Source organism: Micrasema longulum, unplaced genomic scaffold (assembly GCF_059751315.1).
Source record: "Micrasema longulum isolate JH-2025_06_02 unplaced genomic scaffold, ASM5975131v1 h1tg000171l, whole genome shotgun sequence".
NCBI classification, from domain to species: domain Eukaryota; kingdom Metazoa; phylum Arthropoda; class Insecta; order Trichoptera; family Brachycentridae; genus Micrasema; species Micrasema longulum.
In genome coordinates, this window is record NW_028277376.1 from 1 (window position 1) to 61,086 (window position 61,086).

The following is a 61,086-nucleotide window of genomic DNA, read 5'->3' on the forward strand; positions in this document are numbered from 1 at the left end:
TATCACTTTCGATTTATCAACATTCATAAGCAAATCGCTTTTCTTGCATACATCGTAGACTTTTGTTACCAAAAATTTCAGGTCTTCTTTGCTGCTAGCAAGAAGCATGGCATCATCAGCATATACACGGTGAATGTTGTTATAGTGTGTGAAGTAATAATTTAATAAGTTTGCGGTTATGCCGGCTATAACCGTCAAAATTGTGTCTCTCATTTAGGAAGTTATGGCTATAGCCGTCAGTTCAAAAGACATTAGCAGTGAATAGACGGTTATAACTTACAACCTATGTGAAACTAAAGTAATTATATGGTAGGAAGAGATATTGAGAGAAATAAAATCATAAGAATCAAAACAGGACTGCTTGATATTATTGAAAGAGTTGCAACATTGAAATGGCGCTGGGTCGGTCATGTTGCTCGCAGCTCGGACGATAGATGGACAAAACGCCTCCTGTGTTAGTGCCCTCGAACTACTACCAGAAACCCCAGACGACCTCAGCTTTGCTAGATATGATATTCTGAAGCATTCAGAAACAGCATAAATACAAATAGCCCTAGACCGTTTAAAGAGGTCTACATTCAGGAGTGGACGGGCACAGGCTAAAGCAGAAGAAAAAAAAGGAAGAAATGTTGTGTCTATCGCAAATCACCTAATCAATTTTAATCATGACTTGAATAAAGATACAGAAGTTAAAATCTTACCTATGTATAAATAATAAAGGGTTCAAAGTAAATAATATGGAAATATTTCACATTAAAAAAGCCTTAAAAAAATAATGTTCCTTTGATCAATAGTCAAACAACCTTTCAATATAGCCCATTATATGAAGTTCCATTGTAATGGTCACCCTATCCCTATTAAACTAACACCCCTCCTTTATCCTCTCCCTCTTTTTTCAACTATTTCTCTGACAAGATAAAATATTTTCATAACCTAATCAGTTGATTTTATATTTTTGTGCAAAACTATGGTGAAGGTGTATAGTGGGTTTTGCATGTTGGTTTAATTGGTGTCTTGACAAAGAGACGGGAATGTCTCAAAACCGGTAGACATAGAAAAGTCGGCAAGTGGTTATACACAAGTATTTAATAACATTTAGTCAAATGCTTAGCCACAAACTTAATGCTTAAAATATGAATAAATAAGATTTACTTCGAACTATCAACTACTGTCCAATTGGAAGTGAAATGTTACAAAAAATAAAGTTATGATATGTGTCCATATGAGGGCATCCTATAAGAAAAAAAGGTGTGTGAACCAGCCAATGACAGGTCATGATAAGTCCTGTAAATGCCTAGACTTCCATATTCTAATAACATAATTATTTCTGTTGAGTTTCTGTTGTTGAACATCTGTAACGAACGTTTGGAATAATAATGTTTCTGTGGAAATAATATTGACCGATAATTGAGTCATATATACATATTATATTTAAGGTAATGTAAAGTTAAGAGTACATACTTCTGGAAGCATTTTAATGGATTCTGATTCTGTTGTATACAGAATATTAAAACATATCTATAGATTATCACCTTCTGAATTGGAGAATTTACCACATCAATGTTTATATGAATCATTTATTGCGAGAAACACAATATTTAGATAATGATAATGAATAAGTAATTATAAAAACATTTCTCACGCTAATCTTTCGGCAATCTTAGTTTTTCCACTCGCAATACCTCCAGTAAGCCCGATAATATATGGAAATGGTGGTAAGTCAAAATTTTCCTACAATAAAAAAAAAAAACAATACATCTTTTTCAAAAATATTTTGTGTTACTAGCTGATGCTAAGAAGAAAAAAGGAAATGTAATAGAAAACCAACCTTCGGTTCTTTTAATTCTGTTCCCAGCAGTCTCATTCTTCGGTTGCTAGAACTAACTTTAGCTTCTTCTTCGTCACTTTGAGTTTGTACTTCCGCTGCTAGTTCTATGCAATAAACATCCATTGGAGCCAATTTATTCTCGTGTCTTTTTTCATTTACTTTATCGCCACCTTTGATTGTTTCTTGACTGACCACTAATAGCTACAAAAAAGTTTTAAAACATTGTAATATTTGGGGTAAAAATATAAATGCGACAAAACATATTACATACATCGAAAGATAGTTAAATATCATCACACAAATGAAAGACTCAATACTATTGATAAACTGAATACTATATACTTAGTAACTGATAAAATAAACTGTGACTTATGTAAATATTTTTCAACTATTCTCTATAAATCAATAAACATTATTTTTATTTTACTTTTTACAACTCAACTCCTCCAAGAAAGACAGTAATATTTTTTACTGAAATTAATATTGAAAACATGGATTAATTCCATGGAAAATCACAAAATTAGTTGTTCAAATATTAATTTTATGTAAATGTTATTTGTTAAGAGATAATAAATTTAATGCTAGAATCTTCATAATGATTATTACCACTATTTTGGTACTGATACTGTGACGATTACCTCTATTTATAAGATCAATAATCAATACAAACTAAATTAATTTCACTCGCTGATCAATACTAATTTTACTTGTGTTTTTATTTTGTTTAATGAAATAACGTTTTTATCTAAAATAACTGAATAATTGTTCTAAAGTAGACATTTTTAATAGGTAACAATATATATATATATTTTATATACCTGTAGTCTCGGATCATCTTTTGTTGGTCCATACATGTCCTGAATTGGAACAACATTGTATTCGAGGGTAGGGTCAATATCTTTTAAAAAATCTTCAACATTTTTTATTCTTACATTTATGGGTTCAATAAGTTCCCATAATTTTTTTGCTAAAAATTATGTTAATTAAAATTTTATAACAATTTTAAATGTAAGTAATAAATTTGTGAAATATCACAATACTATTTACAAATACATTAAATTTTTAAGAGTAACAAGTACAGGTTCTAGTATATAATTATAAAAAAGTTCGGCGCATAACTTCACAAAAGCGGCATGGAAAAGTAGTAAAAAAAAATTTTCATTTCAGATTTGTAAATAATTACAAAAAAATAAGTAATCATCGATTCAACTATTTTTCAAAAAAATTATAAGATTTTTTAAAATTTATTCATTACTTATACTTGCTAAAATTATTTTAGATCAAATGAGAAAGTTGAGTGCTAAGATTTTGTAGAGCAACTAGGTGGAAATAGTGATGTCAAAAGTTAAAATAAAAGCTTAAAAATTAACAGTTTTATCAAAATAATGCAAAGAAAAAAAAATGTTTTGACTTTTATAGTAGTAATAAATAGTACAGTAATTATGATTTAAAAAGGTGAAGTTTCTCATTTTACTAATGCAGTGTTGCACACAAACTGTATGCAGTCCCTTCAAATCAAATAAATAATTACATTTGATCATGTTAACATCCGTAACGCCAACTGTGAGATGTTTTCTGGCTCTTAAAACTCCTTCAGAAAGTAATATTTTATGTCCTGTATGCAGCCGGTCAAATGTTCCTCCCAATGCAACATATTCGTAAGTTTTTTCCTTTTCTTCATTTATTGTATTTTCTACAGATGGTGGTTCAATATTATCTAAGAATGTAGGGATTTCATTAGTACTCCTTTACATAATATATTCTTCATAAACATAATTACACAAATGAAAATGAAAAAATACAACAAAAATCTATCATGTAACAACATCTTTGAGTTCAATAATAGATTTTTTTTATTGCATGCCATTTTTTAAGGTAAGAAACTAAATTTTGAGGTGTGTATAAAAAAATATTTAGGGTCCGGTGGGGTGAAAAGTGGCGCGGGTAAGGAGAGCCACCCGGTGTATTTTGGCCAACGTGCACTTTTGAAGTGCACTTTCCTTTTCGTGGACACGATGACATGGGCAGAATCTCGAGTTTTGATTCAGTCGCCGTCCGTCGGTCCCAGCGGTCACACGTACGTATTGAAGTTTTTTCCCCCAAAAAGTATTTTTTTCAGATCGCGAAGAATTTTGGATAGATTGCAACTTTGAAGATATTTTCCCATCATGTAAGTTTATTTGAATAACTTCTGTAGTTATTTTCAAGCCATTACTACTTTGATGACCTCAAATTGACAGTTAAAAAAAAAAAATGTATTCGGAGTATCCCTTGGGGTGAAAAGTGGCATTTTGCACTTTTCACCCCACATAACCACTAATTTCCTTCAATGAAATTTTGTTGAATCTAATTCTGAGATATTATTTTTATTTTTTAGCATGCCACGTACATACCAGAGGAAGCCCGAGCGTGGCACTGCGACTTACGATACAATAAAATTTGCTGCAAATATTGTAATTAAAGAAAAAAGATCTATACGGTCAGTAGCGAAGGAGTTAAATATATGTCGAACTGGATTAAAAAGATTTATCGATCGCCTAACTGATGATCCTGGAACGGTAAAATTTGGTTATGCAAAGCCTCAAGTATTAAATGCTCAACAAGAAGCAGCACTTGTTGATTACATAAAAAAAAGTGCTCATATATTTTTTGGATTGAGCCCAAAGGATGTACGGCATATGATTGCACCATTAAATTCAATGAGAAGTATCCTCAAATTTGGTCTGAAACACAGATAAACAAAAAACACAGTAAAAAAATAAAGGATTTGGGAACCAGAAGAAAAAAAATATGCTGGTGAAGAAAGAAAACATTCCTCAAGCTCAGAAGATGAAGAATATTTTTGCATAACATGCTATGAGTCTTATTACGAGAGTTTGCCAGGAGAAGACTGAGTGCAGTGTAATTCATGTTAACAATGGGCCCACGAAAAATGCATTACTAGAGGATCTTCTACTTTCATTTGTCAAAATTGTGATTCTGATAACGATTAATGCGTGTTATTTTATTAAACCATTTCATTAACATTATTTTAGAAATAAAAGTATTGTTTTTGTTCATAACGCTAGTTGTTTATTTATTTGTATGTGTTAGCACTTTTCACCGTGGACCTTTTCACCCCCTTGACGGGGTGAAAGTGTCAATCGATTTCCTCAAGAAAAACTCCATTATTTTTTTTACCTCGGGGAGTAACTATGATCTTTTAAATAAAAACTGTGCTTCAATAAAGTAATTACAAGTTGGTAATCTCAGAATTTCTCTAAAAGCACGAGCGCTCGAATTATTCAATCCAATGTAAAAAATGACACCTTTCTCCACACCCGACCCTACTAATTGTATTGAAAAGGAATAAATCATGGGTATCTGATATCCTAATTCAAATAAAACAACAATAAAACACCATAAAACAACAATAATATAAATTCAGACGTACCAATATTTAAAATAGAAAAGTTGTCCTTTAAATTTGTGAAAAGTTTACGAACAAACTCTTTTGGCTCACTTTTAGGCAGGTGATCAAATATTACTAAATCGATTGGACTCAACGTTTCCACCTCCTTTAATAAAGGATTCTTAATATTCTTCATCAAAACCCGTACATCGAGATTATTACATATCTGGATCGACTATAAGCAGAAATATTATCAGAAAAACATTGAATCATGTAATATTATATTATTTACGCCTTTGAAACGATTCATCGCTGAACAACACAGTTAGGTAGCTATACAATTTATAAATATCAATAGATTGAGGTTATCTGTTGACAATTTTTTGATGAGTTACCTTTTTTAAAATGCACAATTTTGGCTTAGGCTTCTTTTTTTATAGGAAGCTTGATTTAACTATTGTTTTATCTATCCGGTTCATGGAAAACATTTATTGTAGCAGAAGAGAGGTGGTTGAATTGCTTCTTTAATATGTCTAGTGAAAATGTCAATGTTAATGGCAGAAATATCACCTATCATATTAATAATAAAAAAACCGCAAAGGGGCTGTGTAAGTATATAAATTTCAAAACATAGAAACTCTGAAATAAACATGTATTACTGTTACCCACAGTACATAAAAAAATTCTTGAATCAAGTGCATCTATTACCAAATAACAAAGCCACATATCAGAAAAAATTGTTACTTCTGGCAAATCTCACAAAACCTCTTGTGAACCTTTTTCACTTTTACGCATCAAAGTGCCGTACAAATGTAAAGTTTATAAGTTTAAATAATACCTGGTGATATATCCCACATATGTGCTCGCTATACGAAAGGATGGGAAGCCGAAATGTTGGTGCAAAAGATATGTACAGCGTTTTGCTGACATGATTTTTCGCAGATAAAAGAACACTAGGAATCTTCGCAATATTTGAAATAACTAACAACCCCGTTTGCGCCATCTCCTTATTCCTGTTAAGAATTGCTGCAAAAAAACCAAAATATTAATAATGAACACTATTCTTGATAACACAGGGGTTATTTTTAAGTAGTCAACCTTTATTGAGCAAAATGTGTATGAAAATACTTCCGAAAATTGTACAAATGCAGATAATTAAAAATCCAAATGAGAAATTATTATTTGGGAAGAACTTGAATATCATTTTATTTTACAACACTAACATATTAATTGTTATCTAACTGAATATGATGACAATTAAAACACGTATTTAAATTTGAGACCAAATTCTAAATTTATTACTGATTTTTACTTTTTACCAAGTCAAAACACGATCAAAAGTCAAAACTGACGTATAAGATTAGTACTACTGCGCCGTCATCTGACAGCCTTATCATTTTGTTTGAAGTTTTGAAGTCTTATCAAGCTGACAATAGACAATCTTTGTTTTGAAATTATTTTCAGTACCTACTTACATGTTACAATTATTTTGTCTGTGTAAAAAAAATCATATTCAATAACATTCACGAAATCAAATTTTTGTCTATTGTTTTTATTTAGGCGGCTAATGAAAACCTGGAAGTTTAAAAACACAAGCATTTCGACGAAAGATGTTGGAGAAATATAATTTCAGTGATATAATTGTCACAATAAAATTCTGGTAAATTGGTTTTACACTACAGTGTATGATTGGTAGAATACGAAAATATTTTATAACAATTGTGTTTTTATTACAGTGCAAATTTTCTTTTCCAATTTTGGAAAAAAATCTTCAGCTTTGAAATATGTTTGATGTTATTATTTGTAAGTTTCGCAAGCGGCCTTTTTATTTTGTATACTTTTCGCAAAGAAAAATATAAACTTATTCTTTTTGGAAAATGTCCAGTGGCTTTACTAAAAAATAAGAGAGAAATTTATTTGGAACTTAAATTTGCAATCAAGGTATGTTTATTTAATTTTTTTATTTTAAACCCATATGAAAAGGTTCCATATAAAATATTATACTCTAATAATATACCAAATATTTTTTTAATTACTTTTCAGAATTCTTTAGGAAATCCTCAAATGACTAAACGAAGTATTCAAATCGTAAATATGTTTCCTGACATCTGTATAAAGCAATGCTTGAATGGTTTCAATCCATTTTTGGCAAGTATTCTTTTGATGTATTCTGTAATTGGCTGTATTCAGCGGAATTTAAGGATGCAGGATTGACGTGGAGGAATGAGAGAGCTGGCTAGTGATAGGGTCTTCTGGAGGCGTCTGGTGATGTCCACACTTAGGAGCGGATGTGGAAAAGAGAGAATGTATAGTTTTGTTCATTCCCAATGTCAGGCAGCCATACTTTACTGCAAAGTAAAGCAATAAACAGACGAGCTTTGTTGCTGTTTATATTGTACCAAACCTGTATTTTATATTGCGAGTGGTGTGTTATATTGTGGTAGTAATTAATTTCACTATACTGGTGTTAAACTAGCCGGACCAGAGGGGGGGATTCGAATTCCCCATAGATCGATTTGGTCAATTTCACTTTATGTACATAAGCATTCAGCAAACTAACAAAAATGAATAAAATACACGAATGAGTAAAATATGTGTAAGCGAAAACATGAATAAATTATTGCACGATCATAACAACTTCCAACGTTTTATTCTCCTAATGCCATAAACAAGTAGGCGCTGGTGTCGTTTGGTTCCCCCGTTCGGATCATGTGTAATTTTTGGATGCTTAGTGAGGGAAAGGTTAATATGGCTTGAATTTAAACTAGAACCTTTAAACCAGAAGGAAAGTAATGATACATATTAAAAATAAAACATGCGTAATTGTGTTAATGCATATCGCCTGACTGTGTCCAAGCAGAATAAGAATAAAGTTCTGTGTGTGAAATAGAACCAGAATCCTGAAAGGGTGCTTTCAACTAAATGGCTACTCTCAAGCGAAAATCTTGAATAAAAAAATCATACGGAGATAAGTCCGCCTTGTAGTGAAGTGATTGGCACGTTCGCCTACCATAATTGAGTTCCCGGGTTCAATTCTTGGGAAGGTCAACATGAAATGTTGGTTAAGGAGGTGGTTCTACTCTGCAATATTTCATGTTGGCACTACTGGCACCTGAAGCGTAAGGTTGATCCTCTTATCTTGATGTAACAGATGATTGATGTATGCTGCATTTAGTGTACCAAGACACATTATAAGCGCAAAATCCGTGACATTCTAATTCACGGTTGATTGTCTTCATTTGTCAACGGACTCTTGCCATGATCATGGTGTAAAAACGTGCAAATTACACTGCATCTGTGAAAAACTGAACATATTGTTTCATTTGTAAATACAATCAAATTTTTTAAATAGCTTGTATTTTTCACAATTTTAAAGCATGTGAATAACTATACTGATGGTTAGTGTCGTAACTATAGCAATAAGTAACGCAAAAATATGAAGGAAATATCATGAAAATTTCTTTCTCGCTCGAGTGTTTACATATGTGTCATAATTTTTTAACTTTTTATTTTAAATTGTTGAGGGCAAGCAATGTAATATTAGCTAAATATGAGGTGCGGCTGTTAAGAAAATTATGCGTCTATTTGAATAATTGTGTCATTAAAAAGAATCTTCCAGAAACTCAACCAAGATAGCGTGTATTGAGTAACTTACACCTAATAAAATAAAAAATAATTTTTAAATTCATTAACAAAGATAAGTGGTTTTTTTTTACCTATTGTAGTATTTAACTAAATCATTTTTAATAGGTTGATGATTAAGCCAAAAAGGGTTTTTTAACATATTCCTATTGGTTTTGAAATATTAAGATTTTTCCAATCCACAATTCCAATTGAACTTTGTACATCACCATCCTAGTTGTTCTAAATAATCTGTGGATAAAAAAAATTACATAAACATGAAGGTTAGGTTAGAATTGGCAAAGTAATTCAGTATTTCAATATTTTGGAAGAGCTTATTAAGCTCTCAAAGACAAAAGTATTTTTAAGAGAGCAGTTAAAGATTAGATTTTCCTTAGTGGGAAACTTCTTGATGATTTTCCGAATGTTTAAGTTTATTTGTTTTTTTCTTGTTATTTTTATTGGTGTTTCTGATCCTATTTAATATTTGTGATGATGTACTCATGTGTCTGTGTTAACTGATTGCTCGTCCCTACTCAACACAGGACTTTTGGTCCCACGGAGTTGGGACTTATGTCTCAAATAATGTGTAATAAGCTGCCTTTAAGTAAATAAATATTTTTTTAAAAATATAAAGTAATTTGTGAGAATTCTTGTAATTTTGAATAGGCATTTTTTTTTAAAGAACTTCAAACCAAGTTGTAGTCCTGTGACATAATTATGGATTCAATATCAGATCTGTGACCTTATTCTGTAACTAACTCATTTTGTGAATTCATTTGTATCTTATGAGAGGGAACAGGAGCGAAATACTATTTTATTGCATTAAACTAAGATATTATAAATAAATGAACTTACGAAACGAAATTGTGACTAATAAGCCTGCTGAAGTTCGATTCTCACTTGATTTCCATTAAATTTACCATGTTGTGATGTAAAAATGAGAAAGACTTCTTTCTATTCTTTTCTATGCTTCGGCAAAAAAATATTTGCGGTTTTGACCATAGTTCTGACATCTTGAAAAACAACAAGTAATATTTGTAAATGTTCTAAATATGAAAACATTTATCACACTAGAATAGCAAAACATTGGTTAAATCCTCAGAGTTATAATGCACCAAACTACTATTACTCTGAGAACTCTGAGGTTAAATCATAAAATTAATAATAATAAAAAAAATAGTTAATTTTATTATTATGTGGAACAATTTTTTTTATTTTTAATATTTAAATTTGCAAGTGTGAAAAATATATTTCAAATTTATGTTTTTGAGTCTTTTTTTTTTAATTACCTGATATAAATAGTTATTTTATAAAATGTTTGAGTTCAAATTAAAATACTTGGAAAATTAGATTAACATACTCCTAACACAAAACAAATTTTACCTCTTTTTTTATTAATATATTATTTTGATATGATAAAAGAACCAATTTTAAACTGATTGAGAAACCATTTTCAGAGAGCATGCTATTCTGGAAATGGAGAAATCATTATTGAAATGCTGTCGAAAGGTATGTTTTAATTTATATAATTTTAAACCATTTTTGGCTCACTAATATAATTTTTGTTTTTAATATACCACAAATACCTTTTCAATGGGTAAGTTCAGTGCTAAGGGAAATTGGAAATAATATTTTTTTTCCTAAAAATTAGAGCATTTAATTGCACACCAAAGTTTCCCAAAAACGTATGAAAAAAATTATGAAAATGGTTTTAATAAAAATGAATTGCTTCGGAATACATTTCAGGTTTTTGTCAATCAACCAATAAATTACAGCGCTATTATGCGTTGTGATAGATTTCCAGCTTTCGGGTAGCCATTTTTTCAACGTTTAGTGTATTTTTATGCTACTGGGTTCTACTTTTATTAAAAGGACATTTGTCAGCCCAACTCACCGATGACAACTCACAGCTTCATCGGGAAAAATAATTTCAGAATTCTTGTTCTTCTTTCACTTGTCTTAGATTCAGGATCTGCTTTTCGGTTCCTTACTCCTGAAAAGCTGACGACTAGCTATCCCTCCATCGTTTTGATGGTCTTCAAGGTGGAAATTGACTTGTGAGGATCTCGTTTGCAGCAACGCGGGCAAGTCTTTCGCCCTTCATTCTATTTACATGGTTCTGCCAGAACTGTCTTCTCTTCTTGCTCCATCGCACGATATCCTCAGTTTGGCAGGTTTGCCTAATTTCAAAATTGCAAAACTTAAAAAATTCACTGTGATAATATAATACATAAAAGTATTGAAATTTTTATTTTTGGTTTAGTTTTATTTTTATTTTTTTAAATCATTGAACTTCCTCGTTAATGTGTGGGCCAAAATAATTATTTAGAATAAAAAATCTTTGCCTACCACGCAAGAAGTCTGAAGTTCAATTCCTAATGTGGTTGACTCAAAATATTGCTATAAAGAATATGATTTTATACTGCAATATTTCATAATTTTTGGCTGGTGCTTGAAGTGTAAAACTGATCTCGTGTAACAATATTATTGAACTTCAATCGGTGTACCAATACAGTGCCCTATGTACCGTAGTGTATGAATAAGGTTATGATGATGATAAATAAATAAATGAATTATGATTCACTGTGATATATAATACGCAGCGACAATACTATAGATGCAGTAGGGGAATTTTATAAAGGTCCACAGCCAAAACCCCACCTGACCTAACTTAACCTAACCTAACACTACTCGGGAAAAAATAGCCAGGAAACAAAATCCACCTGTGAAATAAAAACCTTGTACATTATAAGCAGGATCAATAATGCTGCAACTCCCAATAAAAAGAGTGACGTCCATATAGAAAGAAGAATATAAAAATTAGTTGTCAATTTGCAAAATAAAAAATTAAAAGCTGTAGTTAAATAGTGTTTGTGTACAGTTATTATTTAAGGAATAGATTTTTAGCTTTAGCTTGTTTTAACAAGTAAACTTCAAATACTTTTGAACTGAGAAGTCTCCGGAGCTACAATATTAATATTATATTTTAGGTGCGGATATTAGTAGGACTTTGCCAGATGGAGAAGGACCATTTTTGCTTGCAATTTATGGCATTACCAAAAACAAAACTGACAGCTTTTCTTCTTTGAAACATCTACTGGAAGCAGGTTTCTTAATTTATTCCTGTTATATTTATTTGTAAACTAACTTATTAATAATATATGGGACAAAAATGCTAATATTGAAATAAAAATATTGTGAGCACTGGGGTATAACGCTAGGAAATTAAATTGGAAAAAAATGTTGTGGTGCAATAAATTACATGCATCACATAAAAAGTGTTCATAATTAAAATCAGTAGAATATGAAAACGATTATTATCTTATTTGAATAGAATTATGGACTTATGTACAACTAGTATTATAAACAGGCAGCCCTGTGGTGTAGTGGCTAAAAACACTTGCCTCTGGCAAAGAGATTCTTGGTTGGATTAAATATGATTTTCTCAGGCTTGGATGTTTTGTTCTGTAATTGGGTATCCCGCCCAGTTGTGTTGCAAATAAATATTGGTTAATTCAAAACAATTTTTCTAATTGATTAAATTTAATTAAAGTTCTTTTACTACTGATCCAAATAGTTTTTCTGATTTATAATGCCATGTATTGTTTTAATTTCACTTTACTCTTTACCAATGTCCCAACATCAACCATGACGATAAATGCTATGATGAAATCCCTAAAGTCGGAAAAGAGTGCAATTGACTAACCCAGAAAAACTCATTGTATATCTGAACAGCAGTAAAAACCTAAGAAATTTGATCATTATTCTAATACTTTGACTAGTCATAATATATTTTGTTTCTTCTGGTTTTGCTAATTTATGTAAATCAAATATAAGTTCTAAATTTGTGGCTGTTGCTCTCCGTTAAGAAGGAAAACATTTGTGAAAAGGGGATATGGAAGTATAGGCATTTACGCAGCTTATGATCAGTCATTGGCTGGTTTAAGTGGCCACTTTACACCCCGTGTAGCATTCACCCTCTCTCTGTTGCAACAAATTTATATTTAAATAACTCTCCCTAGAGGAAATCCAGCCTGTCTACAAACATTTGGACATACGGGAAACATTGTTGATTAAATACAAGAGTTTCCATATAATATCATCTATGTCAATTCCTTTAGACAGTCGGCCTCATGGTGCAGTGGTCATCGCGTTTGCCTACCATGCAAGAGGCTTCGGGTTCGATTCCCGACATGGTTAACATGAAATATTGATTAAAAAGTTGTTTTTACACTAAGATATTTTATAGTCCCCGGGGCTGGCACCTGAAGCGTAAGACTGATCGTCTTACCTTCATGTAACAAAAATAATCAAGATACTCTGAAATTGGTGTACCAATGCAGTACCCAATGCACCGTTAGATGCGGAAAGAGGAATGATGAAATGCCTTTAGGTCCATAAAAACACTTTATGTTTAAAATCAATCCCCACAACAAAAATAATTAATTTTCAGTTTCAGCGTTGCAGAACAGCATTTATTTAGTATTTTTAGTGACATTATAATTTATTGCCTACTAAGTCTCGAGACTTTTCGTTGGGAAATAAATAAACGCTTTGATTTTAACAAGTTTTCGTTCGTAGGAAATTAAGGAAGTGACTAAAAACATCAGTTTAACAAGCTAAACATTCATTTTTGTAGTTTTCATACATCTCAACATAATATGTGTACACTTTTAGGATGTGCCGTTAATAATGTCAATAGCAAAGGGTTCACTGCACTACATATAGCTGCCTATTACGGTCACACACAACTAGTACGTTGGCTACTCCTCAATGGATCTGATCCGGATCCCAAGACAATGCTTCACTCTCCTTACCAATTGGCCAAGAAACATGGTGAGAATTTTTGCATAAAAGATCACAGTTGTGAGTATCACAGGGTACTTTTAATATAGTCTACCATGCTTGAGATCGTGGGTTCAATTCTAGGTTTTGATAGTGGTTATCAACTGGAGACCACTTACTAAAAGCAAAAAACATAGTCACTTTTCCAAAATTTTGACTATGGTGGTGACTATAGTCAGCACTTTAAAAAGGTACTGCTTTATTTAAATTCCTCCTTTTTTCATACTCAATAATTCTAATAATCTACATCAACATCATCATCTGCCCTCTTTTGTCCAATGGTGAACATAGGCTTACTTCTTAAATCTCCACATCTCCCTAGAACTTGTCTTATGTCATCAGACCATCTTGCCCGAGGCCCGCTTCTTCTGTCTGTTCTTGGCTGCTATTCCAGGACTTTTTTAGTCCATCTAGTGTCTGTGGTTCTGGGTAAATGACCAGCCCAGCTCCATTTCTGTTTGACAACCTTGTGGACCACATCGGTGACCTTTGACCTCGCTCTTATTCATGTGTTGGTTCTTCTGTCTCTCAATGGAATACCCAGCATTCTCTTTTCCATAGCCTTTTGTGTCACTGATAATTTGGGTATTTTTTTTGGGAACAAAAGTTTCACAGCCGTATATCAGCACAGGGAAAACACAAGCATTAAAAAGGTTTTTAAGTACTATGAATACTTTGGAGAGTTCAGAATATATGACATCTTACGAAAAGCAGCCCATGCTAGACCTTGCCTTCCTAATAATTTTATTTTACATTACATTATAAATAAAACTCTGATTTTATTTTTAGGTCACAACGATACTGCTGCATTGCTGTATATCAATTTAGGAGACCAACATATAACTAAATAATTCTAAGAATAAAACAACATAATAATATCTTAATTCTTAAAGCCATGTTTGCATTTACAAGTGAATATTTTGTAAAGGCAATTAAAATAAAAAAGGAATGAAAATGATTTTACAAAAATAATAATAATTAGTACATATATGTTATTTTTTGTATGTATACAATTAGATGTTAAAATTCCACATCTTTATTTAAATAAAATATATAATTAATACTTGAGTATAGTTGATCGTGCACCGAACTTTGGTTATTTTTTTAGAATGCGAGTCTTACATATTTATGAGTTTAAATTTTAAGTATGTTAAATGTTCCAATGCTATGTTGTTATTTTGTTTTGTTGTTGTGTTATTTCACAAAAGTATGAAAGTAGAAATTTATATTCTAATAATTTATTCATAAACTTAAATACATAGTGTTTAAAACTTTCTGAACATTTTGTTAAGTATCTCTGTATAATTTTAAGTCTTTTTTGTTTATTCTCTCATGTAAAAATATTTTTGAAAAACTTTATTGTAAAGTGTCCTCGGCACTCACCTTGCGAGAATTGGTATCTTTGACTCCCCCATTTGCGATTGTCGTTTTGAAGAAGAAGATCTTAACCACTTATTCTTTATTTGTCCAATAAATGACCAAATGACAACCTTTTTCAAAACTTTGGCCCCGCTTTCTCTTCCTTCAAATATCCAACTCATCTTAGCGAGCAGGAATCCATCCATATAGAACCTTTTGCTTAAATTTTTGAGAAATAACGGAATCGATTTGTTGTGCTTGGCTGGGTCCTGTTGTTGGATCGCTGACAGTAGCATGAGTATGGGTAGAGGATTGATCGCTTGGTGGAGGGTTTCTCCTTTTTAGTTTTGAAACGAGAAAGGAGAGAACTTTCTCGAAACTGTTGGACTTACCTATGTTTATGTTGCTTGCAAACCCGACGGTTGGGCCTGGTTGCGTACTGCGAACCAGTTTGTTTATAAAATAATTCAACATGACATTGGCAAAAGCATCAAATTTATTAAGCAACGCCATTTTATTTAAAAATTAAAAATAAAATAAGTGTCCTCGGCACGGGTAACCCCAGTTAGGTCACATTATTTCATTATTAATCTTTGTTTATAATGGAAAAAATTAATAAATGTGTACATAAAACATTATTGGACTTATTTCAACACAGGAAAAAATATATAATATGAAACAAAAATGTAATTAAGATGCAATCTTAGAACTTTCATACATCAAAATTGATAAGTATTTAAATTGATTTATAATTACACAATGGCAAAAATAAAAATTCAAAATTGATTGAGATTAATATCTAAATGATTTTTATAACACTTGACTTTATTCATAAATATGTGGGTACTGATAATATTATATAACCTTTGAAAATAACAACATATAAGATTTCAATATAACAGTGTTCAGATTGTTTTTTTACTTCTATCTTTAATTTAATCTTAATAATAGTTTTAATTTGTTTTTTTCGTGGTGAAAATAAAAGTTATTTTTTATATGAGTATATTATTTGAATTAGTCAATTTGTTTCAAAATTTCATCATCCAAAGTGAGTTATATTTTATATACCTATTCTATTATTTGTTGCTAAAAATGTAAAAAAAAAAATTTACATAATGTCTTCTGTACTTATCCAAAATATATATATATTCTGCAGCCAAATACACTGAATATTTTTTAGAAAAGGTTTTATATTATCCTTACAAAAAAACCATCATTTTAACAAAAAAATCTAGGTTGTAAAAAGTAACATATTTATAATCTGAACTACATGTAAAAAAATGATAATACGCAATCAGGATTTGAAATAAAAAACTGTTATATTTTAATTCTGTTTATTAAAAAAATCGTAAAGCTAGTTAAATAATTTAAACTTACCTCGTAGAATTATAAGTAAACACAAAGTAAGACATTACACTTAAATAATATTATAATAAGGATGAACCCAAATACATATTATGTAGAGTTATAATAATATTATGACAAATACTAAATATTTTATTTTACTTTCAGAAAGCAACAGAATCATCGAATTTTCAAAACTAACTAATATTTTCTTCCATATAGGTAAATGATTAGAAAAACACAAAATATGTAACCAAATTTTTGTCAAAAAATATGTGGAAATCCATTCTAGGGGGCCATCACGTTAACATGAGTAGTTTAGTTGCACAACAGAATAAGTAGTTATTAAATCTTATAATTGCTACTCTAAAATTAAACAGTCATAGTACTCTGTATAATCAATCAAAGAGTCGAATCCAAGTCAAGGTACAAGTATATGAAACAACTTAAGTTTTATAAATCAAAATTTGACCTTTCCTTCTTAAATGAATTTAAAACGTCCATTCAAAATCACAGTTCGGGTCATACATTATTTCTAAAAATCACTGTTTATTGCATTGTATGGCAAATATTCTAAGTACAGTAAATAAATTAACGTATACTACATCTAAACATAAAAGTTTTGGGATTCTCAATAAGGAGATAAGTCATGAAATGATTTTGCGATGAAAAAACAAATGTAAATTTAAAATCATTTCAATCATAAATCTTCAAAGTTTGTATAAAATTTCAACTTAAAATTATTTAACTCCTTTTTGGTTTTGAAGCCTATAGTAAATTCCTCTCCTTTCCATCAGCTGGTCGTGAGTACCGGATTCAGCGACCTTTCCTTCATTGAATACACAAATAAGATCTGAATCTTTGATTGTGCTCAAGCGATGAGCAATAGTAATGCAGGTTCTTCCAAGTTTGGCTTTATCTAAAGCTTCTTGGACCACCTATAATAGGTGAAAAACAAGAAAATTCATTGAAAAAGCACAAAAATTTAGAGGGTATCTGACTATTCGGTTCTGAATATTTGGAAATGTTGATATTTAGAATTACTTCTACGCATTTATGGTGTATTTTTAATGTATTCTCATTATGTCTTATTGTAAATAGCTGTGAAATTGTATTTGTACAATACCTTGAGGGTTCTATTTCAATAATTTATACTTTCTGACTCACTTAAATGTATTGACTACACTACAAGAGAATTATTTAAAGAAAATCTTCCTATTTTTAGTTTCATAAAAATGTTACTTTGTTTTATTTATTATTAATTAATATAATACCGATATATTTGTAATACAAAGTTGATAATTATAATGAATTAAATTAATATCAAAATAAAAATACCTTTTCACTCTCAGTGTCTAGAGCTGATGTGGCTTCATCCAAAAGCAATATTTTTGGATTTCTCAGCAATGCTCTTGCAATAGCTACTCTTTGCTTCTGTCCTCCTGATAGTTGTGCTCCTTTACTACCCAGGCGAGTATTATAGCCCTATTATAGAAAACATGCAATCATTATAAATTTCACCTCAAAATAAAAATAAAAATTTAGGCTCTAGTCTAGAATTTGAATTTTCTGATTTTCCACTGATAAGTAAAATAATACAATTTCAAGACTAAACAAGCTTTTTGTACTTCTTTAAGTATAGAAGTATCAAATGATAAAAAGAGCAAGAAATGGATCGAAGAGACCATAATTTTTTCAAGGCTAATGCTTTCAAGGCAAGGCAATTTAAAAGATTTCTTGATATAATTTTCAATACACATACATATAGCAATTTATAAAAAAAAACAAAAACAAACATTATCCAAATCGTATCTAATTACTATGATAGATTACCCTGTAAAGTTTGATTTAAAATTCACAAAGTTAGTGCTACAAACATTAAAAAATATATGTGAAAAATAAAACACTTCAACGGAAGATTTCAGGCTATTGATTTTAAATAATAATAATATATTTTTTGGCCGGTCATCATTTATCACATTAAATTAAAACTTACCATTGGAAGAGCAGTGATAAAGTTGTGAATATTTGCTTGTTTAGCAGATTCAATGATTTCTTGCTCTGAGGGCTGTCTTGTGTTGTCGCCATATGCAATATTTTCACCGATAGTTCTATCAAACAGTATCGGCTCTTGGGATACTATACCTAGATTTCTTCTCAGATCTGACATAACCAGTCCGTCAATTGGCTCATTGTCTAAAATCTGAAAGCATAAATCAATTTTTTACTTTTATATAGATTGTTAAACTTATTTTCCGGAAAAATGAAATACATTAATGATGCAATTAAAGTAAATAAATAAAGAACATTTACTATAACTGCTTCGTTAGTAATAATATAAACACAAACACAACAACCTAGGCAAATATACTTGATATCAAACAATAAATTGAACTGAGTTGTGTTTCCGTAGCTAGTGTTGTGACTCTCAGATCAGAAGTCCTAAGTTGGAACCCCACTATCACAACTTGATTTCAATTTTCTAAAGCTGGGTCATTTACAACTCGTTCAAAATGAACCTCAAAATTGAAATATTTGGGTAAATCATAAGAACGCAAATATTTATTTTGAAGTAAAAAATAAGACTCCTAGAAAAAAAAAATTGTTCTGAAAGGACAATTTGTTTTTTCTGATCCTGACTAGGAATTTTCCGTGAATCCATATCTATTCATCCATCCATCCTCCATACTAATAAATGCATAAGTGCATTTGTTTTTTTGTTTGTGTTTCCTTCATGTTTTTGCATAGGAATAGCCGAGGAGGTGAGAAGAAAAATGGAATACTTATTTTTCATCCCGAATTCAAAATAGTACAATGAAAAAATGTTATATAATATATCAACAATGACATTGACATAATATGTCGATGAGCAATGGAGCAGCATTATTCAAAAATGAGAAGGCGCTGTAGGTGGTGAGGTGGGATATCAAAAATAATAAATTTGAAATGAATTCTTTAAATTTCTATAATTTACTTGCTTTATTTATGGTTAGCTTAGTTAGCTTTTCGTTTTGGTTTTGTAGTAGGATTTTGAATTTATGAACAGAATAACGATGCGACATCGCCATAGACAGATTGTCATTTTTTCATAGTGATACTTGAAGGACCGGCAATAAATTGCAAGCTATGTTCTGTCTCGAAAAAAAAATATTCTAATTGTCAAACAACAAAACTTATTAATTACATAACAGTTAGGTCCTAGCTATTTTTTTCCTAATTCCATGTGAGGGAAGCCGTGGGTAAAAGTTAGTAACATATAAACAAGCATTATCTTGGAGAAATATAAAAAACTTACAATGATTATTTGTAGCAATCAACTAAATAAATCAACTGTAATTTAATTGCAAATATTATTTATAAATTACTTATAAGCAGTAGGGCTTAGTGACATTATTTTTAAAACATGAAAACATATTAATTTTTCTTTATCACTAATTGAGTACAAAAATAAGCTTACCACTCTCCCTTCATTTGGGTCGTAGAACCTCTCGAGGAGTTGGATACAAGTAGATTTTCCACACCCACTAGCTCCAACCAATGCAACTGTCTTGCCAGATGGAATAATTAGTCCCAATGCGTTTAAAACCTTGATAAATGGTCTTGTTGGGTATGAAAATCCTACGCCCATGTATGTTACTTTTCCTTCAGCTTCCTAGAAACGTATGACATTTCAATTCCATAAAATCAAATAACTCTACATAAAATTTAACAAAGAAAAACAGAACTGGATTGTCAATTTTCGAAGTAGGTACAATTTATAAAGTCGCTATAAATTAATGAGCTTAATGCTTAGTTTTACGATAATTACCCTAAAACTGAGCAACTGAATTAACTCAATTATGAAGAAGTTCAGTGCTACAGGAAATTTGTAATAAAAAATGTTTTCTTAAACACGGTAAAAATTAGAGCATTTAATTGTACACCAAAGTTTCTCAAAAACGTATGAAAACTTAAAAAAATATTTTTCAGAAATATTAACCACTTTGAAACGTCACAACTTCTTGTGAACAACCTATCAATTTACTGTTGTTATGTGTGGTGATAGATTTCCGGTTTCCGGGTAGCCATTTTTTTCAACGTTTAGTGTATTTTGACCGCTACAGATTGTACTTTTAAATGGCAGCACAACTCACCAACAACAACTCGTGACGTTATGGGTATAGTAATTTCAAACATAAAAAACTTTACTTTCATAATCGATAATGATACAATACACAAATATAAATTTATTTTTAAAATGACATAGTTTGATAGTCTTTTCGTCGATTTAGATAGTTTTTGTCCAACAGACCATTTTTAACAAAGTTTTGAGTAAGCTTTCATTTATAAAATTCAAAACAATAAATATATATTTTACGTTGTTTATGGGGTTTTTTAATGAATTTTGTCTTAGGTTGTGGTCATTATAGATGCCTATTTCGTAAAAAAAGAAACTTCAAAGATTTAAAAATGTATTTCTGCAGATTTGTGTTTTGGTCGATTGGGCAGAAACAAACTGAAGCAATGTATTGAAAAATTAAAAAATGTAAAGAAACCACTGAACTTCCTAATTGTATTAGGTAATTTATACATTTGTGGCCTGTCAAAAATAATATGTATTGCCATTTTACACAAATATTTTCTTTATTTCTTATTTAACATCAATAATTTGTGAGATCACTCTTAAATAATAATTGGAAAGCCAACCAGCTAACCGTCATTTTCTTATAATATAATAATAATGAATACGTTTTGAATACCTACATAATTTCTTATTTCCTTTCCTGGAGGATCTGCAACTTTAGGTGTCCTATTTAAGAGGTATATAATTCGACTGGCAGAAGTTATTCCCTTTTGAAGATTGGGTGCAAATGTAAGGGCGTTTGCTATTGACAATGTACTCATAATCAGTACTTGAGATACTCTAAAAAAAATACCAAGATAAAATACAATATAGAACCTTTTGTAGAATTACATCATATCTTCACTTTTCAGGAAAGTAAAAAAAAAACATTATTATGAACCTAATTATTTAGCTACATAACTCATATTTTGCAAAATGGGTTATTATTTACATATCATTTCATTTGTGTAATATTGCATCCATAGAATTAATATAGACATATTCCTCAAACCATTAAAGATAGGACAAAAATGAGTCTCTAGTAGTAACTAGAACTAGCTAATACTATTTTTACTCTCAATGAATGATTTTACTTGTATTACTTAGACCATTTTGTATTATTTGTCCCACCGAAAGTATGGCACAAATGTGCATACTTATTTTATTAAAACCAAAGTACATATAATAAGAACAAACTTGTTTATTTATGTTTCGATTAATCACATAAGTGTACTGTTAATACCTCAGAGTAATAATACGCCAAGCTATGACGCATTATTACTCTGAGGTTAATTACCATTGATGCAGGCATACACAAGGAACATTTTCTCATATAAATCATAACTAACAAAAATTCAGTTTTACTGTTATGTCCACCTATCAAAGATATACAGGCCACATGCTTTACATTATAGGATGTGTATATGCAGGGAAAATAACAAAGGGGCAAAATATTATTTTGATTGTGTATTAAACTATTTATAGCTACATATTCGCCGAATTGATTTTAATTGGATTAAAGTTAGAAAAAAAATACACTTACTTCAAGACTTTGGCATAGAAAATTCCTTCATTCTCAATGAGATAGCCTCCATAGTAAATGGATGCAGAAAATGCGAAGAACATCAGACTCCTAGCAATACCGTACACAATCCCCCTGTAGTGAGTATTTTTTTTCGCTTTTATCATCGCAGGCTCTAGTTCACCAGCGAATTCTTCCAGAAATTGCTTTTCTCGGCCAAGAGATGTTACAGTCCTTATATTGCTGATGACATCAACAGCAAGCTATGGAAAAATATATAGATTACAAATGGACATTATAATGACATTACTAATCATAAAGCAATTATTCCCTCAACAACATTTTGAGTTTGTCCAAACTTCTGTGGCAGGAACTAGATTCAACCCCCTTGGGAGTTATTAATATGAACATACATATGTTCAAACATAAGCAGAATGATGAATGTTACACAGAGTGTAAAGTGGCCACTTAAACCAGCCCATGACAGACCCTGTGAATGCAGACTTTTACATTCCCTTTTGTTAAATGTTCTTCATATCTGTTGTAAGACATCAATACAATTATTCCCTATATAATTCATTTATCAAAAACAAATTTTTGTGTATTTTGGTTCAGAGAAAATGACTAAGTCTGTCAAAATCTTGTCCCAAAAATATTTTTTATGCATTTATTTGTGGAAAAAGTAAATTATTTTATTGTACACTTAAAGGTATTATCTCATATTGTACTGAAGTAAGTAATATGACAAAATATAGTATTTTTTATGCACTTATTTGTGAAAAAAATTAAATAAAAATCACACTTATATAATTCTATGCTTATAGGTAATAGTTACTGGAATATGACAAAATACAAGGGCATTCATAGTACTTTACATTATTTGTAAATGTTGGTGAAAAAATTTTGCACCTGTTGAAAAAACCCATTTATTGGTTATAAATTAGAAGCATTTGTCTAATGAATAAGATGTAAGAAAAAATATTTTATACTGTTCACTTATTAAATAATTAAGAAAGCTTAGCTTTTCTTTGCAATTTTTCATTACTCACTTTTGTACTTCTCTCCATGGCTTGAGATGATCCAAAATTCTCTGCCTTGGCAACAGAGCGATGCATTATTGTTGCAAATACTGTGATCGGAGTGAATGACAGTGCTACCAAACCAAGTCGCCATTCGTAGTATATCGCAAGAACTATAGCGATAGAAAAGGTAGCGAAAGATTGAATAAAGGTACCAATACGTTGACCAGTGGCCTATAAAAGAAAAACAACAAACTTACATTACCAGTCATCAATCTTATCACTAAATCGTTGTACTCAGAAAAACAACAAAATATTTTATCATTATTATTTTCATGTCATGAAATGCATTTATTTTGCTATTTTCAGGGGTATTTTAGAAATGCGTATTAAATTTCACTATTCCCAGAAACTTTCGTATGATAAGAATACTAATCGGAAAATATCCTATGCTTATAGGGCTGCCCCAACTCACCGGGAAAAATGTGTTTATTCTATAATAACAGTCTCATAGTATAAAATAAACTGACAAATTTTATGTGATAACTACCTACAGTAAATGTACATGTAATAATTGACATAGATCAACTGAGGTATAATAAAATAGAGATGACACTTCATATAATGCGAATTTGAAATTGTGTCTTAAGAATTATCGAGCAACATTGCCATGCAAAACGCATGGTAGAGTCAAAAGGACTGTTTATGCCACCTACTCGGAATTCAAAGCTGTATGTCGCGTCCTTTAGCACTGCTTCACATTTTCTTAGCGTAATCAAGGAAAAACACAATTTCTCCAAATACAAGATAAGCTTTGGAACCTTTGTTGAATGGAACCCAAGTTGGGTGCTTAGTGCCGCATTTAGTGTTTACATATACATGTCATATTTTAATCAAGAAAGCAATTATTAAATTAATGTTTTAACATTGGTTTTGCGTAAGAGGTATTTTTTTACATTTCTTTAACAATCATAGTAAAAATGTGCAGGTTTTAAATCAATTTATATGAAAATAAAGAGAAGAATATGGATTTACCCCTTGAACAGCACTTGCTTCTCCAGATAATCGAGCACAAAGTGCACCAGTAGCATTTGCCTTGTCATCAAACCACCCCATTTCTTGTCTCAGCATCGCTTCAAATGTTTCGGCACGCAATCGAAGAGTCATTCTTTCTCCAGCTATTCCATACATTGTAATCTGTTGATTATATATATATTACACAGTTTTTAAAAGCAAACTAGTAATAAATTAAGTTAAAGGTAAGGTTGTAAAATAAATAAGTTGCATATAAAACATGGTTTAAAATAAACATAACATAAAACACACGATAAAAAGAAAATTCTTAAAGATATTGGTGTAAAATATGATATTTTAAAATTTCGATGAAAAATCAATCTTTATGATAAGCTACATATATTAGACTGACACATTAGAAAGTAAAAATAATATTACCGAAAGGAATGATGCGATTCCAGTAACACATCCAGCACAAAGAAAAAGAATGCAGTAGAAATTGGTTTTTTCTCTGATTTCATCTGTGTTAGGATTCGACAAAGCCTGGAATAAAAAAGCATGCGAGTCAGTTATTTTTTTATTATAATACATAAATATGTAAAACAAACATCAAAATAATTACATTTATGCTTATTTGAAAACATGTTTATTTACCCCAATAATATCACCAAAAAGAATTGAGAAAATAGGCATGGCTGAACCCATAATCAATGAACATATACAAGCGATTCCAACAAATTTCCATTCGGGAAGATTCAAAGCTACTATCTTTAAGAATGGTACATTTGGCATAGACACTAAAGCATCTTCTTCTGTTTCATTCTGTAAATAAATAAAAAAACCTTTTAGAATAAATCATCAAAAACACACACAAATCAACATCGCAATCATCATAGGGTACTGCATTGGCACTCCATTTGCAGCACATCTAGATCATTTTTGTTACTTGGAAGGTAAGATGATTAGTCCAAGGACAGTGAAATAATGCAGTGAATAACCACCTTTAAATCAAATACTTCACCTCCACCCTGCCAGGAATCAATCCCCGGGACCTCAAGCATGGTAGGCGAACACACAAACTATTACACTATGAGGCGGACTTATCTCCACTGGATTTCTTTTTTCAAGATTTTACCTGAGAGAAGCCATCGAGTCGAAAACATTCGTCCGGGCTTCTGGTTCTATTTCATGCACTGAACTCTATTCTTCATCTGCCCAGACGCTAATTTAAAACTCCATCGACAAACTCAATACTGAAAACTATACTAACATATCTAAAAATAAAGTACTTCTAAAAAGATGACACATATTATGAAAATGAACTCGTTTATTATGAAATTCAAATAATAATTCAAGAATACATTTTTCCATAAAAAAAGCAGAAGACAAATTAGCACAAAATTGGGCAGTAAAAATATTTATTATTACCATAACTGGAGGAATAATTAAATCTTCATCCATACTCCTCACACTGGCAATGCTGGCCCTTCTTAGATCCAAATCCACTTCTGCAATAATCAATTTTAAATAATGTAAAATAAATAAATAACAAATGTGCCTATTTATACTAGAATTTTATAAACATTTCTACAGTAAAAGTTTCTTTGAAAAAAATGAAATATAAAGTGATAAATTATTTTCTAGTCTCAATTACCTTTTTCATTTTCTTTACTCAGTTGTGCTGTAACTAAATTGAAGTAATGTCCTTTAATTTGCATCAAGTCATCGTGTGATCCCTTTTCAACCACTTTTCCGCCATCGATAACTACAATCACGTCAGCATCTCTGATTGTTGACAAACGGTGGGCTACAATTATAGTGGTGCGTCCTTCACTAGCCTGGACAACCATTTAGAAATATATATATATATTTATATGCGTAGCAATTATTGATTAAATAATGTTTAAAATAATTTTTTGAAAATATCTGCTACATATATAATTGATTTATGAAGTCTAATCAAACCATTAATTTTTCAAAGTCTATTAAAACTAAAAACTATAATTTTAAATGATCCAACATAAAAAAAAAACTCTTTAATAATCAGTTTCTTGAAGTCTACTATTTCATCTTTCAAAGACGTTTTGGTGCATTGTTGTATCAAGCTTAACTTTTACATGCTGATAACGTATTGTGTTATATCAAACTGGTACTAAATAGATCAAATTACGAGTAATTATATCATGTATGTAAAAGTGGTTTAAATAAAATCAGGACAAATTGTCAATGGGTATTCACTCTGTTCATTACCTTGTCAAGGGCAACTTGTACTTTATGTTCACTAGCATTGTCCAGAGCTGATGTGGCTTCGTCCAAAAGTAAAACCCGAGGGTTTCGCAACAAAGCTCGAGCAATAGCAATGCGCTGTTTCTGACCTCCTGACAGCTGAGTTCCTCTTTCTCCAACAAGTGTATCATATCCCTGAAAGATTAGATTTCAAATCATAAGGAAAATTTACAATGATAAAACATAATCTATAGTCTGTTAAACAAGTGAAGAAATAAAAGGCGCTAGTGATTTAATGGCTTCCCTCTTACTGGAACACTTAAAAAAGAACTACAGAAAATTAATGTTCTGTGATTTTGTCATGACCAATCATGAAACAAGGCAGATATAATCAATTTGGTGTAGCTAATATAAAAATGAATATTGTATGTAGGTCTAATTTTTTGGATACCCGTGAAAATATTATTTTAATGTCATATTTATTTTTAAATTAGCTTAACATCTTTTGGTAATTTTACATTAGTTTTTTAATAGCGAAAAAAGATGACAATAATTGTGCGATATAAATGTAAAGGGATAGAATGATGTCATTAATAATGTCAAAACCTATAGGATCTACCAGTAATGAGAATATAAAGTACAAGAACCCTTTAGAATTAGTTACAATTTGTCAAGGGAAAGAAATATAATTTCAGATATAAACTACGGCGTGAAGAAATAGAATAATATTCATTATTATTACATATTTACAAAACATACACTTTTTTCATTTTTTTATTTTTTATTTGTTTATTTTTCCATACATATATTATGTTTGTTGTAATGTTTGTTGATGAGACTCACTTTTGGCAGTATTTTAATGAAATCATGAGCATTAGATTGCCTAGCAGCTCTCTCAATTTCTTGTCTAGAAGCTTCATCTCTGCCATATCGAATATTCTCCGCTATGGTATTGTTAAACAAAACTGGTTCCTGACCCACAACACCAATATTCTTTCTCAGCCAATTAACAGACAAGGTTTTGATATCTATTCCATCCAGTAATACCTATAAGATAAAATTTCATTAGTGGCATAATATTCTTAAAAAGGCGTAATATCCTAGAAAGCAATAAAAAGCCATAATATCATAAAAACCTTAAAATCCTAAAAAGATACACAAATAACATTCATTCTTTACCCACTATTCTCCCCTGGCACGATCCACAGAACAGCTAATAATTATATTGAGCTGTTGGACTTGCTCCACACCACTCCCGCTGTTATTTAATTAGCTATCCTTTGCATTGAATGGCCACCCCCTCAATTCTCCTCTTTTTGATTTCTATTCATCTTTACTTATTTCCTTTTTCTTTTCTCTTTTATAATTATATTATTGAAATAATTCTGATTATATTTTGTGTCTATTACAATAATACTTTATATACTTCTTAAAAACATATTGTAAATAGTAAATATTGTAATATTATTTACTGAGCGTTTATTAAATAAATAAATAAAACATTCAAAATAGAGGCATGAGGACAATATTGAAATGTGGCAGATATAGAAAGATTCACAGTAATATTCAGCGTAAAAATTCATTGCTATTTTTCATGGGGAGGTGAATGTTGCAGGCTCTCAAAAACAAGAATCAAGGCAACATAGAACAATCAGTACAATAAATAACTTAAGATGTTTGATGAGTTGCCGAAAGGTATAAGGGACGCTGACGCATCATTTTGTGTTTTTGTTAAAAATAAACATACATATAAGATTAGTAAGTAGAGTGTCATCAGAAAGAGTAAATTATTAACAAAAATATTTGTTGATATTATTGTTTTATATAATATGTTATATTAGGTAAGGAATTACTAGTTTTTTGAAATAAATACTTTGTACAACTACTATTGTTACTACTGTTCAATATATTCATAAATGTTTTTGATTTATAAATAGAAGAGTCTCGACTTAACACGGAATTTTCTAACAATTCGGGAAATAAAAAATTATAATTGATAAAAATCAATGATAAAATTGCGTATTTCGGGCATTCAATAAAAATAACTATATATTTGAATAAACGCATTGAATGTTTAAAAATACGGCAATTTTTAAATTTGGATAAAATGACATACAATAATATTTAAGCCTCTGATATTAATGATATACGCAGAAAATATACCGGATCAAATTTGGAATGTTTTTGATTATTAAAACTTGCCATATTAAAGTAATCTGAGAAATATTTAAGAGATATTGCAAACGACATTTTTACATTATCAAAGGTTATGAAAAAAATAAAAAAATATTATTTTACGTAGAAGATTATGAAATCAACACATTTAATATTAGAAAAGTTTGTTATTTACACTTATGTGTTGCATAGAAAATAACAATCACATTGATCACTTAGCTATCAGTAGCATCCATGAAAATTGGGGAAAAATCACTATAAGATAAATATATTTTCTTTGGTTTGAGGTCCTTGTCCTTTTCCATTAGATTTACTTTAAAATCTACAAAGTTAGTAGAAGTATAACTTTTTTGTAAGTGCAATTTTTTTCATGCCAAATTACATATTTTTTAAACATTTTACTGTTAGTCTCTTTTGTCAATTTAAATCAATATATACAATACTTTATCATTTTCATTCGTCATTATTATTATCAACATTTAACTAATATTTTGCTTGTATGACGTATTTGATAAATTAAGATTTGATAACATGACAGATTAGTACAAAAATATCTAGACAAAGTAATCAGTTTAGATTGTTATCGGAACTAATTTGAATAAGTGCGTATAATAAGTGTGTACTCACAGATCCTTGCATTGGATCATAAAATCTTTGGACTAACTGAATGCAAGTAGATTTTCCACATCCTGAGCTGCCCACCACGGCAACTGTTTGTCCACGATTAATAGTTAAATCGAATCCTTGCAGAATCTAAAAAGGAATAAAATTGAATTTTAACTGATTTAGTCATTGTTTCAAAGGAATCAATAAAGGACGCATCATTTTTTCCATAGTTAAAGTAGTAATTAAAGTAATTTATATATTTATTACCCATGTATATATTATATTGATAGCGCCATACCAGAAGAGCGTTGCTTCTGGCAATGGCAGAACCATTGGGAAAAGTATAAAGCAGTACAGGAGGACTGCTTTGAAGGGGATTAGTGTCAAATAATTGTATTTTAATAAATGTTGATTTTATGAATAAAAGTCGGATCCTTTTTCGGATCTCATTTATTCAATATTATTGTAGCAAATATTTCGCTCCCTCAACATTCAAAATACAGAGATATCAAATCATGATATGCTTAAAAATATTTAAGTGAGAAAGAGATTGATATAGGTACATATTTCCATAGCTAATATTTCTGCGTAACTCGTAATTATAGGACTGGCTGCCAGTTCTATCATTTGAATGCTTCAAAAATCTTTTTTTTTTAAAAATAATTATATAAATAATTAATAAATTGGATTGAATTTATGAATTAAACCATAAATGCATTCTGTTTTTTAAAGTTGCACTGTAATTAAAGCATTTTCGCATCACAGATTAGAGCTTTTTTCTGCGTATCATTATGTTTGACCTCGACAAAAGTCCATTAGAGGATGAAAGCAACGAAGAAAATTGACATGTTCTTCGGGTTTGTAACATGTCCATTTAATTACACATCATTACTTTGTCATAACATCAATTAATAAAATGCACAGAAAAAATACCAGAAAATGTAAACTAAAGTTTGAAATTGTAAATCCAATAAATGTCCAGTTACCAACCTTCACATCCATTCTGGAAGGGTAATTAAAATGAATATTTTTAAATGTAATATTCCCTTTGCAGGAGTCTGGCTTATCCCCAATATCGGATAAAGGATCAATGATGGGAATATTATCAATAACTGAGAAGATTTTAGCTCCTGCACCTTTTGCCATACCAAAAATCTCAATGAAAGGAGTGGAAAATCCAAAGTTCATAGATCCCATAAACACACCAAAGAATACCTACAAAAAAATAAAACATGCATTAATTATTCACATTTCAAATAAATTCCTTAAATATCATCAAAATCAAACCCTTACCCACACATGATGCTGCATAGGGCACTGAGTTTCTTAAGTAAATGCAGTATCATCTGTTACACGAAGATAAGGTAGGAACAAGTCCGGGGACGATAATGAAATATTGCAGTGTAAAACCACCATATAAACAAATATTTCAAGTTCACCAGGAATCCAACCCAGGACCTCAAGCATAGTATACAAACGGGTCAAGCACTGCACTATAAGACGGACTTTTCCTCACTCAATACCATTTTTCAGGATTTCAAAAACACTCACCAGGATTCTGGTTCTATTTTACACACAGAACTCTATTTTTCATCCGCTCAAACAAACACAATATTTTGGGCTATTTTAAACATGTTGTAAATAAAGAGAAAATTATCTTGCTAGAAAATCTAAAGAAAGATTTTGAAAAGCGGTTTTCGAACCTCGGACGACTGATTTGTGAGTCTGCTGCACTACCAGGGGTCCACGGCCCAGTTTACGACAGATAATTTGTGTAATTTATGACAATTTATTGAGGGCTTGGGTATAAGTTCTCGCCGTTTTTCGTTTGACGTCCCTCGGCTTCAATGAGAAGGTTCAGTGTTTTTTTATATATTTTTTATTTACTGATAGACTATTATGCTAAAAAAAATTTTAAACTTTTATGTATAATATTATCAATGCTAATTATGACTATTAAGTTTTGTATTTCTGAAACTACTCCGTGAGTGACATTTAAAGTTCTCTTCCGCTTCTTCTCGGTCAGTTCTCCCAATTGTTGACGTACCGTAAACCAGAAATCTTTCACAACTGTCTTATCATTGGTTGATTCATATGAACTGGTGACGTCGCTCAAAGTTGTTCGTTTCAATTTTTTTTTTTTAAATCGTACATTTGAATCATGAATCTTTGCCGTAAAGTTTAATGCTCTAATTTTTACCGCGCATGAGAAAACATTTCTTATATCCGATTTCCCGTAGGGCTGAAATTCTTCATTCGTACGGCACCCGATTTCCTTACTTTTGAATCATTCCTAATAATTTTAAACCTTTGGCAACTGTTGTGTGATCAACTCCTAATGATTTTGTAAGTTTATTTTGGGTCTGACATGGGTCTTCATCGAGTAATGCTTAGGTTCAATTCTTCGTCTAAACTTTTTTGGTGCGCTCTGGCGTTCTTTATCTTTGACGTCAACATCCTTATTTTTAAACTATCGAAACCAATCTCTGCACGTTGTTTCCGACAGAGCGTGGTCACCGTAAGTCTCCCTAAGAATTATGTCCTTCAGCTACAGATTTTAAAAAAAAGTCAGGCAGCTAAATTCCCCGCAAATATTTTTTTTTACACGAAATTCCTATAAAAAAACCTATAAAAAAATATTTTGTTTACGCTTCGGCGGGATAACATTGCATAAATATACTTTCTAGATCTTAGAGTATACTCAAAGATCCAGATACTGTCATTGTCATTTCAAATTTCAAGCCTTATGATGGAGCTTCACGATGCAGTTGATTGTAGTATTGCCCGATGCAAAAATACTAAGATAACACCATCTGTCGGGAAAAGCTAGGGTTTCCTAGGACAGCGGTGCCCGTATCTTAACGGCCGTAGTGAACGGTGATGCGGTGGACAGCCGTCGTAACGGTGACTAGAGAGTGGTTTCCTAGGAAAAAGGTGTTGATAACATCGTTAAAAAATAAAACCACTCTCTAGTCACCGTTACGACGGCTGTCCACCGCATCACCGTTCACTACGGCCGTTAAGATACGGGCACCGCTGTCCTAGGAAACCCTAGCTAAACAGCGAAAACTTATTCAGGCTCCTATTATAATAATTAATAATTATAATTTCAGTATTATTCGTTAAAATATTTGAATAATTTACTCACAGCAACCATAACTCCCGGAGGATAATTTGAGTCTTGCTGGTCTATTACTAAACCAATTCCATACCAAAACGACAAGGCATAAGTTGAATAGATGCTTAACCATAAAACCCCAAGTCCTATGCCAGTATAGAGACCTAAAAAATATTAAAAAAACAGGCATTGATTTCATCTTTTCTTAATGTCTCAATTTATTATAATATATATTCTGTTGTTCTTCTTCTGTAGTAATATATATTCTGTAATTCTGTATTATAATATATTTCCTTCTCTAAAATGTTTTCCCCCTGTCGCAACAAATATAAAATTTTAACAATTTCAGAGGAAAATTTAACTGTGATTTAAAATATGACAAGTCTACTAATAGGCAACACATAATGCAAGAGTTAAATTTCTTAAATTGTTACTCTTAACTATAGTCCTTAAAATGTCACATGATTACAATGACAGTTGTCAGAAAAAGTGACGACATAACTTTGTAGTAACGTCAAAGGAGTTACTTATATTGACACACGAAAAATTATTTGTATCTGGCGTGTTAATTATTTTTTTAATACAATGCTTGAAACATAAATCAACATTAATTTATAACATCAGCTTTAAAACTAAAAAAAAACAAAAATAAAGCTAATTATTAACGACGTTCTTACTTAAGTTAGTTTTCGGAAACAGAGTTTCACGATTGCATGAAATAAATAATAAAATCGATTTGATCAGTGATCAGTAATTTCCCATCACTAATGAAATGAGTTTGACAGCTGTCATTCTATCAAGCGATATTTTAAGGACTATAATGTAGGTATTCAATAAAAAATCATTAGAAATGTCATCCATAAGATTTATTAATTAACATTATTCCACAATAGACGATCTCAGACGATGCTGACCAAACCACAAACCGTATTGATCAGTTAAATGGGCATAATAGGCAATACTTATTTGCTTTTCTAAATATGTTAGTGGAAAATAACGTGTAATATAAAATAACACTTAAGACTAAATTTCAATGTGGATGCCATATTTTTTTACTCAATAAAATATACGATATATTTATTTGTATTCCATTTCACTAAAAATTTTTAAGCATGTAAAAAAATATGCACATTCTATAAAATCCATCATGTAGGAAAATTAAATATTTTTTGTTATTATTTTCAATTGTGTACAAACAATTTTGTGTTTTGAGTCTAAAGGGGTCAATGTTGGATATCATTTTTTTCTTGCCAAAATTTTGGAGAGGTTAATGTCAATAATAAAACACACATATTAAAAAATATATATACGCATACATATGTGGTAGTATTGTTTTATCGAAAATAGTTTCAAAAACCTCAAACAGTTTATTATAATGTCACAAAATAGCTGTAATATTTATTCTGATTTACGACATTGGCTCTTTTAGACCTAATCATACATTATATACAAACGTATGTAAGATTATAAGCGATACGTTTGCCAGATATGGACTATAAAATATTGCAGTAAAATAAATATTTTTGTGTTTATAAATATCTCGTTTTGTCGGGAATCGAACCTAAAACCTAAAGGTAAGTAAATACCACTGCACTACGCAATTTGAATGAAATGTATATATACAACGTTATTTTTAGACCACACATAATAATATGTTTATGTGTGCCCTATTTCAAGATTCAAAATAAAAAAAATAAAAAAACGAATTTGATAATTTCCTTGTAAGGCACAATAGCATAACTATTATAACATGGAACAAAAAAATGCGCGTAATATTATTATATTTAATAATAATTAAACTATGGAGTTCTAGAATCAATATCATCATCATTCCCTACCCGATGGTGCAAAGGGCACTGCATTGGCAAATCAAATGCAGCGTATTCCGTTCATATGTTGTTGCGTGTTCGAAAAAATGGAGAATACGGTTATGTGTGTGAAATTGAACCGGAACGGAAAAGACATCGAGTGTAAATAAGTCCGCCTCGTAGTGTAGTCAGTGGCGCGTTCGCTTTACATGCTTGAGGTTTCAGGTTTAATTCCTGAGAAGGTACATTAAATATTTAATATGGTGGTTTTACATAAAAATATTTTACTGTCTCTGGACTGGTATCTGAATCGTAAGATTGATCACCTTACCTCCATGTTTTACAATAACGTATTGCATTTTGTTTACCTCTTCTGATGTTGATGTTCTGTGCGTCTATAAGATTTTCTCTAAATCTGACGGATTCTTTTGCTTGTCCTCCAAACGCGATGACAGTTCGAACTCCACTTAAAACTTCCTCAGCCACTGCTCCAGCAAATCCATAAGCAACTGATTCTTGCTTTGAAAGTCTCGAAGACATCTATAAAATAATTAATTTTGAGAATGTACACTCCAGTTCTAAAAATATACATTCGTTAAATGAAAACCAAAAGTCTTTACCAGTCTTCATCTTAAGAAACATTTCCGAAAAACATATTTCAAAAAGTGCTTCTACTGGTTGTATTGACAGTGTGATTTTCATGTTTTATAAACATTTCCAAAAATGTTTAGTAAGCACTCATTAAAATTTTTGAGTAAAATTATTATGCATTGAATCATTTTTTGATATTTCATTAATTTTTTTTGTGCTTTTTTATTCCAGTATTTTAAGTGAAATCCTTTATTTTTTTTTACATTATACATAAGAGGTAAAACAGAGTATTAAAAAAAAGAATAGTTACATAACAATGAAATACATAATAATAGTAGCAATAGTAAACAAAAAATACCACAAAGGCATGACCTGTTCGTGGGTATACCTAGGTACAAGAAATGTTTATGAATTTTTTTGCTCCTATAATAAAAGGACGGGTAAAATATGTTTGTATTATATAAGAAAGAGAAAATAAAATATTAGGACGTGCCTTTTTTTTCTTTTTTTTTTTTTACATTTTGGGCCTATAAAATATGTAAGTATGTCTCTGTGCTAGCCATGTTTTACAATGTGGTTTTTCTAGCACACGATTCCTTCTTGGACTTGATCTATTTGAAAGTAAATAAATTTTGGTTCATAAATATATATTTTAAACGTTGAAAACAATATATTTGTCTTATTTCTAAAAGTTAAGCTTCTTGGACGACTAAAAACATTATTTTATTTTACTTTTCAATCTTATCACCATGTTTAATGCTTACAAATGTTGTATTATATAACCTTTAATTATTTAATAACATTTCGATTTTGCTTTAGGGTAATCATGTAATCTCACATTAATCACAAGAGGCTGTCTCTTTTTTGGTGTAGTATTTCGTTTAGTTTTTTATCATTATTTATATTAAAAAATGTATCTGTTCATAAAACATTATTTTTATTGGTAAACCAAATACGTATTTTAGAAAAAACATCGTCATCATCATTTATCTATCCGCACCTAGTGGTGCATAGGGCACTCCATTTGCAGCTTATCTAGATCATTTTTGTAACACGGAAGGAGGTGATCATGGTAGGCAAACATTTTAGGATTTTTACCGAGAGTAGCCATCGAGAAAAAAATTACTTGTCCAGGGTTTTGGTTCTTTTTCACACTCAGAACTATATTCTTTATTCGCTCGAACACACAAAAACAAAACAACTGTATTAAAAAAGAAAATCTCAAATGTTTAAAAAGTTGCACCGTGCAGGCTACAATACAATTTTCCTCATTACAATTTATTTTCATTGAAATATGTTTTAAATCACATATTTGAAGATTTTGGCAATGTATTGGCTGATAGTGCTAATTTTCAAATGATACTGGTTTCGTAACTGAAATTATATTATTTCTGTTGCTTTAAAAAAACATTTAAGAGCTCACAGAATATTCTCTAGTAGAGGATTCTTAATAAATTTTCCATTCAATAAATTGTATATTTATAATCAAGAAAAATATTACATATAAACTTAATGAAGTCAAATTTGAAACATAGGTACTTACTACTCCAACTATTGCCGCAGATATGAGAGTAATGGGAAAAGAAGACAAGCAAACCAAGGCTAGTTTCCATCCTCTGTAAAACGCTAATGCAATGCATCCAATGAAAGAAACCCAATAATGGAAACAAGTCGTCACTTTTTCTCCAATTCCATCTTCGAGTTTCACGAGATCACTAAAATTGTAATTACATTTAGTTCCATAATATACTACACTGTTCTGGTCTTATTATAATTATTTAAATATATTTTTAATCCTTACTCTGTCATCCTTGAAGCAAAGTCCCCAGATTCGTTGAGATCATAATATGAAATATCTTGATTCAAAGCGGACTGCAGAAATCTTTTTCTTATTGTAAATATCTGAAATAAACTTAAATTGTAACTAGGTGTACTTAAGTCTATTATTACGGAATACAAGCATTGTACCAAAATGTGAACTGAATTATATATCTACGGTGGTAAGGAAATAGTTCCAAAGTGACATGTAGCCAACTTTACAAAAGAGTCCTTTTAATTGTTTTATTTAAGTTATGTTGGAATCACGCCAAAATAATAAGTAAATATGAAATTTTTCAATGAATTAAAAAAAAACAAAAAAACTTCGACTTTTCTGTAAAGCTGCGACATGATGCTTAGGAACTATATTTTTTTCCCTGTCGATATACAGTTTGAATCAGTTCAATCTTCAGAGAAGTGTGAATTTTGTATTGAGAGCTGATTTTTAATGAGCTTTTGTATTTTAAAGACTTCTCTGAACTTTTTATCAACGATTTTCAGCAAAAAATGCTGTATGAATGCGTTCGTTTGATTGGAGTTATTACGAAACACAGACCTAAAATAAAGAAGAATCTTTATTTTACTTAGAATCTTCGAAATTAGTACCTACCTACTAAAGGCAAATAATTCTAAAATTAAAGATCAAGAATGACTTTATTTGCATTTCTTGCAAAAATTTTGATCGTTACTGTCCAGAACTTGATTCCAGAGTTTGCGAATGGCTTTAAATAAGGCTTTCTCCATTTATGTGATTGGTTTTTTCTATGCGTCGTTATTTTGTCTGCTTTATTTACAAAAAAATAAATAGATAGGCTCACACATAACGCTCTTAATGGATCATTGGTAATCGTTCCTGTTTTGTTTTGTACCTTATATTCGTTGGCAACTATTATTAATAAATTAAAACAGAAATAATAAGTTGTGTGACGATTTTACGATTGACGATTTTAAATACATATAAAAATAGGTTGATTCGTCGAGTTCCACGGTCCATGCGCAAATACCTTGTTTAGAATTCGTGAAAATGAGTGATAGTTTTTAATATTTTTAGGTTAAATTCATATGGCTAGTAAGTTATAATTTGTAAAAATAAGTTACTCGATAACTTAGATCGATCAACCGAAGAGATTTTGATCGAATATACATAAAAATATTTTTTGTTATTTATAAACCGCACATTATTTTTAAACTTATCTTTGATTATCTGCATTATTATTATATCTATACTTATCATAATTACCAAAGCCCATAATTTGATTTACTTACAATAAATACCAGGCATTGTAATTTAAGTGCAAATCTGTATGAATTCAAAAAGTTTTTCCCGCCGCAATCTGAACGTTAAAATGCAAAAGTAGCAAAGATGACTTTAAACTCATGGCTTTTTTAGGTACCCACCTACATGTTTTAAAATAAACGTAGTTATGCAGAAAGCAGCCAGTCAGCAATTTCGAAAACATCAGATATTGATGTTATCGGGTGCATTAAGGTCAATTCTATGTTCTGCTAAAAACAGCCAGACCGCTTTCATATAAAAAACCGTATTAATCACCTCCAGAAAAAGGTGTCGATCACAAAAACGGCATTTCTCAATTTGCAGAAAACACCCACAAAACTAGAAAACTCTTATGGTATTTTAAAAATCTTTTGAACTGGTCAAATACACAATAAGATTCTTGTTTGTAATATATAAAAAAAAACGTATGTATTCATTGTTTATCGTATGTTAAAGTCAAAAACATTCAAACTATTGTGTAGATTTTAGAATTCACTCTTTTCACAAAATGGCTAATATCTCAGTTTCACTTTTCTATGGCTGGCTGCTTTCTGTATAACTACGTTCAAATGTCCTGTGAACACTTGACACTTTTTGTAACATTCATAATGTTTTCCTATGTTGGAACATTCCACAGTAAAATAGTTATCCCCCTCACCTGATTGTGGGCGGTGTAGTTGGACAGCATAGTGGCCAAGTAACTGAAGACGAGCAAGACGAGCCCTAAACCCACGCTCCTGAGGGAAAATGTCGCTATCGCATGGGAAAATATTTCCGACGCGTTCTCTTGGGGTGGCGCTCCGGGGTTGTTGGCCAATGCGTAGTTTATCATGGCTTCCGTCAGGTCCGAAAACACCAGAGTGTTCACTGGAGCTACGCTTCCCGTGATGAGGGCACTTATAAATCCGAATAGTAACAGCAACCGGTCCGAAGGGGAGGCGAATCGAAACTGAAAATAATGAAAATAAATACATTAATCAACTCTATTTTCAGAACGCCCAAATGCATATTATATAGACAAGTGTCTTCTAGATTTTATCTCCAAAAGAGTTTATTAAGATTGATATAAAATTTTTGACAACGGAATACGCAAGTCTAAATTTATTGGTTTCAGTAGCGGATTGAATATCAATAGAGCTCCAGTCCAAGAGCTTAATGGTGTCGCTCTCACCGCCACCGAATGTAAATTTATTTGAAAAATATTGTAAAAATCTAAGAAATGCGACGAATCATCAATATTTCCATTTATGTTTATTTATTTAACGATAATCAACCAAAAAACTGTAACACGTAATGCCATGATTTAAAAAATAAATAAATGGAAGTATTTACTACATTTTTGTTTAATTCTTGCCGTCTACATTTCTGTCTTGCAAAGCTGTTTTTCTTACATTTCTTACATTTCATTTTTTTTGGCACCACAACAGGCCAGGAGGCCCAATTACAGTGGTGAAACATTACATTACAGAACAACCAGGCTTGAGAAAAATCACATTTTAATATTTGTGTTCTCACCGGGAATCGAACCCGGAACCTTCCGTGCGTGAGTCGAGCGTCTTGACCACTATACCACGGAGGCCGCCGATGACATCATCATGGTTCAAAGATAGTAATAACTTTGATTCGATGTTAAGTATTACTAGCGAATTAAGTCGGTTATCAGACATCGTTGAGCGAAGCTAGTTTTTCTCTCTCTAAAGGCAAAAAAAGCTCCCGTTCACCAGTGCAGTAGTTGCTGACAGCCATCGATAAATGTTAAGGTAAATTATTAATTTAAGCTTTTTATTTCTTAGAACCTCTAAAATTACATTGGCTGTACGAGTACAAGTTAGTTTTTCGTTTTGAGCTATGACAATTAAATATGATCCCAGCTTTCCCAAAGTGAATCAGGCTTTCACACAGTTGGATCACTGAAAAAATGTCATTATCAACAGATTGTAACCTTTTGTCAAAATAAAAAACCCAAAAACACGGCCATGAAAGTAGTTTCTGATCGGTGCAATTTCAACTTTAGCTTCACACATAACAGAACGGTTTTGCTGTGGATTGGTCTCAATAACTGTCAAAGCCTTTGAAATTTCTGAAAACAACTCTGATAGGCTTTTGCAGGGTCGAACTGACCAGCGCGTGGCGGATAGGCTTTTGATAATAGTTTTGCCTTACTTGCCTAGAAGATAACCCGCCACTGGTTAGAAGGTAAATAAATTTATCAACAGAATTTAGTCTCTGTATGATTTTATGAAAAGGCAAAAGTTTTTAATCAAATTTACCAAATATGCAGAAAAAAAAAATATTGATGTTCATTTCAGTTTTTTAAGGCCCTCATCAATATTTTGATAATATTGTCTATGACAGAAACTCTATAAAATCACATTTGAAAATGGAAATAGAAATTAAAATCAGCTAACGCTAAGGAAGCCATTTTTAATTCGAAGAAACAGTTTTTTGAAATATTTAAGCTATTATGTTCAGGCGAGGCAATTTTAAAATAACTTTATAAGAAAAATATTTAAATTCTATTAATTAAAAATTCCATGCGAGTAAATAAAAAACCCGGAATCACGTCGTATGTACATTACATTTTTATAATAATTTTTAACTAATAAAAAGTCTAATAGTGCACAATAAATTTTACCATATAATACAAAAAAACAGTAAAAGCATAAAAATAACTATTGACCGGCCGATGTTACGGTTTCGGTTTAAGTATTATGGGCCGAAACTTCGGCCCAGCCGAAACCTGCGGTCGGGATGTGTCGGATAACGTTCGGCTGTACTCGGGTAGAAAATTAGCCCAATTAGAGATATTGGATTGTTGTCCATTAAAATAATTAGTTAGTATTGTCGTTGTCTTACATAAAACATAAAAACTAGACGGATTTTGTGATTTTTTAACTACATAGTTAGTAGTTCTAAGATCTTTCATATTTATATTTTTGTAATTCCTTTAAGTTAAAGTTTCTATAACGTACATTGAAGAACTATGTAAAAACAACGAACCAAAAAGCGCTTAAAAAAACAAATTTACACAATGAATTTATGCCATTTTTCATTATGTATTTTATTTAACAGTTTTTTAATGAACTTGTAAGCTTTAATAATAAAACCCCCCTATTTTAGGCATTTTGAAATTATTATTTAAATAAGCTTCGGTTTTGGTCGAAACTAGAACAAAAGCCGAAATTTGGTTTCAGTTTCGGTTGCGGTTGAAAATCTTGTTTCGGTCAGTCACTAGAAATAACTAACATACCTATGTGTTTTTACGTATATTTTCATTTTGGCAAAAAATAATAATTAATATAAAAAAAAAAAATAAAAGGTAAGGAATTAAGAAATGCTATGTTATGTCCTTATGGCATCGCGATCTCAGGATTGTGAGTGGATCTACCCCGCAGGGCCGTGGGAGACTATTGTTGGGATGTTTTAGATATTGCGTATTTTAATGGAGCTAAAAAGGAAGCAAACATACTTACCAATCGGTAAAATGGTATGGAAGGTATGACCTCTTGTTTTTCCGTTGAACTGTTACTTGTTGTTTCTTGTTTAGATGGGGGCTCAAAAGTTCTGAAAATAAGTATTATCAAAAAAATAAACTATTACAATATAATAAATAAATAACGCTTTACAAATAAAATAGATTATCTATAAATCCAGGGAACTCTTTGATTATTATTTTTATAAGGTAGATAAAAACCTTTTCTACTCGCAATCTTAATCTTCAATTAGATTTAAAAGATAATATTTTTTTGTCTAGCTACAACCAAATTGTAGATTTGATTCTGATAAGGAGACAAACATTTCATTGCCACTAATATACGTAAAAGGAAAATAATTATCAAATCAATGTTTCAATTACATAAATGACAAACAGTTCACTTCATGATGTGGTTGGAGCTCTTTGGCCGTTTTCACACCACAGTAAAAATCCACCCAGCACAATAAAATAACATTATGGTGGATTGATTTTCATCGTCTGTCTGTCCAGACGGATTAAAATGGGTACAGTTCCGTGTGTGAAATTGAACCAGAATCCTAAATAAGTACTTTCGACTCGATGGCTGCTTGCAGGTAAAAATCCCGAGCAAAGAAATCGAATAGAGATAAGTTCGCCTCGTAGCGTAATGGTTGTCGCGTTCTCATACCATGATTGAGGTCCCGGGTTCGATTCCTAGGAAGGTTGACATGAAATATTGACTAAAAAGGTGGTTCTACGATGCAACATTGCATGTACAAATCGTATAAAGTACCTAAATTATTAGGATTTTAGCTGTAGTTAAACGCTTTTGCCCTTTAACAAAACCAATGTTATTATAATAAAAGCATATATTATCTACCACATTTTATTATTTTACAGCAAAATAACTTACACAGCATCAAGAGGTGAATGTTTTTCCCGTTGAGATTTGTCATCGTTGATAATATAGGAGCTCTTCATGATGAGTGAAGTTTTCCTCCCAAGAGGACCTGAAAATAAACCTGATTATTGATTTCGTGCATTATACAAATAAATATTTGCGTTCATATGATTTACTAAAAAATTGCAATTTTCGGGTATTTTCAACTAGTTATAAACAATCCACACAGCGTCGTTGCTAGGGTTATAAGCGCCCCTGGCAAGATTTGCATTTTGCGCCCCACAAGTCTTTATTTTCTAGGAAGAGAAATAGAAAAGAAGGCTGTTGGTTTGCAAAGTGCGCCCCCCTGAGGGTTGCGCCCCTGGCAACCGCCCACCTGGCTAGCTCCTAGCTACGACGCTGCTTATTAACTATTAGAAAATGGGAATTAAGTTGCGATAGAGTGGGACTCGGACCTCGCACCTCTGACTCGTGAGTTCGCAACACTAACTGCGAGACCACAACCCGATTTAAAAATATGTAGGACAGAGGACCCCTCATATTTATGTTAAAATGCTCTAGTCTAATGTTATATAGATTCCCCGGAAAAAAATGTATTTATGGAGTAAATTTATAAATAAAAATTATTGTATATATTACATCCTCGCACCCAAAATACGTTTTTTTATTAAAATTATGAAAAAAAGCAAAAATATTTTGAGTTTGTCGAAATTTTTGTAGACAAGGACTGGATTCAACTTCCTGGGGAGCTGTTTATATTAACATATTACAACAGAGATGAATAACATTTAAGGGAAGGTAATTTATTTATTTTATTTTATTCTAGTAAAATGGCTATATAGTGCAGAGCCAATTCTACCATATAAACATGAACATAATTATAAATATGGACAAAATTATAACAATAAACATAAAATTTTATATTGCAGCACTTATGGTGGTCTTAGCATATCGCGCCATCGCTCGAACAACGGTGAATGGATCCACCCTGCAGTGGCTTGGAGAATTTCGTTATTAGAGTTTTTCAGGCGTTCCCATAGGCTCCAGGCTCTTTGGCGAAGTAGGGCAGCGAAGGTGTTTATTCGTCCAGCTGTAAACATTTCAGAGGCACTGCAGTACCTAGGTAATCCAAATAATTGTTATACGTTTATATAATATAGAAGTCTAGGCATCTACAGGGCTTATGACCTGTCAATGGCTGGTTTAAGTGGCCACTTTACACACTGTGTAACATTCACCATTCTGCCCATATTTGAACATCTGTATTCCTTTAATTCTTTTATATGTTGATGTTTGTGAAGTTAAAGAGCTGAAACCTTTATTTATGCGAGTGAGATTCATCTAATTGAATTATTTCACCTGCTCGTACATACTAGGCAACGCTTGAAAATGTTTTTTTTTCATTTTCTATACTTCTTCGTGGACCAGGTTAATTTATCAACATGAATGTTACACAGTGTGTAAAGTGGCCACTTAAACCAGCCATTGACAGGTCATAAGCCCTGTAGATGCCTAAACTTCTATATTACCTTATCTTAAATGTTCTTCATCTCTTTTGTAATATGTTAATATGAAATAAAGGTTTTTTTAAATACAATTTTATGATTTACCCATCAATCTATTAATTAATATGTCTGTGGATTTATCCAAATATTTCGCATTTTAGACCGTTCTCACTTACTTGTAAATAACCGTGTTAGGAAATGGAAAACGAGTTGTTGTTTAGCGGGTTTGAACCTTTGACCCAGAGTTCACAACAACGCCACGGGACCACAACCAGTCAACATAACATGGTTATGAACCACGTATGTTATAAAAAAGTTTTAATTTTTAAAAATAATCAAGGAATATCGATTACAAAAAACGAGGTTTGTAAAATGAAAATCGGTTGCTTTGTGTTCTGTTTTAAAAGTACGGTGTTTGTATTGTAGGAGCATCATAACAGACACGTGTTCACCTTAATTCTTTTTCTCTAATTCGATATTATAATATAATTTCTCTTGGGCACGCTTGGGACCAACAGTTAGCAACTTCGAAGGGATGGGTTCACACCGACCTATTTTTTCTGACTGATAAAAGGTTTTATCGAGAACCAAGCCATTTTAGAGAGTATCATTTTTTATGTTCCTGATGGTTAGCTCCGACAGCGTCAGTACAGCCTGTTTTACCTCCCGGTTTCCAGAACTAACCGGACTCTGATTATGCCGATTGGAAGGGCAGTCAGGCAGCTGAACATTATCACTTGAGAGATCGACATCTTTCACATCAGTGAAACTATGTTTAAGAGGCAAATACTCTTGTTATTGGAAAGTATTATCCTTAATAATGTCGAACCATTGCTCAAAGGTTTTGGGTTTGGTATGTTGTCCGAATGGCTTAAATATTTATGTTATTTGTAATGTTATTTTGGTAAAATAAATTAATTTTATAAATTTAATTTTTGTATTTTATTAATTTAGCAATGAATAACATATTCTTAAAAAAAAATACTATTGGATATTTTTTAGTCCTTCTTTCGAAAATGGGAAACGATTTGTGTAAGAACGGAAAGCTAAAATTTTTAATACTTTTAAATTCGCATCGATGATTTTTACACCAATCATTTTTAGGTAGTTTAGTGACAGGTCTTAAAATCTCAGTCCACTAGATTTCAAATTAAATCAACCTTATTATCAATAATCACCCGTGATCTAGATTAGGAAATTAAAATAATTAAACTCTTATCTTAAGAGTGGAATAATTTACACAAAATACTGTTCTTTTTTGTGTTTTCTAGTTTGTAAAATTCAGGTAGGCAAAAGGTACCCATCAATTTGTTTTTTAACGATTTTAGATAGATTAGATGTAATTACTGAAACTCACTCTCGTACGTACGTAAGTAATAGATAACTAGCAGGTAACAGTCAGCTATGCTATCGCCGACTGGTTCGTGCTAGAAAATTCGTCCCCACGGGCCTTGACGCATCTGTCCTCTCGGCCTAATAATTAAATCAGTCATTCAGGCCCTAATGAATCTGTACTCGTGGCTTTTTAAAAACTTAGTTGATCGGCTCTTCGGGCCCTGGTTAATTAAAATCTCAAATGCCCCATATAAGTTCTATAATATACATTTTAAAATCAATATTTAAGAATCACTTTGTAAAGCGCCATTAAAGGATTATATTACTAAAATGGCACTTTATAATTTATCCATAATAATAATAATAAAATACACATGTTTTATTTTTCAGGATACAACTTAATTCATATCATTGTTGATATTACCGAGGATGCTTCCTTTTTTGATGTGTTGCATTACCATCTGTCTAGCTTGACGGTCTTAAATTATGAAGATAGCAATAGGCCCCGAATAAGCGGGTGAAAGCTAATACTGGGAGATATTGGAAGAAATCGTAGCAAAAACGAACCTTGCATTATTTGTATAAAGCAAGACCAGATGGGGAGGGCCTCTGATTAAGAAGAATAATTAAATTGATAATTGACAAATTATAAAAACTAGGTTTTTATATCACAACAGTAACAATTGTGAGAAAAACTATTTAGGTATTATACTCAATAAATATGGACTCCATATTATAGTACCCACCAACCCATATGTACTCTTGAAAGAACTCGCAATGATTGATAATAATGATTTCTTGTTAAAACTGATAGAAGAAAAATTATTCATTTATTTCATTTATTAAATATTGTTAACTCTACATGGGGATGCCCAGAACTGTTTCTATCATTAATTTCAAATACCTGGGCCCCAATTACGATTGGAAGCAGAGTTATCTTCTTTTTGTACAAAAATGTATGTATTCCAATGATAATGAGTATCTTTGTCGGTAAACTGTATTTATACATGTTTTTTTTGTATTTTTGTTCGATTTTTCTTACAGAAAATTTGCTTTTTCTTTATAGACAACGAGGAAGTTCAGTGATAAAAAAAATATATATATATATATTCATCAATACGCTATCAAACAAAAAATCATTTTATTTTTATGTGACGTATTATCATCGCTGAAACCTTTTAAAGTCTTATAATTTTAAAAATATGGACATAATACAATAATATCAGAAAAATATCACATACAACATTCCAAAACGAGACAAGAACAATCGAGACTAATAAATCAGAGACTGAAATTATACAATAAACTACCAGACAAAACTAAACAAAAAACTCAGACAAACTTTTCAAAAGATGTAAAAAATATTATTATCGGGCTATGTATAGCGTGTGAGCTCGCCAATATATGACAGTAAGAATTTTATTGTCTTTGAATTTCCTAGAGTTTTAACCATCGAAAAAAAAGAAGATTGCAAATAAAATCAACAGACAATGGAAATTTGATGTGTATTATTTTAATAGATTGTTTATAACAGAAAAATATGCATTTTTATTTTTTGTAATAAAAACAGTCTAGTAAATTCGAATAAATAAAAATACGCTTTAAATTAACAATATTAATTAAAATGCAAAAATAATATTGAATACTTGAAAAATAAATATTACCGAGTGTTACAAACATAATTTAAAAAACGGATAGCGATTAAAAGTAAAAACTATCTTTAGTTTAATTCTTATAGCGATAAATACATAAATATTATAAAACAGGAGTTATACAAAAATAATATTGTAACTAGGCGGCTACCTACACGGTTAAATTTCGAAACACCACGCAATTTCTTATCTCGGCTACGCTATGTAAAATGAAAAAAAATATTTAAATTAATAATTTCATCACGTCATGAAGTCGCCCCTGGGTAGCGCCTGCTAACGTCAATCAACAAAAACATCCTCGTTTTAATTACAATATTTCGGCTACTCCATAAATCTCTTTTTTAAAATAATTTCCACGTCACAAAGTCGCCCCTGGGTAGCGCCTGCTAACGTCAATCAACAAAAATATCCTCTTTTTAATTACAATATTTCGGCTACGCCATAAATCTCTTTTTTTAAATAATTTCTCACGTCACAAAGTCGCCCCTGGGTAGCGCCTGCTAACGTCAATCAACAAAAACATCCTCGTTTTAATTACAATATTTCGGCTACGCCATAAATCTCTTTTTTTAAATAATTTCTCACGTCACAAAGTCGCCCCTGGGTAGCGCCTGCTAACGTCAATCAACAAAAACATCCTCGTTTTTATAACAGTATTTCGGCTACGCCATGAATTTCTTATAAAAAATGTCAAAACGTCACAAAGCCACTCTTTGAGTGTCGCTACTGACATCATTTACAAAAACATAATTATTTGTGCTTTTTTCAGGTACGCAACATTTTTTTAAATACACCTACCTAACCGATAAAATACTATTAGTAATTAAACCAAGGTGTGCTTTAAAGTTCCGTATGGCCAAATAATATTATTTATTATTAGAATATTATTGACATGTAGTTCAAGCATTGCTGCATTCACGTTGCTTTTCTTCTGAGAGCTCAACTGCTATGTTTTTCTATGGTTATGTTAATGTCATCTGTCATGTATTGGCGAGCTCACAGGCTATACTTACGCCTTATTATCAACAACAGAGTATGAATAAAAAATTATTTATTATTTTTGTAAAATGAATTTAATAATCCGTAAGGGTTAAAAAATATTTTTTTCAATATATATATATTTATATTTTTTTAATTACTTGGCCCGTGACGTCACTAGTAGTCGTCGGTGAGTTGTCCTGACTGTGAGTTGGCTTTCCGGAAACCGGAATCTATTCAACGCTGTAGTTGATTGGTTGATTATCAAAAACTTGTGACATAGTTCAAAGTATTTAAAAAAAAAAAAACATTTTTGAGAAACTTCGCGATACAATTAAATGCTTTAACTTTTATCGCGTGTAAGAAAACATTATTTAATTTCTCGTAACACTGAACATAACTGAAGATAACTCGTTAAAGATAACTCTCATAGTTAATTTTCCATTATAATACGGGCTTTGAGGGCGAATTTTGCGAAATTTTGGAAAGTTTAAATTATTTCAAACGTGTTCGTTTTCAGGTTACCTACAAAGATACATACATACAATTACGTTTAAAAAAAACGATTTTACATTAACGATAGTTGAAGGTAACTTTGTTAAAGTGAATAATATGTAAATGTTAATAATACAGGCCTAGCCCCGATTACAATGAAAAGTTAACATTTATCTTCAATTTCATCTACAAAGTAAAATTAAGTTTTCTGCATGAAAAGCAGAATATGCATACATTTTTACTTCTAAACATATTCAATTATAGGTTACCGACGAAGATACTTTAAATTTTCATGCGAATATACTTATTTTCGTTCACAAATATCGGTTTTTCATTAGACAGTCGAAGATAACTCTGTTAATTTTCCATTGTAATCGGAGCCCGGGGCCCGTTTTATAATGGGAAGTTAAAATTAACGTAATATAATTAATGTAAAAAATTATGAAGTTTGCGTAATACAAAAAAAAACAGTTCTAAAAAAAACGACTTAGATTTTTATTAAAAATATGTGTTACTAAGGAACGTTAAGAATAATTTAAAATGAAAAATTACTATAGGTGTTCAACTAACGATAAAAAAAAATCAGCAAGTCTACATATATATTTACAGGGGTTATGATATATCTGATGATCTATTTTCTTTGTTTATTTGCAGTATCATTGATATAACATTGAGAATATATAAAAATATAATATTATAATTATAATATTGAAAAATTTTTAAATACCTAGATTATAAAAACAATAAAACGCTTTGTACTTACAGCCAATCTGCTTAATAAAATGGATTTTTTGCCCTTGAAAAAAGACGCACTGTATCTGAATTATGTTATTTAAATAAATTATAAAATAATAAAGTAAACTCTTTTAACCTACTCTCCAAAATTAATCTTAATGTCCTCTTTCGCGTGACAAGAAATAAGTATGTATTCCATCTGCCAGTCTGCACCAACTATGCAAAACACTCTTTCCTCTATCGTTCTTGCTCTAACTATAATGATTTTTTTTCATCTATTGATATATTTTATATGGCCCTTAATTTATTTAAAAATTAATTAAGACTTATTATTTCTAGCTGCAATACGATCCCACTTATTATTTAATGATGATCACACTTACACACACCTGAACACTTACTCCCACACAAATACACATAAACACACATCCACACTTACTATCATATAAATACACACCCTTTTGTCGTAACACAACTTAATAATAATATATATATAATTCTTATTTAGAAACTTCGCTGGTCTGTCTTTAAACTATATTTTTTTAATGTTATTATGTCAGTTTCGACTGTTTCTTTAAAATAAATAAATAAATAACAAAGTAGGCAACATATAAAACGTCATCATTAATTTATTGTTAAATTTGTAAAAAAATGGTTACCGGATTTAGGTCAAGAAAAATCGGAAAATTTACTAAAAATAAATTCCTAATAAATTAATATTGAATAACTGTTTAGTATATTAACAAGTAGGTAGTAATGTTATTGTTTATTTTTGCATAAAAATGTCTGCCTTAAAACAGGTTGTACCTAGTTAGGCAGACTAGACATGATCCAGAGAAATCTATTACCTAAGTGTTTATGTAGTGGATAAAGTAATTGTTATTTTTGTTAATAAACTTTGATTATTATTATTGTTATTATTTACAAAAGGTAAACTTTATAACAAATCACAAAATTATTTGACGTATTAGATAGTGCTTATTATTATATCATTAATAATATCGCTTAATCTATTTCAATGATACAAGTTTAAAAAACAGTATTTATTGATTGCTATCAATATAAATTTATAATAAAAAGAATGCAAGATAATACATCTCAGAAAATTTTGTAAATTCTGGGGGAAAATTATAGGAATCTTAAGATTTTCAGTACATATCATCATCATCTAACCCGTATCAGCACACGATAGTGCACAGGGTACTGTATTGTTCAATAAAATGCAGGGTATATATATCTTCTGTTATAGGTAAGATGATCAGTCCTACGCTTCAGGTGTCAGTCCAAAGACGGTGAACTATTTCAGTGTTAAATAAAATCACCTCCAAAAACAAATATTTCATGCTGACCTTCCCGGGAATTACACCCGGGACCTCCAGCATGGAAGCCAAGAGACAGTATTTTCTCCACTCGATTTCCTTTTTCAGGATTTTGCCCGAGAGCAGCTATCGAATCGAAAACACTCGTTCAGGACTCTATTACACACACATAACTGTATGCATTTTCCCGGACACGGGACAAGTGTAGTTATATTTTGTTGTTACTCTAAGACGTAGTAAATTGTTACGGGCATTTATTGCAACAGAGAAGGACAACAATTTTTACAAGACTTATTATCCAGGTAACTCAAAACAATTTGTATCATAATGGACTTAAGATGTTTAATGAGGTGCCAAAAGAGATTATGGATGCTGAGTCTATCGCATCGTTTTGTGAGATAGCGATATTTTTGTTAAAAACAAACATTCAAATAGGTGTCGTCAGAAAGCGTCTGGATTTTATAACAATGTTGTGTTTTTTTTATATTTTTTTAAATTTATTTCTTAAGTTAGCTTATATTCAAACTAATATGAACTATTATGTACATTTACATCATCTATTTATATTTACATTTCCTTACAGTAACTTATACATTTATTTTTCAATTCTTTCAGACACTTTTCATTCTTCATACATTCAGGCATCTCATCATACATTTTTAAACCCTTATACATCAAACAATTTTGCGACTCAGCTCTTTTCAATAATGGTAGTCTTATTTTATCCTTTTGTCTAGTAGCATATTCATGACAATTTTTGTTTAAGACAACTTTATCCTTAAAATATTTTGGTAATTTATCGTGAAAAAATTTATGTATAAATATCAACATATTAAATTTAAGTCTCCTTCTTACAGATAGCCATTTTAGCTCATCTCTCATTTTTTTTACATTGCTATATTTATTTTTCTTAAGAACTATTCTCATAGCTTTATTTTGTAAAATTTCTAGTTTATTTAAATTTCCTTCGTTTGCTAAAAATAATATTGTTGAGCAGTAATCTATATGTGGAAGAATGATTGTTTTGTAAATTAGTTCTGCAGTATCTTTATTTAATTTATTTCTCAATCTACTAAGGAAAAATATTTTTTTTGATATTTTTTTATTAACGTGTTCAAAATTTGCATTTAATGTCAATTTTGAATCAAGTATTATCCCCAAATATTTCATTTCATTAACCTTTTCTATGGTTTCATTATCAATAAGTACATTCATCCGTGGGTTTGGCTTTTTCCTTCCTAACTCCATGTATTTTGTTTTTCCAACATTAAGCTGAAGTTTATTAATTTTGAGCCACTCAGATATTCTGTTTAAGTCCTCGTTTAATTTTTGTAAAGTCTCTGTATAATTTTCTCCCGCTATATAGATTAATGAAATATTTTTTGTAAGTATATTGTTTATTAGTTAACCAGGTACAAGGTACAGGTAAATTTTATTTGTATAAATAAATGCATTACATTTATATACCCTTCTCTTTTTCAATAAACGTCAATCAAACATTTATAATTTTAATTCACCTATAACTACCATAGAAACCTTTTCATAAAACAAAACATATCTCATTATCATCCCTCTGAACACCTTTATGTTCAATAGTGTAAAAATAAAAAAATCTTTTATATATCAATCTTAATCTTCATAAATATAAAGCCAATTTACGATTTTTGAATTATTTAATTAAAGTCCTTTTTATGACTTATTAATTAATACCTTCATACCATCTTAGGTAGTGTAATATACCTACTTAACAAATGAATATTTATAACTTGATTATTATCACATAGATACGAAGTTCACTTTGAAAAATATTATTATTTTGAACATTACGTATTTAATTAATTTTACAGATAATGCAGTGATGACAGTTTTCATATTATCAATCAGAAATGTAAAAATAATAATTTGACTCATTTATACAATGCGTATTGTTTTAAATGCAATTTAAAAACATAATTTGGCAAAACTGTTTTTAAATTTCTTAAAATTCTGGGATGCTATTCTGAACCGCTTTCGCGGTCGTATAAAACACTTTTTCTCGTGTATTTTGTATGTAAATACACGAGATAAATGGGTTTTCTACGGCCGCGAGAGCGTTTGGAATACCAGCCCCGGTGTCTGTCGTCCTTCTTATAAAGAAAAGTACTAACTGGCAATTGATAATTTATTTCCCCGTAGATTTTAAATTGTGAATAAATATTTTTAAAATAGCGTTCATCGGTTTTATTGAACACGGAAGTTCAGTGCTACCGGATATTAAATCTTAAAAAAAAAATTATCAAAAATAAAAATTGTAACTACTCCCGCCGATATTGTTAGGAAATTTCATCAGGGGAAATATACCAAAAGAATTATAGTTCCCAGGTTTGGATTACTCATAGAAAGAAAGTTCAAAATAGGGAAATATCACATACTACGAACACCGATAAAAATATATGAAATGGATTTAAAATAATTAATTGTATTTTCAAAATCAAAATGGATATTGTGGAGAAATGTTTTCATATACAAGTATAACTTCAAAAAAGAAAATATTTAAAAATATGTCACTAGAAAAACGCGATATGTTTGGCATTGAAAGTTGTGAAGTCAAGATTTGTGACGATGGCCTATAAAAAATTTAATGGTTTGGAACAAAGTTGAAAATACAAATGAATCGTGACGTATAAGGGGCGTGGCCAATGCAATGACCGATTTTGCGGGAATTCAAAATTACAAATTGAAAAATATTTTTTATGCTACTACTAAGTTGCAATTTTTTTTTCTGGACAGTATTTTATAGACCTTTATTACTTTAAAAGTGTTTTTAAAAAAAACGTGATATTTTCCTATTGTGAGATAAAGCAGGTTTTTTTTTAAATTTTATTTTTTGAATTTTATTTGGGATACATAAAATAAATTTTGTTAATTATCTCTGTTTATTAAGTTAGTCTTCTTTGTTTATTCTCAAAGGTAAAAATATTTTTTAAAAGTACATATATTGTTAAGTGTCCTTAGCACGGGTAACTCTAGTGAGGTCACATAATTTTTATTATTAATTATAGTTTATAAGGAAAATTTTTTTTTTTAAAATACAAAAAAATATAATTTGTAAGTAAGCATTGGTATCATTCCTTATTATATATCCTCAATTGAACCTCTGCCATCTTTCATAAATAATATAAAATCAGTGTGTAGCTTAATTAAATGAGTTTAAGTAATAATAAAGTTTAAGTTTAAGACAAGAATAAATATTGGGTTAAAGAAATAAAATTGAGTTAAATATAAGAAAAAAGAAAATACGAATACATAAGAAGTAATAAAATTAACTAAAATTAATTTACATTGTTTTTCTATTTTGTATAGAGTCTTGACGTTGAGTTGTAGAGTTTTAACATTTTGAGTAAAAAAATGTGTGGTGAATGAAATTGGATATGAAAAATGTATTCTTACGCTCGGCAAAAATAAGAGCATTAAATTATACGGTGAAGTTTAATAAAAAAATAATAAAAAATATTTTAATTTAAACTAACTACTTTGCATAATGTCGCTAGTTCCTTCTGTTTGCTATGTTCGCTTCTTCCGAATTATTTAACGATAAGAGAGTTGTGATATATTTCCGATTTGCGGTAATTGGCGAATCAGCATAACTCACCGAGAAGCAGGAGAACAGAATTTGAGACGTCAAACGCCTAGTAATTTCAAAAATAGAAAAACGTAGAAATCAAAACGCTGATAATACGATACATAAATAAATTACCTTACATAAAAAAAAAATATGAAAAAAAAAATTTGGCATAGTTTATGCCTATTAACAAATATAAATATATTAAAAAAAACCACCGAACTTCCTCATTCTGTTTTGTTCAATCTTTTGCAGTTTAAAAATCTGTTTATGGTGGCCATTGCTTCGCACTAATGAATCTGCTTAATTATTTTTAATACGGTAGGTACCTTAAAAGGTAACTAACCCACAACATATTTTTACAAAAATATGTGTACTTAAGTTATCTATCTATTTGCTATGCTTAATTTATTTTTAATAAACCATTATTATTTTAACGCAGTTTATAAGCTATACAATACAATTAACTAATATGTTTTAAGAGTCGACATAAAAATGTATAAATTGAGTCAACATAAAAATGTGTAGTTAAGAATCCCAACATATAAACGAAATTGTACATAATACCTATACCTACCACAAAACATAAACAAATTTTCAATCAATATTTGGGGTAGAATAAATTAATTAAAAAAAAAAAACATTGTAACTTACGTACATATATTTACAATGAAGCAAAATTAAATTGTAACTTACAGTTTTGTACGTGAAAAAAATATAACTGGATCACGGTGGAATGTAACAAATCACCGTCTTCCTCTGACGGAAGAAACCACAACAATGATCACTCACTGACTGATTAAAAATTCACAAAAATATAATTTATCTCCTAAATATCGCTAAAAGTTTATCTCATGGCTGATGGTAATCTATTTAGCTCAATACAACATAACGCAATCAATTATGATACCCATGGGGCCTTTCAAGATATCAAAATAATTGAATGCGTGCATTGACAAATAGACTTTGGTAAACTCAAATTACAATAAATAAAATTGTGTTATTTGCGCCTGGGAACACCGCGCATAAAATGTAACAAATAGCTCTGAAATTAGAGCTAGCTAGCAAATAAAAATATATAAATAAATGCCTAAAAATAGTAAGAAAAATCCATGAAATGTAGATGTGTTGCGTAATGAGGAAGTTCAGTGCTTCGAGAAATTGGATAAGAAAATATTTTCTTACTTCTTTCTTTTCCACGCCCCCTCCTAAGTGGAGCATGGGACATCACCAGACGGCTCCAGGAGACCCTGTGCCCAATCCCGCGTCTCTTAGTTTCGCCGAAAAAAGACGAAAAATCATCATCGACGGCCTTCCGGGACGGCGGCGGCGGGAGCCCGAAGATGTAAAAAAGAGGCAACTTGGGTTTAGGTTCTCCAAAGGCATGCGCAGCACGTGACCAAGCCAGGTCCATCATTTTCTTACACGCGTTAAATATGAAAACATTTATTTGTACAGCAAACTTTTAAAAAAGTAATAAATAATATTTAAATACAAATGTACTTTTTTGAAACATCATAGGTTTATGTGATCACGTCTTTAGAATAGCCAATCAATATTGTGTTGTGATAATTTCTCGATTTCCGGGAAGCCACGTTTAACGTGTTTTAAAGAGTACGGGGTTCACTTTTTAAATGTCAGGAAAACTCACTGACTTGAACTTGTGACGTCACGAGTGGTGTAATTACACTGATTTTCAAAATTACAAAGTTTAAAAAAAATCATAACGATGGTACTTGAACAAATAAACATAAAAATCCGGCTTAGTTTGATAAGACTATAGCGCATTATTGTTTTTTTAGTCGCTGTTTTTTATTCCTTATTCAATAATAATTAGGTAAATACCTACCTACATAATACATGAGACTTATTTTTTTAGAAAATAATTTGTTTTTGCTCTGTATAAATTCCGTAAATATGTGAATAAAAATATTTACTATACAACATTTACATATATTATTTCCTCGTTGGTGACTATACGACATTTATCAAGTTCGTTCTAATCTCTGAATTAAGTATTTATTTATCAAAGTCAATCACAGATCTTGCTTATTTGAGAGTCATTTGATCGAAACGCCGTTAAAAATCAAAACATTTTTTTTCATACTTTTATGTATTTAAGTACGAAAATTATTGAGAAATCTAACGATTGAATACACGTATGGATTGTGCTTACATTATAGTTTTATTCGTCGTAGTTTGAATACTACTACAATCAAACATTTAGACGACCTTAAGATCCATAAAATAGGTACAACATTTATACTAGTTTGATTTGTTTCTGGGGAAACTGGTTTTTTTAGGAAAATAATTGAAAATATAATTGCGTGGGTGTATTAGTAGGTACATAAAAAAAACTTTAACAACTTGACAAAGCTACTTACTTTTCTATTTCAAAACAATTTGGTTAAGACATCTTTTGCACGTATCTAACGTCTTCGGTAGATAGTGATGGGATACTTAATTTGAAGTCTGCTAAGGAAAGCAGCTCTTCCGCAGTAACTAAATTTCACAATTCATAGCATCTTCTAGTTTTCCCTTTCTTGTTAGTGGAAGGATTTAGTTGGTCTTTCATTTATGCAAAATACTTTCACGTCACGCTCACAGACATCGTTAAATCACAACCACTGTCCCCAAAGAAATATTTTATCAACATCATCACAAGTATACCTTAATATTAAATAATAATAATAATAATAATGTTTGGATAATTTATATAGCGCCATTTTTGTGAAAATCACCTCAAGGGCGCTGTACAGTAAATAAATATCCCAACACGTCTTGCGGCTACAGAGCGCATGGACGGTTGGGATTCTAGTTCCTCGTCTCCAATCATGATATATTACAATTATGATATATATGAGCTAGATAACAGTACGTCTTGCAGCTACAAAGCGCATGAACAATAAGAAATCTAGCCCCTATTTATATATTTTTTTTTTTTTTTTTTATTTGACAATGAAGTTTAGAGTTAAAGTGATATTTTAAAAACAAAATAAAAAGCAAGTTTATAAAATTAGAATTTAGATAACAACAAGTCTTGCAGCTACTGAGCGCATGGACGGTTGAAATTCTAGACCCCATTTACTAAATTTAGATATTTGATAGTTGATAACATTTACATAATATGATAGCTAACCTCACAAAAAGTCTTGCAACTTCAAAACGCATCGACAAATGGAATTTCAACAACATGAGAATGATTTTAAAAAGTTAATAATAAAAATTAATTTTCAGAAACGCAATAATAATACATTGAGCAAAGAACTAGTAAGTATGGCAATTAAGTGAACATGTAACAGCACAAAAAGTAAAATATAAAAAAAGTAAACAATGTTAAACAATAATATTACTTGTAACAACACCCTTGAATGAAGAACATGATGTTTCATCATAATAAAATCGTAAAAAATATCTGAAAATAATAAAGTATAAAATAAATATAAATATTACATATGTAATTGTTAAAATTTGCACATTTAAATAATAATAAAAATATGCCAGTGGAAAAACGGGTTGGATAATTTCAAGGGCTTCTAATAGTATTTCCTTTCCAGTAAATGTCAACGCCGCAGTTTCATAAATGAATTAGTCATGATTTTATGACTTGAAAACGCGCAATTGGTCGGTTCGAAGTAATATATTTTAACAATAATAATAAACAAACTATGCGTTATTTTAAATCGAGCTGGAATTTTCAAGGCATTACTGAAAATGAGAGAATATTCTCGATTTTAGGAGAAGATTGTCGTAAATCTGATAATAATGATTAACAAATCACTGTGACGTTTCATACACCTGCGTTAATACTCCAACTAAATATGATAATAAAACGGACTACCTACAAATAAATAAAATTTGATTTATTATAGACGTTATTTTCAAAAACTAAAAAAGTCAGTAAAAAAATATATATCCTAATTCTTTGAAGGTATTACACAACAAATCTATTTTTGCATGTAATTTTCTTTGATTTAATTAAAAATATAATTTTTTAATGGATGATGTTGGCTTATCTATTCATCCATCCATCCAACCATCCATCCATATCCATACTTCTATACTAATATTATAAATGCGAAAGTGTATTTATTTGTGTTTCCTTCACGTCTCAACGGAGCGACCGATTGATATATTTTTTTTTGCATAGGGATAGCCGGAGAGGTGAGAAATAAAATAGGATACTTGCTTTTTATCCAAATTTTAAAAAATGTATAATATAATATCAACAATGAGCAACGTTAAATAGAATCAATTTGAAATTTATTCTTTAAATTTCTATAATGGGAAAATATCACATACTACGAATACCGATAAAAACATATTAAATGGATTAAGAATAATTAATTGTATTTTTAAAATCAATATGGATATTGTGGAGAAATGTTTTCAAACATAAATGTAAAAAAGAAATTTAGTAAAAATACGTGGCCAGAAAAATGCGACGTTTTCGGCTTTGGTTTTTGTTACGTCAAGATTCGTGATAATGTTCCAAACAAATTTCAATGGCCAGGAACAAATAAACATGAATCGTGACGTATTAGGGTCGTGGCCAATAAAATGGCCGTTTTTGTGGGAATTTAAAAATATTTTTCATGATACTAATAATTAGCAGATTTTTTTCTTTACTGGACAGTATTTCATAGACCTTTATTAATTTAAAAACGTTTTTCAAAAAGTGACATTTTCCTGTTGACTTCTTTTATCTATGGTTAGTTAGGTTTGATTTTCGTTTTGGTTTTGCAGTTTTATTTATGAACAGAATAACGGTGCTACGTCGCTATAAACTAACGGATCGCCATATTTTTTTCATAGAGGACCGTCGACAAACAACGACAAAACTAATTAATTACCTAACTAATTGCTCTCTAATACCATGCGAGCGAAGCTGCGGGTAAGAACTAACATGTAAAAAGGGGAAAACTAGAACATGACAAATAAAATCATTTGTATGATTTCCACTAGGTAGGTACATTTAGAATTTACATATTGTGTATTGGATCCTAATGCGTATTTTTGAAAAATTTGATTCTGCGATTATGTTTCAGAGTAGGTACAAAAATATTACGAGTATTAAATGAAAATATGTTACATCGAATCAAATGGTGTTCATGTATGATTATATTGATTTTTTAAATTATGTTTTTCTTTTGCCGTTCAGTGTGAAAACCCATTTTGTAAAAAAACAAGCAAAATCCCATAAAGTTGTTTAATATGATGAAACAGGCATTTGAGTGATAGTTAGTACTTTTGAATATTCATATTTTTAAGTAATTCAATTTATAATAAGTTTCCTATAAAATAACAAAATACTTTGATCAATCAAATTATAACTATTCTAACCCGATCTCCTGAATTTGATTGAATCTTTTTGATATCTGTTTTGAAAATAAATTTCTTCCGAAATACAATATGACTGCACTTTATATTTTTTTAAATACGCTGTATTTTTCATGAATCGTTTGTAGACGTCACTGATACAATATCTTATGAAAGTGATGAATCCACGAATGTTGATAAAATCAAAAAGCATCGATAAGAAATAATAAATGCTTTGAAACGTGTGTAAGACGTATTATGCAAATATCAACAGCGCACAGATCTAAAGCGCTACTTAAATGTATGTAAGGCTACATATCTTGCGTTCGTCGAGACCAATTTTTTTTATTTATATTAAATTGAATGTAATTTCTTTATCAGTGAATGGGTACTCCAATCGCAACGTTTTGGTGTTAATTTGTAATCCATATTAGATAGGTTTATCATGTCAAAACTCTGATTTTCTCTATATTCATAGCTCAGGAGTTACAACAAACTTATTTTGGGACAGAAAAATATTTACGTACACGTAAGGAATAAAACGTACATAAAACTGAAATAATATAGCAAGTTAAGTTTTTTTTTTATATGTTTGGACCCCTGTATTTAGTAGCCTTACGTGTCATGTACAAGGCTAAGGTACTCGGAAAAAAAACGTTTTTGTTTGTCTTGGAAATGGGATGTTCGAGCACTGATTTTGGTTTATTACCTTTATGAGTCCAATCACCATTGTTGCCAAGTTCAAGAACAATGGCCCGTGATAACTTATTTTAACTACAGTGTATATATCTGTTAAGGATATTCCATCTTTCCTGCATTCTGCTTTAAGATTATGGCGTTGTTAACTGAAAAATGGGCACTGAAATAACAGATGTTCGAAACCATGTGAAGAAATATCATCGCATGGACAATGGTCATCATTCCTTAATTTAAACCTACATGGGTAACTTCTCATAGCTCCGTGTCCGGTAAAAATTTGGGTCGTTTCGAAAGAACTTTGGTGATGACGACGGAAGTTTGCTGCATCAGCCAGCGTTGGGGAAAACATTTTAGTGATTTTACCTGTAAAAGAAGCGCGGTAATGATCCTCCCTACGCTGCTGCGTATTTTGTTTTATACAGCGTTTGGCAAAGCCAAGGGGAAATTCTGAGAAAAAAGGTGCCGTTCTTTTACAAGTTGCGGCTCTTGCTCGTTCATCCGCTCTCTCATTTCCAAGTTAAGTATATAATGCAATGAAATTAAAACAAAACATTATAATAAACATTCCCATATTGTTGCGTTAGGGAAATAAGGTTTTATGTAGATTCATAATTTTTTTGAGACGCGAAAGTTTGAAATGAAGACATTATTGAATTTAATATTTTTTCTTTATATTCTTATTAATAATTAAGTACTGATTTCGTTTTTCTTTGAATTTTTTTTGCAGCTATCTGCATAAAATATCGGTTCTATAACCGATATTTAAATATAAATAAAATAAAAAATCAATGTAATAAAACATATTTTGTTATATAGAACCGTTTTTCTCCAGGGCGACGATATAGGTAAACAAAAAATTAAAACTAAATTTCACCTTCCACGTACCTCTTTAAGCAGTGTTTATTTAAAAATTCGTATGGTCATTTTTTGATATTCTATAGAATTCCGGTTGCCTGTTTTACTCACTGCAGGCAGGGTACGGCAGAGACTTTAGACCAGTGGTCTCCAAACTCAATAAGGATGTGAGCTACTTTCAGAAATTGAACTTGTCTGATGAGCTACCTACAGTTTTTTATCATCGGCCCTTATCGTACCATACATAATATTTTTACATTAGTGTAAATAAATTGGAACATTAGATTAACAATAAAACATAATATGCGTACTTTAAATATTTTTTTATAATCAAAATAATAATTGAAAATAGGTGTGATTAAAAATTAACATAGTAAAAGTAAAAATAAAGAGTAAAAATAATTAGTGAAAAGAATGGCATTCACTTTCCTCCACATTTTTTTCAATTCTCGGTGAATACCTTGTCACTCCCATCTGAATGCAATTATCAATATGTAAATCTGGGAGTCTGTTTCTATATTTACTCTTAATAACCTTCATAGTGGAAAAGTTGACAGCAACCTTTTAAGCAT

The 61,086-nt window shown here is 30.6% G+C and overlaps 3 protein-coding genes across 3 annotated transcripts; 1 reads left to right on the top strand and 2 right to left on the bottom strand.

Annotated features, from left to right (window-relative positions):
• Positions 1 to 1,611: 1,611 nt before the first annotated feature.
• On the bottom strand, positions 1,612 to 8,247 carry LOC148283993 (bifunctional coenzyme A synthase-like). The gene is made up of 7 exons (XM_088242844.1): positions 8,230 to 8,247; positions 6,058 to 6,245; positions 5,262 to 5,454; positions 3,360 to 3,545; positions 2,647 to 2,795; positions 1,829 to 2,029; positions 1,612 to 1,731 (listed from the first exon to the last, which is right to left on the bottom strand). The coding sequence occupies exons 2-7, from the start codon at positions 6,220 to 6,222 to the stop codon at positions 1,639 to 1,641; spliced, it is 987 nt and encodes a 328-aa protein (XP_088098970.1). The 5' UTR covers positions 6,223 to 6,245; positions 8,230 to 8,247; the 3' UTR covers positions 1,612 to 1,638.
• Positions 8,248 to 10,314: 2,067 nt separating this feature from the next.
• LOC148283994 (uncharacterized) lies at positions 10,315 to 14,771 on the top strand. Its single transcript, XM_088242841.1, has 4 exons — positions 10,315 to 10,352; positions 11,834 to 11,950; positions 13,521 to 13,679; positions 14,478 to 14,771. Exons 1-4 carry the CDS (start codon positions 10,340 to 10,342, stop codon positions 14,537 to 14,539), a joined length of 351 nt encoding a protein of 116 aa, XP_088098967.1. The 5' UTR covers positions 10,315 to 10,339; the 3' UTR covers positions 14,540 to 14,771.
• Positions 14,772 to 16,364: 1,593 nt separating this feature from the next.
• LOC148283995 (ATP-dependent translocase ABCB1-like) lies at positions 16,365 to 36,396 on the bottom strand. The gene is made up of 20 exons (XM_088242842.1): positions 36,374 to 36,396; positions 36,116 to 36,287; positions 34,350 to 34,521; positions 32,204 to 32,337; positions 30,046 to 30,270; positions 29,077 to 29,202; positions 27,118 to 27,321; positions 26,299 to 26,469; positions 25,703 to 25,886; positions 25,477 to 25,556; positions 24,703 to 24,870; positions 24,487 to 24,591; positions 24,070 to 24,231; positions 23,065 to 23,268; positions 22,037 to 22,278; positions 21,135 to 21,294; positions 19,849 to 20,043; positions 18,388 to 18,594; positions 17,730 to 17,876; positions 16,365 to 17,329 (listed from the first exon to the last, which is right to left on the bottom strand). Exons 1-20 carry the CDS (start codon positions 36,379 to 36,381, stop codon positions 17,132 to 17,134), a joined length of 3,264 nt encoding a protein of 1,087 aa, XP_088098968.1. The 5' UTR covers positions 36,382 to 36,396; the 3' UTR covers positions 16,365 to 17,131.
• Positions 36,397 to 61,086: the final 24,690 nt, after the last annotated feature.

Coding starts and splice junctions, on each gene's coding strand:
- LOC148283993 (XM_088242844.1), bottom strand. CDS start 6,222: ATGGCGCAAACGGGGTTGTTAGTTATTTCAAATATTGCGAAGATTCCT. Junction 5,455..6,057: donor TATGTGGGATATATCACCAG/GTATTATTTAAA, acceptor TTCTGCTTATAG/TCGATCCAGATATGTAATAA. Junction 2,796..3,359: donor GGATGTTAACATGATCAAAT/GTAATTATTTAT, acceptor CATAATTTTTAG/CAAAAAAATTATGGGAACTT.
- LOC148283994 (XM_088242841.1), top strand. Junction 11,951..13,520: donor GAAACATCTACTGGAAGCAG/GTTTCTTAATTT, acceptor GTACACTTTTAG/GATGTGCCGTTAATAATGTC. Junction 13,680..14,477: donor CCAATTGGCCAAGAAACATG/GTGAGAATTTTT, acceptor TTTTATTTTTAG/GTCACAACGATACTGCTGCA.
- LOC148283995 (XM_088242842.1), bottom strand. Junction 21,295..22,036: donor TTCTATGCCAAAGTCTTGAA/GTAAGTGTATTT, acceptor TATTTTTTTTAG/AGTATCTCAAGTACTGATTA. Junction 17,877..18,387: donor TTATCACTGCTCTTCCAATG/GTAAGTTTTAAT, acceptor TTTCTATAATAG/GGCTATAATACTCGCCTGGG.